The following is a 72089-nucleotide window of genomic DNA, read 5'->3' on the forward strand; positions in this document are numbered from 1 at the left end:
CTACTTTAGAATGAGCAATACTTCAGAGTCATCAGAATTAACCATCCACTAAATTCAATTTAATAAGGCTACATCATCCTCTGTGTCTCACCTTCATGCACAATTTATTATAATTTTATATGAAAAGCTAAAAGCTCCGGACACACATATGCTATCTTGTTCCTGAAAAGACAGCCCTTTTCTTGAGCACTTTTAAGAGACTGGATAGCAATTCAGACCATAATTGGGTACCTTCTCAGAGCATCTGACAGACTGCACGTTGAAAAAGAGATTAAAAAGATGAAATGTCAGGGTATTCCAATTGTGAGAAGTCCCTGAATTCTCCTTCAGCCCTTCAGCCCTGACAGAATGAGAAGCTTCAAATGAGGCCTCCCAGGGTTTTTCTGAAAGGAGACACAGTCCCTGGCTCTCCTCCAGAGCACCTACCTCAGAGCTAGGGAACATGTGAACTGCCTTATGTGATTTCAGAGTGAGCCTGGAAATGCATCTAGTCTGCCTGTATGTCTTTTCTTAACTTATTTTTTATTACTGTCTTCTGTTTTGCAAGGAAGGAAGACAACAGATGCTGCAGTGCACAGAGAAATTTAAGAAGTCTTTACTTAAAGAAATAAAGAAGTGAGTATCCACTACTCCCATATTTCTGACCTGTCCCTCTCCTACTCCCTTATCCCTTTGGTAACCATAAGTTTGCCTTCTGCGTCTGCCAGATTGTTTCTGGTTTTTATACTGATACATAAAATAGATAAGCAACAAGGATTTACTATATAGCACCAGGAATTATACCCAATACCTATCATGGAATATATTCTGCCAAAAAAATAAATATGTTATACACCTGAAACTAACACAATATTGTAAATCAACTCTACTTCAATAAAAAAAGGATGGAAAGGAAAAGAAAGAAGAAAACTATAAGTAAGGACTGTCAAGAAAATCTATAATGGAGACATTAAGAAGGATGTAACATCTTTTGTTGACCTCTAGGTAAAATGGTGCATCTCAGGTTATTTTAAATTCAGGATAATGGCTACCTTGAGACGTGCTAGTTAGAGGTAAGTGGTGCAGATACAAAACTCCTACATTTAAAAAACAGAAACTCTAAGGATGGGGGAACTGAATCTTTTCTATGCTGACCTAATTTATTAGGTCGGTCACTTGTTACCAACTAGATACACAGGTGTGCACTGATCTTTTAAAAAGGCTGTATTTTCCACTGGAAAAGCAGAGACTAATCCCAAGAGAGTCATTTTTCCGGCAGTACCAGTGTCCAAACAGGTATCTACAGTGGGCAAGTCAGCAGCCGCCACGCAGGCCTGAGGTTTCCAGCAGTGCTGCTGTGGTACTCAGCCTAGTCTTACACATTGAACAATAACTCAAATCCATCACAAGATCACTTGTCAGTCCTCCTCGGTTAAATGGGTCTTTATTTTTAGAGAACAATGGGAATTATAGGAAACCGGGAGGTCTTACATCACAGAACTATAAATAGTTGCTGTTAAATGCAGCCTCAATGTTTTTGTTTTTCAATTTCAAAATGAAGTTGATGTTTGAGAGGGGTTATTCTTCATCTGCTGAACAGTTTGTGATGTCATCTCATCTAGGTGATTAAGGACCTATTTAGTTTTTTCAATCAGACAAATCACTAGCTCTCAACAGGAATTTTAATCAGAAAGATTGCTGTGCTGAGATTGTCCCCAGCTGAACAGAATGCTACTGACCTTTCCTTCACAGGAAATTTAAATTTGTATCATTTGGCTGGTTAGGATTTCTGCCATTTCCCTGTAGATCAAGATTAGGGATGAACTTTCAGGTTCAGTCATACATTAAAAACACAAACATGTAAGCTGTGAAAAGCCAGAAGTAGAATGATGTCTTTCCCCTGATGCAAAGGTCACTGCTGTTATTTCTCATTCATTTCAGCTGACCACAGGCTTCTACACTTACTGCCCCCATTTAGGGAACTCAAATTGGAAAATGATCATACTTATGGGCCTTCAGCATATTCACTGCATTAAGATTATCTGCTATATTTAACTTGGCTCTCTCATTTGTATGTTAAAGGAAAAATTTTTTTCCCTTGTGATAAACTAAACAAGACATTTTTTTAAGTGTGTAAATGAGGTTATATTTATTAGAAGGATTCTGTCTTGGTCTAGAAAGTTCCTGCCTTGTACCATCAAGGGAACAAGCAAAAAAAATTAAGTAAATATTCCCTAGAGAAACCTGCTCCTCTCAGTATAAGCAATTTTAGGGTACAAACCCATAAAACTGCCATGACATCAAATTATAAATTAAGTAGTTTAGGAAATCACACAGAAAACAGATCCTCGATCCCCAAAGGGTCAATAAAAAGTAACTTAGGAAAGCTAGTTACCATGATCTCCAATTTTAAATTTGCAATAGCTTTAATATTTCCAAAAGTGAATTCATAGGTATATAATTATGAAATACTGCAATCTCTTAGGATCCTATAAAATACTAATTAATGATTTAGGACTAACAGATAAAAGGTTAAAAAGTTTTACCCTAGAATTATACTAAAAATGAAGCAGATTTAATAACCAAAAAAAGGACCAAGGACCAAAGCTTTATTATACCTTATTTAAAATGTTGTTTGAAACCAAGATAGCTTACATTTGTTTCTACCTCAAGCTTACATTTATTTCTACCTCAGACTGAGCCTCTAAATAAAATTTCAACTTAAATCTGTTTATCTACACTACCATAACTGATTCCAAGAGGACACACATTTAATTATCACTACATATCTGAAAACATTAAGAATATACTTAAGAAGTCTAACCCATTATAACTAACCTACAGGTCTATACTATAGGTAGCAATTTAGATATGCCTTTTTAAAGTTTATCTAAAAATTATGTAATTCTATTAATTTTGCAATTTTAATAAAAGATGCTTTGTGGTTTAGTCATGAAAGGGCAGGGGTTTTGTGTATTTTTCTTGAATAAATTTAAATCAGTGAGCTAGAAACTTTCATCTTAATAAAAAGATTTGATCATGCATTTTTTAATAAATTGACTTCACTATTAAAATAAAGCACACAAATTAGAAAGAGGAAAGTCATTTCAGCAATCAGCTAGGATCAAACGCACAACTTCTTGGTATACTTCCTAGGAAGCTGATTCAGATTTGACATCAGCCATATCACTTCTATTGTACAATAACATATATGAAAGATATCTTGAGAGAATAATTTTTGCTTCATAACAGAAGAAAATGCCCCAAACTGTTTTTAAACCTAGTTTTCATGGTCTGTGACACATTATGGCATTTTTTTAATTATAAAAAATAAATACAAGAAAATTAGTAAAAGTCGATAAAAATGAATGACGCAAACATCCTTAATTACATTCCAAAGGCAAATAGATGTCTGTCTGTTTATCATAAGTAAGCTGGGGAAAAAAAAAAAAAGAGTATTGCACCATACACTGTGCTAAGCGACTACATGTTAACCTGGTTCATATCCTCCACAATAAATTTTTAAAAACTGAGTCTCAAAGACAGTCCCTCAAGGTCATACAGCTGCAAGTGTCAGAACCAGGGTTCAGCTCAGAATTCAAATCCAAGTTTTATCTTATTTCAACCCCCATGTTCTTTCCATTGCATATTCTGCTGTTTGATTTCAAACTGACCTGGCTTCTTACAGTCAGGCAGCTTTCAATGCAATGACGGACCTTAGCAGCACTGTACAGCTAAGCTGCATGCAGAACCAGACAACTGCTTCCCTAAGTTCACCTTGCTCTTTCCCTGGAGGTTTCCTCCCACTGCCCTACCGTGGAATTCTGGGTAGGACACTCTGGTCCCTCTCTAAGCGATTACAAGAAGTGCCACGCTAAACAGTGCATGCAAAGAGATTTTAAAGTCACTCTAGCATAATTATCCTAATCAACAAAAACCAACTACAGCTCAATCAAACTTTCGAGAAGAAAAGCTTGTGTGGGAGTTAAATAAATTACAGCAGTAAGGTCAGGCTTTTATAAGATGTTCTAGATTCTATCACCTTGCTCTAATTCTTGCATATTTCAGCAGTCACTTTTTTTGTGTGTGTGTGACTGCTGAATAACAAGTTATTTTAAAAAAATCCCAAGATGGTTACAAAAGTACTGTTAACACACAGTGCATCCACATATAGCCCACAGCACTGAGGACATTGGAATAAACTTGGAACTCTGCAATTGAAAAGTTATTTTAAAATCTAAACCAGGCGATAATTTTTAAAAAGGGCAGGAGGGGGTAAGCGTAACTGAAGCAACTTAGATTTGTTTTCTGTTTCCATACTGTTTTCCTTGCTCCCTTCCTTTCTGACACTATCAGTGGGTTTGAACAAATCTAGACCAATTATTCAGAAACCCTCACACATGCTCACTTGAACATTCTGAGGCCTTTTATTTACATCATTTCCTCAAACGTTAATTGAAATTATTTACTTGCAAAGAGTCTCTCTTTTCAGAAAAATAATTTCAAAGATTCTTAACTAGTGCTATTCAAGAACAGCACAAGAATAGCACATCAATAACTGCATTTAACTATTATCAAGTTGTTGCACCAATGATAAAACTACAATGACAACCCAAGTCTGTGATATCTTTGGTTATATGTACACAAAACAAAGAGAATGAACTATTTGGCTAAAAGAAAACTCATATTCTGAACATGAACTGTTAGCCTTAAGAGCTACCTAGTACCTGATTTGCTTCAGAGTCACAGCACTGTGTGTACACAGTAAACTCTCAGTACAGAACTTGCATAAACCTAATCTAGGGCATAGCCAGAGTAAATAAATGTACTAACCCTATAACAGTAACTGATTTCAAAACAAAACACTGATAGAATGAGTATTAAGCATGGCAAGTATGAGGCAGACGTAGAGAAAGGACAACAAAATTTCCCAGGTACACTGAATGCAAGACTGTGAATGGGGAGTTATTCATTAACCAGCCCACATAAAGAGGCTTGTTAGTACAAATTTTTGTGGAGCAATCAACTGCACAGAAGGTTTTTATAAACTCTGATTGTGTATCTAAATTCGAATGAATGGAATACTGCTTTGAAAAGCCTTTAGGTACAAAATGTTTTGAGAATTTCTGTAATTTCTAAAAGGTCCAATCACACACTCAGCAGAGCCCTCTTCCACAGCCAATTTTCCATTGCCTCAGCTGTTTTTATTAAAACTAGCAGCTACAGAGGAATAGTGAATGCAGACTTAAGCTAAACAGGCTATTTTGCCTTTCCATTTGCAACTAAGTAAAATTTGATTGTTAATTTTCTTTTGCCAGCTTGCCCATTTTTCACATATATCACAAAGTTGCAAAGGTAGGAATTAATATCATTTGGGGGGCTTCCCAGGTGGTACAGTGGTAAAGAGTCCACCTGCTAGAGCCACAGAAGACTCAAGCTTGATCCCTGGGTCGAGAAGATCCCCTGGAGAAGGAAATGGCAACCCACTCCAGCATCCTTGCCTGGAAAATTCCATGCACAGAGGAGCCCGGCGGGCTACAGTCCATTGGGTAGCAAAGAGTCAGACATGACTGAGCACAACAAGATCATTTTGAAGCTTCGTCACAGAATGAAGAATTCTACAGCTGTGCATTAAAAAAAGACAAATTTGCTTTTACTTCACAAAGTATGAAAAAGCTGCACTAGTCATAATAAATTTTTAGACATAATATCAAAAGATGGCTAACATGTTTCTATAGGAAAAACGAAGATAAGCTGAATTCTCAACAGTCCTTGTCAGTTTGCAAAGGGGCTAGATGACAATAAGGGCATTGTTTGCAACTCAGGAAAACTCCAGCAGAAAAAATTGAAAATTTTCCCTCTGGGTTCTCAGCGTGTCATAGGCAAAGCAAAAACAACCCTAAAGAACAGAAACACACACTAAAAACAGGAAGGGGCATTGAAATGACAGCCACACAAGTCTAATGGAGAGAGACAAACATGCAGGTATGGTATATGCAAATATTTTCTTCCTCATAAGGAGAGTAAAGGAACAATGAAAATAGATCTCCTTTCTTATTAAGTAGAAGTAACATGTATGCCTTACAGAAGGTTAACTGGGCGGCCTGTAGCTAACTGCAGCAAAGTTAACTGCAGCAATTACGGTAATCCCACTTATCCAAGAATGTATTTCAAAATACCCCACACCCTCCCCGGGAATGCCTGAAACCTTGGACAGTACCAGACCCTATATGTACTCTGTTTTTTCCTATACATGATTGCCTACGAGAAAGTTTAATTTACAGACTAGACACAGAAAGAGATGAACAATAATAACTATTACTACTAATAAAAAAGAACAATTATAACAATATACCCTAACAAAAGCTATGTGAATGAAGTCTCTCTCAAAATAGCTTACTGTGCAAATTCAATGCCTTTCCATTTTAACTAAGCACTTATCACGCAATCACGACCATAACTTTTGCAGTCTGCAGTGTGACAGCAAAGCCACCAAGTTTCTTTTTCCTTATAATTTCACCGGTAGAGACTTGCTCTTCCCGTAGACCTGTAGATCTCAAGTCACCTCAGTGTATGATCTTTTTTTTTCAAGTCAAGAACGTTAACCATTTCACTTGAAGGCAGCACTTTTCAGCTTCTCTCTGGTGCGACTGAATCGCCAGCATCACTACTCTTGCATGTTGGGGCCATTACCAAGTACAACAAATTACATAAACATAAGGACAGCAACACCTCCTGCCCTTTCGCGTGGGTAGCCAAGATGGCGGCTGTGTGGCTAACCCGCGGGGCGCTGGCAAGACCACGCGAGAGTTCGTCACGCTACTCAGCACAGGGGTGCCACTTTAAACGCAGGAACTACTTCCGGAATTTTCCGTTTAATATTTTCATAGCTCAGGTGACCTCTCAGGGTGCCACTATAAACGCAGGAACTACTTCCGGAATTTTCCGTTTAATATTTTCATAGCTCAGGTGACCTCTCAGGGTGCCACTTTAAACGCATGATCTACTTCCAGAATTTTCCGCTTAATAGTTTTGTACCTCAGTTGACCTCTCAGTGAAGCTGCGGAAAGTGAAACCGTGGACGGAGGAGGAATGGCTGCAGTTATTTCCGGGGTACATTACACTGTAGAGTGTGGGGAGAGCAAGATGGGAGTAAAGATGGACAGGACAGTGTGGATGACCTAGAGAGACCACCTGGGACCACACGTAACTCTGCCCTGAGCTACAGCAGCTGAGCCTAGAGAGGGTGCGGGTCAACTCCGGCTCTTAGAAGTTGGAGCAGCGTCAGGGAGGAGAGGACAAGGAGCTGGAGAGCGAGAAGGATGGGAGGAAGCAGCCACCTTCTAGACACTGGCTGTCACTGTTATTTAGCCCTTTTGTTGACGAAATTCCTGAAAACAAAGTGTATCAGAACAGACTCTGGTTTTACTCTCTCTTCTATTTCAGGATAGGACTGTAATCATATGAATAATTTAGCTGTCACTGCCAGAGAGATGACCAATGGGAAGACATATCCTGTAACGGTGTCACACACCAATGAGATTAGGAATTCTGCCAATCTTTTGTAAAAAAAAAAAAATTTTTTTTCAAATTATCAGACGGCTGCCTGAAAGAACTGGGGGATCCAAAGGAGAAAGCTCTGCAGGGTAGAGCAGTATCATGTTCTTAAAAGACACAACTAACAACCATTACCAAGAACACCACCTCACTCCAGGCACAAAATAATGGATTCTGTAAATGGGATACTCAGCAAATAGTTCACCGCATGGTTCAGAAGTCCCTACCCAAAAACATCTTGTGTGCACAAGGAAAAGTTCACAGATAAAAAGTTCAGAAACCTATCTAGGTAGGTGGATTCTCTTCTACTATCTTTTCTTCCCAAATTGTATCAAGACCTCAAATTAGAAAGCAGAAAGCAAATTGAAGAAATTGAGGAACTTACTGCACTGGAGAGAAAATTACTAGGATAAAAAAAGCAGAATAAGAATCAAAATAACACTGTCCACAATTATTTCTAAATGATCCTTAGTTTTCAACTTTCCTAAATCTCAAGACTGTGTTCAAGCATTATGGATAAAATTCTAAGAAAATGTTTTGGCCTCAACAAGAATTTTCAGGATATAATGGATGTGGCTATTTAGTTCAGTGCTTTTCAAACTCATGGTCATGAGTTTAAAAAACAAGTTTTAAAAAAAACTTAATTGTTATCTCCAGTATAATGTATACTTATTCATATTTCATGCATTTACTATTCTATTAGCAAACTATGGCTCTTGAGAAACCTATATGCAGGTCAGGAAGCAACAGTTAGAACTGGACATGGAACAACAGACTGGTTCCAAATAGGAAAAGGAGTACGTCAAGGCTGTATATTGTTACCCTGCTTATTTAACTTCTATGCAGAGTACATCATGAGAAACGCTGGACTGGAAGAAACACAAGCTGGAATCAAGATTGCTGGGAGAAATATCAATCACCTCAGATATGCAGATGACACCACCCTTATGGCAGAAAGTGAAGAGGAACTCAAAAGCCTCTTGATGAAAGTGAAAGAGGAGAGTGAAAAAGTTGGCTTAAAGCTCAACATTCAGAAAACGAAGGTCATGGCATCTGGTCCTATCACTTCATGGGAAATAGATGGGGAAACAGTGGAAACAGTGTCAGACTTTGTTTTTAGGGGCTCCAAAATCACTGCAGATGGTGATTGCAGTCATGAAATTAAAAGACGCTTACTCCTTGGAAGAAAAGTTATGACCAACCTAGATAGCATATTGAAAAGCAGAGACGTTACTTTGCCAACAAAGGTCCGTCTAGTCAAGGCTATGGTTTTTCCAGTAGTCATGTATGGATGTGAGAGTTGGACTGTGAAGAAAGCTGAGTGCGGAAGAATGGATGCTTTTCAACTATGGTGTTGGAGAAGACTCTTGGGAGTCCCTTGGACTGCAAGGAGATCCAACCAGTCCATTCTGAAGGAAATCAGCCCTGGGATTTCTTTGGAGGGAATGATGATGAAGTTGAAGCTCTAGTACTTTGGCCACCTCATGCGAAGACTCTGATGCTGGGGGGGGATTGGGGGCAGGAGGAGAAGGGGACGACAGAGGATTAGATGGCTGGATTGCATCACTGACTTGATGGACGTGAGTCTGAGTGAACTCCAAGAGTTGGTGATGGACAGGGAAACCTGGTGTGCTGCGATTCATGGGGTCGCAGAGTCGGATATGACTGAGCAACTGAACTGAACTGGCAAACTATATACATGATGTATACAACAAATAAAGAGGTTTGGCGGATAAGACTTTAAAATATTTTAAAGGCAGGTCCAGTCTAATATTTTCTTTCCTCACTCAAGTGGACCGCGTTTGCACCACTTGGGATGTTAAAAGTTCAGAAGACAGCAGTTAACTAATTGGATGTGAGGGGCAACATATGTTCATAACTTACACTCACATACACATTGGAGATTTTGTAGTAGTTTATCCAAAATGCTTAAATTTTAAATGTAGTGCTTTAATATTAGTATAACATACTGCTTTCTAAAGCAGTTGTGAGGTGAATAAAAATAAAGCAAATCAGGGTTTCAAAGATTGTTTTATTCCTGCCCATGCCTGCACTTTATTCAACAACTATTATGTGACAAGCATTTTATATTACATATATCTAATCCTTACAAGAACTATAAAGTAAAATTTATTTTTCCCATTTTATCTAAAAAAAAATGAAATTAAGCTTCATGATCAACCAAATCCTACAAATAAGTGGTAACACGGGATAGGATCTTTAAAACCACAAAATCAAGATGATCACAATTATAGGACCTGATGTGAAGGGTCAAGAATTTTACCTGTTTGGGTATCTTCTTTACAGCTGACTCCTTAAAGCAAAGAGAAGGGAACTGAGAAATAAAATGTTAACAATTAAAAATTCCTTACAGTAAAAAAAATAGCAACAGCTCCCAGACATTTCCACCTGCTTCTCGTCCAGCAAACAGCACTTTTAAGTCCTAGGAAGACGCCTCCAGAAGAGAATTCTGGGAGTGGTTACAGTGGCTAAGTTTCCACTGATGGAGTTGCCCGAAACCTCAGAGCTTCAGATTGTTTCCCAAAACAACATCCTTTAATCCCAAAAGAGAACTTAATAAATATTTTTAGTTATGGCCACAGCAGTTCTGAGAACTTAGCTCCCCAACTAGGGATTGAACCCTGCGTAGAGTCCTAACCACTGGACTACCAGAATTCCCTTAGAAGAGAATGTACCAAGGGTAAGTTCTGGAGCTTGCAGAGCTTGGCATTCATTCTGTCCTCAGCAGGACAGAGAAAGCAAGCTGGCTTCCCTCCCGCCCTTCTCAGCAGGCTGGCTGCGCGGAAGGTCAGTCTTGGACTTCCACTCAGTTTCCAGCTATGTTCCCAAACAGGGCCTGAAACCAGCTACAGGGCCAAAATGCTCATCCCTCGTCCAGACCCATATGTGGCTAGCTATGAAGCCTCTGGACCAACAGATGAGAGGGTGAGGGTGAGCCTCTGTGCTCACAACAGATGAGAGGGTCCACCAGCCTGGGGAAGCTACTTTACAATAAAAAGTGTGTCAAATTAGGAGAAGTGCTAAGTGTAAAATTTTGTTTGCCAGTTGAAATACCATGATTTGAAATTCCACTGCTAAATTCTTCACCAGAAAACATGGGTTAAACTTACAGTAGTGATTCAGCATCATTTCCTTCGCTTGAGACTTTTTAAAAGATCTATGACTTTTGTCCACACAGGCATTCTCATCTGCCTGGGAAGGCCGCACCTCTCCTACTCACCTGGCAAACTCCTTTCCACCCTCCACACCCAAGCATGACTTCTCTGGTGAAGCCTTCCCCATACATAAGGTGGAATTAGGACCCTTCTCATCTGAGTGCTCAAAAAAAAAAAAAAAATCTTAAATCTATATTTAATTAGAAACATTTGTTTCAACTGCAACTATTTGTTTTGACTATGGCTTCTGTATTTACTTGCCTTGTATTCCCACGACTTATTCCTGTGCTGTGCTAGGCACATAACGTATCACAATAATATTTGGTAGATGAAGAAATGAAAGTTGAATCATGAATCTGAAGGAGCATTAATTCTTACAGATATAATAGATTGGTCTCAATGGTTCTCAACTTGTTTGCCTTTATATACCTTATATAAAATCCATCATAGTTCTTTGAACATTCAGGTTGTAGCCTTATGACTGTATCTGACTGTCAATATACAAAGGAAGCTTCTCACATTACATTACATTACAGGTGTAGCCTAGCACAAATGAGAGAGCTCTTACAATTTTTCTATTCACAAATTAGTAATTATCATTTGCAGCATTTTCTATAATTTCTAAATAGAGTAACCTGGGAGCCAGTGGGGAAAGTCATGTTTTCAATTGCCTGTTCTCTGGTATGTCCATTCTATTCAAAAGGTTTCTCAAAAAAGAAACAAAAGTTTAAAATAAATCTGAAAGACAAAAACGCAGTCTCCACCTATTTACTTTGAGGGCTTGATCCAGCAAGTATTTTAAGAAATGAATTTCCAGTGGAGGGGAAAAAAAAAAAAGTAGCTAGGCAATGTTACACCAAAGGTAATGTGCCCTTTTCCCCTTAAAAAAAAAAAAAAGTTAATCCATCACATTTAGCAAGATTACATTATGTGGCCTACCAGAAAACAGTATTCAGTCCTATAAATACCCAATCCCTTAAACATTTTCTCCTACAACTGCATTAGTTTCTCATTAGATGAGTGTGCCACTAAAAATATATGTGATACATAATAACAAAACTCAAACTTTATAAATGCTAGAGTAAAACACAGATATCTGCCAACAAACAGGGTTGGTGGTGGTCATTTCAAAAGACTATCTGTTAGGAAACCTCTTGAGCGGAACACCATATACTAGTTTCATTTCTTAAACTATGTCAAGAAGACACATTTAAAAATGTACTTCAGACCCAAAATAAAGTAAACCCCTCAGTCGGCCCCACTCCACCCCACACCAGGATAAAGGGCAATGCAAGAGAAAGCCAATCACTGAAGTATCAGTTTATTTATTTCCTCATAGCTCTCACCTCCCCTGCCCCCAACTCCAGTATTTCAGTTGTTTCACTACCCCTCCACGTTAACGCTTTCTTCCAGAAAGTGGGCCAGCCCATCTTAGCAGGCCACCAACAAGGAAGGTGGAAGTAACAACTAAACATTATTGGCATGCCCTGATCATTCTCAGATTCCAATACTCTAAGATTGTGCCTTCTTCCCCTTATTTGTCATCTCCCCGCACTTCCCCATAAAGGCACTTTTTTTCCACTTTCTACACAGATGAGCAATGTTAAATGAGCACATTCGGTATATAGGCCAAGTTACTAACAGAAAAATGAACAAGACAGTTCTCAGATTTCAGTCTTGCAGGATTTAGGCTCTTCTTTTAAAGTAATATTTATTCTACAAAACACTCACTTGGCATGCCTTCCTCTCCCTGTAACAGGCATGTCCTTGGAGGGAAAAATCCACTTGAATCCCTTTTGTCCCCAGAATGCCTGCATGTTCTCAGTAGGGACCTTGTGGGTGAATTCTGCTCTTGTTAGAAGACTGGGTTCCAAATGGTCTCCTCAAAAACATTCAGATTATTTTGAAATTTGCACTATAACCCATCGCAGAGGGTGTGGTGTGCAAACAGGTTTTATCTCCACAATAATGTTGAAATTCACTAGCAGCTGCCTAAAGTACTAAGAAAAATACAGAGGCCACATCTGGACTCAGAGAGAGAATGTATAGTGAAACTCAAGGGTTAGTGATGTCTGCCGTGTGCACAGATGAGAAGCATGGTGTATGTGTGCTCATTATTTGCCATCTCCACCCTAAATCCTGAGCCAAGGTCTGAATTTCACGAAGTTCAAGTATTTCTTACTGCCTAAGTTCCTTTCCCTAACTGAAGCATCAGACCAAGGACAGATAATTCGAGGTTCTTCTAAATATACATTTCTATGTATAATCCCTTTATGTAAAAGTTTGGTGAAGAATATTCTTCCAAGTGAATTAGACTTAAGGTCAATCACAGACCCAGTGTTCTCCTCCTCTTTGAACTAGCACACAGTAAGAACCCTTTCGCAAGACTATCTGTAGCAACTTTTAAACTTTTCCAAAAAAGCAAAAGCATCAAAGCGCTTTGTTCCAGAAGCGACCCAGACACTTAAAGATGCCCCTGTCTGTGCAGCAACTCTTTTCTTCCAGTAGATGCTGCGATCTTCTGTTTTAAGAGTTCCCTTTTCTCATCCTGTGCTCTCCCATAAATCTGTAACATGACAGACAACCCCAAATCGGGGTGACAATACTTGGCAGACTTGATTTCAGACTCGTCCTCTGAAACCATTTAACAAAACCTGGCACAAAGTCCTTTTACGATGGCGAGAATACAAATTCAACATCCAGCCCCGCTCCTCGACTAAAGCGGCAACTGAGGGGGTCCAGTAAACTCAAAATAAGAAACCAAAGCCCTTCTTCTTTTGGTTTGTTTCTAGGAGTGTTCTTCCTCAGCTAGAAAATTCCTGAATGTTTTTCTAAAGTATCAAAAGATCCATTTATTTCATAATTCTAAAAGCACACTACAAAACAGAAGGTGCATCCTTAACGGCTGACAACCTCCCACTTGTAGCTTTATAATCATATTTATTATATTTCCAAGGCAATCTTCCTCATCAATGTCCACTCCCCTAATCAAATCACATTGTTTACAAAGGCAAATTCACTTAATACTTGCTGCCCTCTCTCCATTACAGTAGCATATGCCTTTGCTGTCTCTCAGCCCCAACTCTTCTAGAGCATTTATGCCTGACAGTCACCTCCTCCTTTCTGTAACTGAGAACAAACCACTTAGGCCAGAGTCATTTCAAAGTTCCCTTTAAAAAACTTAATGCTTATAATGAAATAAAAGCCTTCTCAAGACAGAATTCTGTTAGAATGAGAAAATAAGTAAAAATAGGTTGCTTTTCTCAAGATCTCAAGTAATATTCTTTCTTTAGTGAAAGGTCGACTTGCCTTTTAAAGTTAACTTAGAATCTTCCAAAAGTTCCCAACACCCCCAATACTCAAATCATTTAAACAGACATCTCAGGGAGGGAAAGTCCCCTGGAGATGGAAATGGCAATCCACTCCAGCACTCTTGCCTGGAAAATCCCATGGACAGAGGAGCCTGATAGGCTACAGTCCATGGGGTCGCAAAGAGTCGGACACGACTGAGCGACTTCATTTCACTTCACTTCACTTCACGGAGGGAAAAGACACAGTGAGCCACGTGTGGGCATCGAAGGGCATAAGGGGCAATGGACAGACCTCGGTGGGTCTCAACCATAGCCTGGCTGAGCCCGAGTCAGGAAGATGTGGGGCTCTGAACAGGTTTACATTTCAGTCCATCCCCACGGTCTTCTCTTCCTCGACTGCTGACTCTGGAAGCCCTGGAACCAGAGGTACAAAGGCAGCCAGATGGAAGTCGAGGAGCAAAAGGAGCTCACCTGGGACTGATGCAAGGCTGAAACTTATTACTGCTTCAGTGCATCAGCTGAGCCTCTAAGAATGATATTTTTGCTAAAAAAAAAAAAAATTATGAAAAAAAAAACAAAGTTATGTGACACTGCAGTGTATTTTAAGATAATGTCAGTAGATGTATGATGGCCAAAAGTATGCTCTGTTTAGTACAGAACAGCGAAAAAGGAGGAAAAGAACAATTTAAAAACAGAAGTCATGTTAAAAGGCTAAAGGAAAATGGGATTTTGGGTTCTTTTTCTTTCCAGCTTAAAAAGATCTAGCCAAACCTTTTTTCTTGATCGGATAGCATTACCTACCACAGGAGCACATGCACTCAAGTACAGGGAAAGCAAGACTGAGCCAGTGAGGGTGCTCTGCAAATACAGTGTGAAAACCACTGACCCTAAGTTTTGAAACTCTTTCCAGGACACCAAACTTTAAATTAAATATATGTACTTAATCAGATAATAGTAAATATATCACATCTCAAACTTTAACCCCTTTCATTTTTGTCACAGAGCTTCACACCTGTTTTTAAGTAGAAACAAAACAAAACAAACTGCTATATATTTTTATTTAGCTTAAGAAATTATGTAGGTGCATGGACAGAGACTGACCTCAGTCACATAGCTGTGTGACTGAACATACCTCATTGCCATGAATACATCCTTTACCTTGAAATGTGAATGAGCACCAAAGGCAAAATTATTATATTTTCTTTAACAAAAATGGAATTAAAAATAAGTGCTTCAGCGAATCCTTGAAAAGTAAACTGGCTTGTTGATCAAAGTGGATCTCATTAAAGCACAACACCACAATGTGTGTTTACATCACCCTTTTATTTCATAGTTAGAAATAATACATTTCCACAGGGTAAATCATCAATAAATAATGGTGTTTAATCATTAAACGTAAAAATCCCAACTCTTTGGCATCTGACAGGATTCTATTTCTTGTCAAACTAATGACTGTATAGATACAGTTAATCTTAGTGATCATCCGTTGATACAATATGTTACAAAGGTGCAATTTACTTTAAAATGTACAACAGCTGAAAATTTCCAGCCCACCAAGAAATCTGAACAACTCTGTAAGATATGGGCCAACTTCCCCAAGGTTCTTTCACATGATCTGCCTCAGTGGAAGTTTAATAAATGTTGATTAAGAGTTCCTAGGGTTTTCTAATACTTATTCTGCCCTATATAGAGTCTTGTCATTCATTCTGGTTAAAGAAAAGTCACAACTGCACCAGAAATGACCCGCTCATTTAACTAACACCTTAGAAACCGACAGCCCCCAAAATAAAATTTAAAATAAGCAGGTCTATGCTGCCAGAAATGCCAATTCAGTAATAAATTGCACCTTCAAGAGTCAAAAAAGAAAAAAAGAAATATCAATAGAAACTTTTACAAAAGGTAAGTTACATACATGTTTTTTCAAAATATATTCAAGAATAGTTGAGCTGTATTTGTTACTAAAGCCAGGGCATTATTTCTTTAGCAACAAATTAAACCAGTGCAATTGACATAAATTGTTAAGTAATCCAGGATTAACCCATTAAAACTGTAGAAGCACTTTAGGCTCCTGCACTAATCCTAGAAACTAGAATTTCAATGAGTGCCTGTGCTGCACAGAACTAAAACTGGAATGATCTGATGACATGCTGAATGGTATCACTTCATACTTAGTTTAAGCATTCGATAGTAGAAATCATGAGTTTCTCTATTAGAGTTCCATTCACTTACAGAACATTCAGATGCAAACAGTATTTGCCTATAATCCACAATTTAAAGAATCCTTTCCATTTTAAAGTTCCAGATGAATTTCAAATTAGAAAATAAGCACTAAAGAAACTTTTTCAACTTATGAAAACTTCATATTGGAAACTTTCCAGTAAAGCTTCCCCCAACCCGCGGTAAAATAAATACTTTGTATCCCAAATTTAATTTTATTAAGACACACTTTAATAACGCTATAAAGAAATATTTTACAGCCATAGAGATCAATAACTTTCCATGCGGAAATAAAAAATTCATTGCTCAATAATATTACTGAGGCAAGTGAAGAAAGATTATTCTCTTGTCAATCTGAAATGTTAATTTTTTCAGTGCAAAACCAGTTATAAAATATTTAAACTCAATATTTAAAAATAAAAAGTGGTCCAATTTAGCAATGTTCAAGTTCTAAATTTCATAAAACAAATCATTACATATATTTTATAGTAAAATACAGAGATTAAAGAAGTACTTGAGTACTTAAGATATAAATTTCTAATGAATCATACCAAGTCAGCAAGAACCAAGCAGATAACATTTCCAATTTGAGTATCAGAATTTTAAATATGATATTACTGTACCAAAGCCTTTTTTCCCCCCTAGCTAAAAAGCTATACAAACTAATGGTCAACCTTCTCTTTTCCTTGCAGTTGCATACTCTAGAATGATCTCCCCTCAAGTACCTGTGATTCCATTCCTGTATTCAAATTTTGATCCAGACAATTCGTATGTTTCAGGAACACTTAGCTGATTTAACCATCTATAATGTAAAGAGTCCTGTACAGAGTACAACAGTGGAATTTTCTAGCCAAGTGTAGGCTGACCTAAACTGGTTTACACTCTCTTACAAGTCCCTCATGTATTATTCCTAGCAAACACACGGTCCCCTCTGAGGGTTAGGTGTTGAAGCTGGTACTGTAGCACTTCTGTGTCAGCTGGCTCCTTGATGTTCATTTTATCTAGATTGAGGTAGTCCAGAGATTTGGAGTGAGCCCTCTTACCTTTAAGAAGACAAAGAGGCAGAGGCCCATGGAGGGCTTTATAAGGTTCGTACGGTAAAGATTTAGTGCACTTGTCTCCTGAGCTGGGCATCCGCCTCCGCCTCCTGCCGTTGACAGCTGGAATCTCATAGGGCTGGTAGTACCTACTTCTGGTTTTGTACAAACGAGAGGAACGAGCAAGTCCCACATCCAGCTGTTTGGAGCGCAGGGAAGGCACGGCTTCTCCCTTGCTCTCCTCAGCTCCTGTGCACTTCTGGGCTAACTTCAGGAGCTCCTCACCAGTCGTGAAGCCGACCAAATAGTTCGAGTCCATGTGGAGGATCTGGTAGCCTGACACAGTCCGGCGCATGGGCGAGCACGGCGTGCTGGAGCAGCGGGGCTTCTCCGCCTCCGCCTTGCCCGGGGAGCTGGCCTCCGCAACGGGCAAGGGCAGGGTGGTCAGGGCACTTCTGGACTCGCCATTAACATCGACTTCCATTTTAGGCACCCGTCTGCACACTCCTGAAAGCAGACAGACTCAGATTAGAAGAGTATAACACCCAGAACCTCGGGCCAAGCCGGATCGTTTTAGAAGGCTCCGGGAGCTTGAAATGACATGGGCCTGAAAAACAGCCAATGTACAACTGGCCGATTTTTATGTATGTCTGTTAAACATTCCACAGCAGGCATGAAATGACTGCTACTTCTTTGCCTTCAAGAACTCAAAGGCAGGTTAACATCATCTCATGGAGAAGCAAAGAGAAAGCAACAAATACTTCTCTAAATGCAGTGCTCCATTTAACCAGTTTATTCCTTGATGTGATTATTCAGCAAATTAAATATGGATCCCAAACGAAGCAAATAAAAATGATCATGCACAATTTCTCAAGAAGCCACAAAATATTCCTGACATGAAAGTTAACATTTAACTTCTCAGCTGTGTTTTAAGGGTCATACAGTAAATGATAAAAGTTGATCAATTTCTCCAAAGAATCCAACTTAGACCTAAAAAAAGTTTTTCAAGGTATGGTGGAGTCTTAAAGGAAGGTTCCCACATCTTATCAATGTTCCTTCTTCCATATCTCCAATTATTTAAGGAAAATCATTTTGTAGTTTAAAAGTTAATCCTAAATCCAATAAATCAGGCCATTTTTTAATATTATACATAAAAATCAGATGTTAGTTGATTATTTAGTCATAAGATATACCATAGATTTGACAGCTATTTTATTCTGCAACACCTAAGACACTGAACTTTGGAACAGTTTAGTAAATGGCAGAACAAGTCACAATAAATATTAATATTATTCATTGCAATGATCATGTTACATAATTTGGAAAGTCTCAGCAACAAAAAGTATCGCAAACAATGACCAGCTTCCTAGAAACTCATAATTAAATCAAATTTTGAAAAATAAAATACAAAAGGAAATTGACAATGTCACTTCTGATAAACTATTTCTTCTTGATCTTCAATCAGAAGTAGACAGAAGTTTTAAAAGTCTCAGATCACTAATTAAATTGATATCAATTAATAATGTCAAAAAATAATGTGATTTTAAGATTAAATATTTACTGAAAAAAGCTATTATATTAAGTAATTCTCACAAATCCCTTTGTAAAACAAATAACCTTTTCTTAATTGAATCATTTTCTAAAATTTGGTTTAAAATCCAAGCAATTAGAAAGCTAAAAAAAAAAAAAACAAACCCCAACCTTATCCCTTCATTTACATGCTGTGTTTCCTTTTTCCTCCATTAGAAAATAAATAAATCAAGATTATGAAGAATTACCAGATGCCATCCTAGTCTCATTATGGGCCACACATTTCAGGTAAAACTGAAAACTAATATTAACAATGATTCCTGGGATAAAGCAAACACCAAAGGGGATCCATATAATTTTGCTTACTTACTTTTTACTCTAAATCTTAGACTATTTTCAATTTTAATTTAACCAAATTATCTTAGTTCCTCTTAACACTTCTAGATTTAAAGTAATTGGCTTTATTCTATTTTAATGGTGTAAAAATAAATTTATATTTAATCATATCATTTATTTCTCTACTGAGGGGATGGCAATAGGAGATGACTGCCACCTGCTTTGATATGTATGCAAAAACCTAAAGACTTCTCATCTAATAAACTTTAGAGAACCATACGAAGCCTCATCAGATAGTATGCTGAACAAACAAATGTTTACTCTATGCCAAATGACAAATTAATCTTTCCTTTCTCACTAATTTTGCAGTCCAGAAAGAGCACAAGAAGACAGATGCAAGGCCTCCAATATACTTAACTGGACAGGCAGTTACAGGCAAGAAGTCATTCTGAAAGAGGAGAGGAGGGTTCAGTGAGACTTAAATAATCAGGGCTATGGAGGAGATGGAGACCAGGCACCCCACCCTAGGAGAGGCGCCCAGGTGGTGACACTCAAGCAATCAGTCCACACTGAGCGACACACTGCTCCAGGTTCTTCCGTGCCTGGCAGTCCATGACAGCCCATGCATTTCCACAAGTCACCTTACCACATCCCCATCTGGTACTTTATAAACTTTCTAAAATCCATGATTTCACACTCCACCCATTCCGAACTAGAGGATAATTCAAAAAGAGACTAAGAAGCTGGAAGTCATCTTATTAGCCCCTTAGTGTAAACACTGCTAAGCCAGCTGACAATGCACAAAATCACAGTCAAGAAGAGTGAGCGCAGGTTTCTCTCAGCAACGCAGTCATCACAAGTTTGCTCCCTCATTAAGTCAATCCTGCTGTATCAAGGTGGAGAATGCGATGGCACCCCACTCCAGTACTCTTGCCTGGAAAATCCCATGGATGGTGGAGCCTGGTGGGCTGCAGTCTATGGGGTCTCGAAAAGTCGGACACGACTGAGCGACTTCACTTTCACTTTTCACTTTCATGCATTGGAGAAGGCACTGGCAACCCACTCCAGTGTTCTTGCCTGGAGAATCCCAGGGACGGGGTAGCCTGGTGGGCTGCTGTCTATGGGGTGGCACAGAGCTAGACATGACTGAAGGGACTTAGCACCAGCAGCAGCAGCTGCATCAAGGAAGACCAAGAGGGATCTCTTAGAGTCTCTAGAGGGTGAGGATAATGAATGGCAAGATAACAAAGGTTTGAGAGAAAAAGTCAGAAAGTATACATGAGCTTGAAAAATCAATACCTAGGAAATTAGAAAAGTGAAGAAAGTGAGTGAGGCAAAGTATAAAGGTCAAAATTTGATGTGACAAAAAACAGACACTACTTTTAGGTGAGTACCTATGACTGGTTAAGTCCCCATCAGCCAAAACACCATAAAAAATATCACTTGGCTTGGGTAAAACTATCCAACAGGATCTTCAGACATCTAACCTGATAGACAATGATTTAACCTAGACTGTCAAATAGAAGATGTGGTTTAAGAACTCTGGAAATTTCAACCAAGCAGCCTACTATACTCTAACCTACCATATGTAAGAAAGCCTACTAGACTTTTTAAACAACACACCCCCTGTAGAAAACACTACTTAACTAAAAAGTTTAAAAAAAAATGCATTTCTATTATCTTTTTGGGCTTCCCTGGCAGCCCAGTGGTAAAGAACACACCTTCCAATGCAGGCAACCTGGGTTTGATCCCTGGATTGGTAAGATCCCCTGGAAAAGGGAATGACAACCCATTCCAGTATTCTTGCCTGGGAAATGCCATGGACAGAGGAGCCTGGCAGATTACAGTCCACGGGGTCACAAAGGAGTTGGACGTGACTTAGTGACTAAACAACAACAACAACATCCTCTTAGAAAAATATCTAACCTAGTAACTAAGGATCAAATATGCAGATGACACCACCCTCATGACAGAGAGCAAAGAGGAACTAAAGAGCCTCTTGATGAAGTTGAAAGAGGAGAGTGAAACAGCTGGCTTAAAACTCAACATTAAAAAAACTACAATCATGGCATCTGGTCTCATCACTTTATGGCAAATCGATGGGGAAACAGTGGAAACAATGACTGATTTTATTTTGGGGGGCTTCAAAATCACTGCAGATGGTGACTGCAGCCATAAAATTACAAGACACTTACTCCTTGGAAGAAAAGCTATGACCAACCTAGACAGCGTATTAAAAAGCAGAGACATTACTCTGCCAACAAAGGTCCGTTTAGCCAAAGCTATGTTTTTTCCAGTAGTCATGTATGGATGTGAGAGTTGGACCATAAAGAAGGCTGATCACCGAAGAATTGATGCTTTTGAACTGTGGTGTTGGAGAAGACTCTTGAGAGTCCTTTGGACTGCAAGGAGATCCAACCAATCCATCCTAAAGGAAGTCAGTCCTGAATATTCATTGGAAGGACTGATGCTGAAGCTGAAACTCTAATACTGTGCCCACCTGATGCAAAGAGCTGACTCATTGGAAAAGAGCTGAGAAAGACTGAAGGCAGGAGGAGAAGGGGATGAGAGGATGAGATGGTTGGATGGCATCACTGACTCAATGGACATGAGTCTGAGCAAGCTCCGGGAGTTGGTGATGGACAGGGAAGACTGGCGTGCTGCAGTCCATGCAGTCGCAGAGTCAGACACGACTGAGCGACTGAACAACAACAAGGATCAATACTCTGTGTAAAACTTCTGAATGAGAGGGTTGCCATACTGAAACACGAAAGTGCTCCTTTTAAATATTACATGCGTAATAGCTGCTACCTGCTGAACCTCTGATGACAATTCTAAGAGCTGGAAAACTGAACTCTTTAGTTGTAAAACATCAATACTTCTCCTCTGAACAACTGAGTATTCTCACAACTAACAGCTCTTTGAGGTGGTTTCATGATCTATGCAGCATACTGTCTTATATACAAGAACATCTTCAGATTTTGACATTTATGTAGGAGCATAAATGGTACAACCAAGACCCTGCAAACTGCTTAGATTTTTTTTAAAAAAATCCTTTTTACTTACATGTTGTCCTTCTAAAGACGATCTACTGTGTGGCACTAAGAAAGCGATGTAGAGGCTAGTCAATTAGCAAGTAAACATTTCATTTTTAGCTGGGGAGAATGCTGACTATGCAGCATAACCTTTCATCCTTCAATGTGACCAGAAACAAAACTTTTTATGTTATCAAACTGCTGAGAATTTCCTGACGAGACTTAAATACTGGAGCAAGATTGTGAGAGCCGTTACACAATCAATGGTTAATTATCTGTTCAATGGGCAGAAGCAGTGCAGGTACCGTCCCATCTGAAGAGGTAGAAGTACCCCAATTATAAAAAACCACAGGGATGACACAAAGGACAGTGAAGAGTGAAAGGCCTCCAAGTCAGCGTACAGGAATTTACAATAATTTTCACTGCAAAATTTCTTCTTAAAAGGCAGTCATCAGGAAACTCAACTACCCTGACTACATGAGACATAATCCATGTTAGCAGAACATTCTTCATAAACGGCAATGAAAGCTCTGCTTACGGGTTTGTTGTTATTAACAAGATTCATGACAAAGCATTCTGTTTTATATTCTAAGATGAACCTTGTATCCAAAAAACATACTGCCAAGATAAACAATCACAAAGCACTCTCTGTAAATACTGCAGGGGTGTGGACCAGGCACGATACCCACTGCATCAGTAAGAATACATGTGAACCCAGAAACCAGACCCAAGGCTAACTTTGGAACCGCAGAGCACTACAAATCAGAGAACAACAACAGAGACCCTTAACAGCTTCCATTAATGCCCTTCATATGTAGTTTAAAGCAAAAACAAAAACTGCAAACAGAAAACAGAAAGTGCTGTTATGATACCAGAAGCAGCAATATTCTGTGGAATAGAGTCGAACAGAAAATGCAGTAAGCATAAAAAAGTCAACATGTAGTTGAACAATACTTTTAAAACCGAGTTTCATAAACAACAGGAACAACAAAAAATTTTTAAAATGACACCTAAGGTCTTCAGTAGCAAATTCCCTCACAATCCAGTCAGTAACAGAGGCACTGAAGTATATTTATACAGCATACAGAAGACCCGGCAATGTTCAAAGGCCCCACTCCATTTCTTTGAAATATGACTGATGCATGTTGAGGTCTGACAGAAAACAACAAAATTCTTTAAAGCAATTATCCTTCAATAAAATTATAAATTAATTTAAAATAATGAAATATATGAGATTCAAAACTAGACAATGCTAAACAAGGAAATGAGGCTTCCCTGATAGCTCAGTTGCTAAACAATCCGCCTGCAATGCAGGCAACTCCGGCTCAATTCCTGGGTCGGGCAGATCCCCTGGAGAAGGGATAGGCTACCCACTCCAGTATTCTTGGGCTTCTCTAGTGGCTCAGCCAGGAAAGAATCCACCTGTAATGAAGGAGACCTGGGTTCAGTCCCTGGGTTGGCAAGATTCCCCTGGAGAAAGGAAAGCCTACCCACTCCAGGATTCTGGCCTCGAGAATTCCATGGACTATCCATGGGGTTACAAAGAGTCGGACATGACTGAGAGACTTCCAGTTAGTCAGGCAGACAAGGAAACACTTTATTTACTAGGAAAATGTACACAGTGTACATTTTGAAAACACTGGGTACAGCATGCATTTGTGAAGTATAGCTGAAACTTAAACAAAGGTCCAAACCATGACACACATGTAGGAAAACTTGGTGCATTGAGAGCAGCCCATTCAAAGACCGTGACTGCATGGCAACTACTCAGTTCTGAACACCCTCCAAGACACCAAGCTTCCTATACATTTGGCACCAGGAACAACATTTTGAAAATATAACTGAGATGCCTCAGCTCCTTAGACTAGCTCTGAAAAGAGCTGGTAAGTTTCACAACTACTATAGGAAGAATTCGTTTTTGAGAAGTACTACATTCCAGGAGTGTTATAAAATCAGGCTTATCAAAAAAAAGTCATCCTCAATAATCAAGAAACTGCTCCAATATGCTTGAACTGTTTTTTAGCAACACTATTTAAGACAAAACAGGTGTAACATAACGGTTTAAATATACAGAACAAAAATACCATGTGAATAAAAAAAGGAAATCATTCCTGAATATTCACTGGAAGGACTGATGCTGTTACTGAAGCTCCAATACGTTGGCTACCTGATGCGAAGAACTGACTCATTGGAAAAGACCCTGATGCTGGGAAAGATTGAAGGCGGGAGAAGAGGACGACAGAGGATGAGATGATTGGATGGCATCACCGACTCGATGCACATGAGAGTGAGTAGGCTCTGGGAGTTGGTGATGAACAGGGAGGTCTTGCGTGCTGCAGTCCATGGGGTCACAAAAAGTCAGACATGACTGAGCAACTGAACTGAACTGAAAATCCTTTTCAAGAGGTACTTGAAATGAACCACTCAGAATAGAATCATTCCTTGGGAAATAGAGTCCTTCCTAAGCATGACTAGTATCAGTCCAGTGGTATCTAGAATCATCTAGTTTTAGTGCCAGAATCATCTAGGAGTTCACCTATGTGGAACTTCTGATTACAGAGAAGAGGACATGTAAGCTGTTAAGCAGGGACCTGCCCAGAGCCAGGAGTGCAGGCCCAGATGTCCCAGCTCCGAGCCTGCGGCTCCTTCAAAGCTATCATACTTTGCCTCTAGCTCATGGTTCCCAAACGTGTCTACACAGCGACACACCCAAGGAGTATCAATAAACACTGATGTCTGTGTTCCACCCCAGATCTGTGATGTAAATCATCTGGGATATAGCCTGGGCTCCGAAATTTTTACAAGATCCCTCACGTGATTCTGATATGCAGACATGTTTGGGAACTTGTCAGATAGAACTTATCTGAGAGAAGAATTTCACTCCTATAAGTTCCTGCTTTCTTTTTCCTAATCAGTAATTACAGTCACATTAGTGAATATCATTTTTGGCTGCTTCCAACTGCTAACAACCTATCCCTAAGGCCTTCTAATTTCCTGTTTCTAATCCAATGCATGCTAAAAAAAAAAAAAAATCTGCTAACCAAACTTGTTAAAACTGGATATAAAATAGAAATAAATCTGCACTGAATTAGAACTGGCTTTCTTCATCTGCACACACTTTGCTGTAGTTATTTCAGACTCTTAGATGCCTCTGTCAGGTACAGCCACTTTGGAACACAGTTTGACAATTTCCTATAAAGTTAAATAAATGCTATAAAACAATCCACCCATCTTACTTGTAGGTATTTATCTAAGAAAAGTGAAAATATATGTTCATACAAAGACCTGAACATGAATGTTTATGTTTCATTCATAACCCCACACATACACACACAAAAAAATTGAAAGCAACCCAAACATCCATCAACAGGGTAATGGATAAAGAGACTATGGCCCATGCATAAAATGGAATATCACTCAGCAATGAAAAGGAGCAAACCAGGATTACACTAAGTGAAAGAAACAGAAAACCTTACGCACTGTGTGATTCCATTTATATGACATTCTGGAAAAGGTAACACTATTGGGACAGCAATCAATCGATGGCTGCCAAGAGCTGACTGCAAAGGGGCACAAGTGAATCTAGGGGATGAAAATATCATATGCATTGACACTGCACAATGGATACACTTGTCAACATCACCAAACTACACCCCTTAAAGGGATGAGTAAGAACATCAGACTTCAATAAACTTGAGTTTAAAAAAAAGCCTGTCACACCAAAGCAGAGACATTACTTGGCCGGCAAAGGTCCCTACAGTGAAAGCTATGGTTTTTCCAGCAGTCATGGATGGATATGAGAGTTAGACCATTAAAGAAGGCTGAGCACCAAAGAATTAATGCTTTTGAACTGTGGTGCTGGAGAAGACTCTCGAGAGTCTCTTGGACTGCAAGGAGATCCAACCAGTCCATCCTAAAGGAAATCAACCTTGAATAGTCATTGGAAGGACTGATGCTGAAGCTGAAGCTCCAATACTTTGGCGACCTGATGCGAAGAGCTGACTCACTGGAAAAGTCCCTGATGCTGGAAAAGATTGAAGGTGGGAGGAGAAGGGGTCGACAGAGGATGAGATGGTTGTATGGTATCACCAACTCAATGGACATGAGTTTGAACAAGCTCTAGGAGATGGTGAAGGACAGGGAAGCCTGGTATGCTGCAGTTCATGGGGTCGCAAAAAGTTAGACATGACTGAGTGACTGAACACCACCACCACCACCAAAGTTTTGATGGACCTCCAAATTTTAAAATTCTTTAAAATAGTTCTGGGGACTTCTCTGGAAATCCAGTGGTTAAGACTCCTTGCTTCCAATGCAAAGGGTCAGGGTTTAATCCCTGGACAGGGAACTATAATCCCATATGCTGTACAACAGAGCTAAGAAAAAAAAATTCTTTCTGATACCATATAATCCCAGAATCTGAAGGAATCTTTTTTAGTGAAGAGAAGTGAAGTGTTAGTTGCTCAGTCGTGCCTGACTCTTTGTAACCCCATGAACCCACAAGCCTCCTCTGTCCATGGGATTCTCCAGGCAAGGATACTGGAGTGGGTTGCCATTTCCTTCTCCAGGGGATCTTCTCAACCCAGGTCTTCTGCACTCAATTGTTCAATCTATGAACATCTTCAATGACAGGTAACTTACTATCTCTCTGGTTGGTTCATTTCCCCTCTGGCAGCTCTGTTAGTATGTCTTTTTACCTACATATATGTGGGGGGAGGCAGGGCGGGTATGGCTCAGTCATGGACTCTAGCCCACCAGGCTCCTCTGTCCATGGGATTCTCTGGGCAAGCATACTGGAGTGGGTTGTCAGTTCCTTCTCCAGGGGATCTTTCCAACCCAGAAACTGAACTTGGATTTCCCACATTGTAGGCAGATTATTTACCATCTGGGCCACCAAGGAAGCCCCATTTATCTATATAAGTACATCTATAACTATGCATACATACATATGTACACATATATGTATACTGTATGGAAAGAGGCAGAGATATCACACACACACACACACACATTTCTGTAGCTTCTATTCATTGCTCCTTGTTTGTGCTTTACTTCAGGGGAATGAGTTAATGACCCAGTCACATCATTTTTATTCAATAATCTCTAAAAGTACTTTCTACTTATAGTTCTCAAACCTCTTGCTCTTTGCCTCAACATTTTTCTCTTTTCCTTAAAATCTTCTGAAAATTTTAGTTATACTTCCATTTTTCAATGTCTTAAAATACATTTCATAAATTTGACAGGTTGTATCTATTAAATGAAACAGGGTGCTTGTTTTTCCCTATCCTTCTTTTGAATCATTCTGCTATTAACTGCTAATCTGGAAATGACTTATTATGAAACTGATTTTCCAAAAGCTTATAAACACTCTACATGATTCAAAGCAAAGACCTACAAAGATACTGACCAAGTAGAATAACATACCAAAGCATGAACTCACACTAATTTTTTAAATGCTAAAATTATTAAAATTTGTCCCCTTCAAGGACTTGGAGCCACAAGGACAACAATGTCAGTCCAGATACACAGACACACTGGAAAAAGACAGCTGAAGAAAGACAACAACAGCACTGCCTGTCTTTAACAGTTTAAATTCACGATGTGATAAAAGGAACGTCACGCTCGCAGTGAACTTCAAAACAAGCACCTGAAAATGACATTCCTTCCAGTCACCTGGTTGCCATTCTTTACATATGATGATACACAACCAAACTTTCTGCAAGCTATTTCACCACTCTTTGGAGATTAACATTTTTTAAAACTTTCCTGAAATCAGAGCAACTACCTCTTAACTACTATATTTCAAAATGTTACTCTATGAAACCTCCTTTATAAGAATAAAAAAAGGAAAATCTACTTGATCGAAATGTCAGACATCTCAAATATAACATTAGCATTTTGTAATAATTTCAGTTCTCACCACTAAAAATTTCAAACCTATAGTATATACATTTATAACAATATACTGACATTTCATATTCATCTGGTTTATATAGTCTTTAAAACACAGTATAATATTATGTTCATACAACTGGTTAAGAAATAGAAAAAGCAAAATATAACTCACCAGCCTAAATCCCAGAAGATGTCACTGTACAATTTCCAGTGAGTCCCAAGGGAACACAGGCATAATAATTTTTCTGCTCTACTCCAGATACTAAACATGAAATATAAAAATAAACCTTTAATTTAACATGTAACACAACTTATAAAGCAATTATAACAATTCTAACTGCAAAACAGGATGACACCAGCAGGAGGTACCAATACCAGGTACAAGTTACATAGAATACAATATTAATTTCCAGTTTGTTCAGCTAAACCTCAAACATTGTACCATGCTTGTTCCCCTGTGTTCTGTTGCTTAAATTCTACCTGGAGACTAATAGCTGCTAAGTAGGTTAAATAAAGGGCCAAGAAAAATTAGGGGTTTAAAAGTGAGTTCCAATTGCTATTCACGTGCTCAACAGATGCACAGTACACCATGGGAAAAAATAATGCTGAGACCAGTCAAAAGAAAAGCTCCTAGGCCTTGCCTTACTGTGAACTCTGCCCCTTGACTTTGCATAAGTAGCAATTTTTAAAATGAGGACAAGCCCATCCTTCCTCCCTCATAAAGTTGTTACGTGGATGAAATGAGAGGTAGGTGAACATGTTTTGTATGCAGTAGAGCCCTTAGGAATGTGTGATATTATTATGCAATTAATTGTTGGTGTCTACTCCTTTTAGCCATAAAACAGCAACAATCCTCCCTAAGACTGCTCCAAGGAACATGATTGGAAGACTCATGGAAAACACTCTTTTAAAAGAGAGCAACCTGAAAAACACTTCTTGAGAGTTATTACAGTGCTGACAAGTTTCTAACATGGTTTCTGTGCCTTTCGCCTCTTCTCTGGGGAGGAAATGTGTACGAAAATCTGTCTTTATCTCCTACCTCCCCAGTTAACTGGGTTAATTTCTTGAGATCAAGAAAACTCAGAAGTTTCTTCCACCTGTAAAATTGCTTTGGTTGTTAGGCTTTTTGTGGTGTTGAACTCATTAGGAGGCCTGGTGGCTCAAATCAGCTGAAGAGATTCATTTCACCTACTTAGGTGCACAAAGCCTGAGGAAGTGGCAACAGTGCAACTTGTTCCCCAAAACATTTGTTACTTTATTATTTTCCTTATCATCAGGGAAGAGTTTGACCCAAAGGAAATGGATTATTACTAAATCAATAAAAGCATTTACCAGAACTATCAGTTCCAGAAAACAATATGGTTACCAACCTTTGGAACTTCTTTAATTTACAGACACTTTCTCTTTCATTTATTTTTTGCCATAAACTATTTTCAAACTGGGTAACCAAGAAACCTAGATAACTAAGTCTGCTTCACAAATGAAGTCTCTGGTTTTAACATAAAATGAATTACAATGTAACAAAAATTGTTACCTAGTGATAATTTTTTATTTAATACAATTACCCCAAAGAATCTCCCCCATCCTAATGTTACAAGATTCAAACTGATTTCTTATTTAAGTAAATAGATTTTTAATGGAGAAGAGAAATTGTAAGAACTTAAAAAAAAATTTTTTTTAGCACTTTCTACAAGTCAAAACCATATGCCATGTATATCACTTTAACAACTATGTACTCCCACCAGGAAAATATTACCCCTGTTTTTAAAATATTTAATCAAGTAATACTATTTAGGAGTTAAAGTAAAAATTCAAACCCCAATTTGTCTGGCTCCAAAGCCCACTGACATCGCTTTATATACATAATGGCTCTGTTTAGTGATAAGACCAGGTGTGTAGCTTTTTACACAATATTCGTGTTCCTGAAAAATGTGCATTAATTTCTGTAACTGAAATCCTATTTTAAATATGTGGAGGGTTATTTTATTTAAAACCTGTATTGCCACATTTGTGACATGGTTAGAGGGAGGTAACTTTAATTACTAACTCTAGGGTTATTTTCAACATGAAAAATGTTAGAATTCTAAAGCATATAGAGGACAGTCTTATACAAAACCATTCTGAATCGTGAACCCTTCCTCCTCAGAGCTTGTAAGATATTTTTTTTAATCAAAAATTCCAAGGCAGGAAAAAATCTATCAGTCAGTATTTGCTATTTATGTGGCTGGATGCCACATACAGAAAGGTATCTCCCCTTCAGGCCTATATCTATCACAAAGTGAGACAGATTTCAGTTAGACTTTTAGAAATCTTCACTGAAAGCCCAGAAATAGGTACATTAGAAAAATCAAAAACTGTTTAAATTTTAAGTAAAAATAGTTTTAGACAACAGTCTAAAATCTCAAGCTTTCATATAATGCGCACCATATTTCTGGTGATAGGTTCTTCAAGCTTTCAAATGTTTCGGAAAAACATATTTTCCAATATTTTTTCAACACCAAAAGGAAAACCAACCTAAAACTTAATTCTGGATTTGAAAGCAGAGGAGTTTTAAAATAATTATCCAACTCTTGCACTAGAGCTGATGTGGAAGTCTAGGAAATGGTTGGTAATTTCATAGTAAACAAAGTGTAGTAACTGATTATCCCTATTAAGCCAGTGCCAAGCTAAAAATAGAATACAAACAGAGTCCAAGGGAGCAGCAGAGGGCAAAACCAAGGTGCAGGAACTCTGTTCCATTTTTTACTCATTTCAGACTCTGCTTACTGTTTGGTGTGTAACTGCATGCTATCTATGCACAGGTGCTAAGAGGATGAAAAAGATGATGAAAAAGAGGAAAAGAATCTAAAATAGAACAAGGTCAGAAACTAGTATAAGAAGACAGCTTCTTTAAGAGATTGCCTATAAGCAACTACACTCCAATAAAAAAAATTTTTTTTAATTAGAAAAGAGATTACCTATAAAGGAACCTAGTGAAAATTTAATAAGGATTTTACTATCATCTCCCATCAGAAACAACTAAAAAACTATAATCCAAAGGTCCCCAAAATACAGACCTCCAAAACAACACTTTTGAATACCTTAAAATCTATAAATCTCAACACTTGCAATTGATTTTGGCCAATGGTTTGAACATGAAGTTTAGGGAAGGTATCAATGGATCCTCTCTCAAAAACAGACAGAGGGAAATGAACTCATGGGAAATTCTTACAAGATGAAATAAATACTGCATAAAAAAAGAACAGAAGTAAACAGAGCAAAGGTTAGAGTATATAAACCTTCAAGCTATAAGCAGTTGCTACAAACATTATTCTGTAAGCAATGAAAATAGGATAAAGTAAGCCTGGCCAAGAGCTACCCATAGGTCTCTAGGTCAAGGGTGACTAAGCAAAAGATACCCATCATATGACTGCAAATGAAGCTTCTACAAACAGAAAGTTAACTAACAAGTGTGTCAGATTTTCTCAGGCAAGGTGACAGATAACATCACAAGAAAAAAAGAAGCATGTTCTTCAAAAGTAGGGTTGACCATATGTCTCAGTTCAGAGCCAGTACCCTGGGATAACTATTCATAGCACTCCCCTTTATCTGTCAAATGTGTCCCAGTTTGGTAACTATATATTGTTATCCTTCTCAAAAGTAATATATAACAATGGAACAACGATGAATTACAAAAGAAAGACCATTCTGCTCACACAGTGGCTTTCCTTACAAAGAGTATTTCTTTGGGTATATCCACTCAGCCATTCAACTATTCGTTTACTCATTCAACAATATTTCTTGGGTCTTACTGTGTCCCAGCATTGTACAGGTACTGGTGCAAGAATAAAAAGTGAAGCCTGAGACAAGAGGGGAGGACACACAAACATGGAAATATATAAATCTAATACATGAAACAACAAACTTGAATGGCATTGTGAACCTAAAGAAGGGAGTGATTTTCCCAAAAATATAAAAGCTCCGAATGGAAATTTTCAAGGCCACACAAAATTCCTACACACAGAAAAGCCACAAATCTCCGACTTCACCATAGATCTATCAACAAAATAGCAATATGAAAAATTTTAACAAAGAGTAACTTCCAAAAATCATAACGTTGTAAATACCAAGGCCAACATACAGACCTCAAGAATTTTGGTAAATAAATCTCACAAATCATTAAAGATTACATTATGAAAAGCAAGATAAATTTTAGGCAAAGAAAACTGGCAGAGCAGAAGTCATTGGTTCTAATTCTGGCTCCCAAAACAGAAAGGAATAAAAAAAAAAAAAAAGAAATGGAAGCAGGCAGTTTCCTCAGAGTGGCTATGTGAAGAGAGATCAATAATGAACAAGGACTTGCCAAAAAAAAGCAATTTTTAAAAATTCCATTCAAACTAATGAAAATATTTTGCTACCAATGGTCTCAAAAATTAATAATAAAAAAGATGACTAAAACATCTCTCAAGTAACAAAACACTGAGCAGAAATAAAATGGTTTAACTGCCTAAGCACAACACTCACAACAAAAGTAAAATGCTTAGCTATACCTATATGCTCATCTTAAAGGTTACTTTAAAATAATCTTTCTTTTCTATTTGCAACTTATAAAAACTAAATCATCAATTATTTTTAAGAAGAGTTGTTAAAGTAGGGTGTGACTTTTCTGAAACCATCCTTGACCTTACAAATCATTAACCACACCAAACTAAATAGACAACCCATAATTGGTTCAGAAAGAAAAATATGTTTCTTTCTAATATCAGTTCTTTTAATAGCAAATTCCTTAAAAAGCAGCATTCATTTTCATTTTATTTCTACTAGTAGAAAATAAAACTAGATTACCAGTGTTTTATCATTATGTGAAATCATCCTTCTACTTTTAGAATTCAGTTTCACTACAAATATGACTGACAGTAACCGAACTATAGGTCTACATGCAGTCTTTACAAGAAATTTCCCCTTTGGGAAACATAACTGAATTGGGACAGGTGTACACTGTGGGATTGCCTAACGTTCCAAATGAAAGCTTAAAACCAAGAACTTATTTTGATAGGAATTGACAAAATCAGAGCTCTCTCTGGAGGAAAAGCTGATTTCCCCCCAGAGAATATAAATCAGAAAAAAAAAAAAATCCCGTATGTAACGTTGTGTTACTCCCACGACACTAAATACTTTTAAGGGTTAATGTGCCCTCTAGCTCTCCAAAGTATACAAAATGATACACAAAAAGTAAACAAAATCACTGACCATTATATAAGGTCAATAAACACCTTCTATCTTACACCCTGGAAGAGTTACTACTAAACTGTCTCATTTACACTTAAATAACCTAAAACGCAGGCAGAAGCATATTCTAAACAGCAGTTCTCATCAAATCAAGAGGTCTTTGGGTTTGTTAATCCTTTTATTTCGCCCTGGTCATTTTATTAAGTTTATAATGCATACAGTTACATAATGAAAACACTGAGAAATCTGTCAAATATTCATTAAGTGTAATTGCGTAAGCATAAATTACGATCTTGAATTAAGAAAGTACCAAAAAGCGTCACCATAATAACCAATACTGTATTTTGAAACGACTGGGAAAATAAACTTGGGGAAGAGGTCATTTCTATTTCCCTAGCGTCCAATCTGCTCCACAGGGTTAAAAAAATAAATAAGGCAACTTACAACTCTAAACTGCAGTATGGCTATCTGAGAAAAACAATGCAAAATGAAGAGTCTAGAAACGTCCAGACACGTTGTGCAAGAAACTGCTCTTTCGGCTAGGAGTAGCAAGCACACGATAAAATGCCTGCATTCTTCCTCTTTCCTCGAATGATAAGAAAGTTCCCAGCCCCAGTTCTACCTGAGCGCCCCAGTCGGACCACAGACACAACTCGAGCATCTCGGCTCTACAGAAATCAATCGGTAACCTACCCGGGTGCCAACCGGCGCGGCTGGAGCAGCACCGAGACCCTGAGGATGCGGAACACCTGCACGGGGCCGGGCCGGCGGCCCTCGTCCCTGCCGCGCTCCCCATCTCCTCTCTGGCAGAGACGCGCAGATTCCACCACTAGAGAGAGTTTGGCAGCTTCACAATGGGGCCCGCCTCCTCAAGGTCTGACGGCCGCCCGCCCGGGAAGCCCTTCCCTCCGCTTCCCGCCGGGCCCAAAGGCGACAGGTGGGGCGAGGGCAGCAATGCCCAGCGCCTTTTGCCGCGTGCGCCCCCGGCCACCCCGCGCCCCCTCAGACCGCCGAGCGGGCGAGGCGGGCAGGCGAGATAAGGCCGCCCCGGCTCGCCCCGAGGCGCTATCTGGCCCGGGCAGTCGCACCCGGCGCGCGGCCCGGGCGAGCGGCCAGAGGCGCAGCAGGCCCGGGAAGGGCGCCGCTTCTCCCCGGAGCCCGCGGGCCCGCCGCCCCCCCGGGGCCCGCATGGCGGGGGCGCCCACCGCCCCTCGCACCTCCCCGGCGGCCGCACGCCGCGCGCACCCGGGCGCACGCCGCCGTCGCGCCCTCCTCACACGCGCGGCGCCGACCCCACCCCGGGGCCCAGGAACGGCGGGCTCCCGGCTCCCCGCCGGGGCCCCGCGCCCAGCACAGCAGCCCCCAGGCCCCTGCTCCGGGGCGCCGGGGAGCGGGGAGGGGACCTGACCGCCGAGGCCAGGGCGGCGCCCACCGCGGAGGCCGCCCGGCCCCGGGCTCCTCAGCGCCCGGCCCCGGGCGCGAGGCGGAAGGAAGGGGGCGGCGCCGCCGCCGGGCGCTGAGGAGCCCGGGCTGAGGCAGCCTCCCCCGCCGTCCCCCGCCCCGTCACCCACCCGTCCCCACCGCTCCCTTTGCCGCAACACAAAAGGCTGCAGGAGGAGGCGCCGGCCGCGCGCAACCTACCAGCGGCCCCAGCTCCGCGGTCTCCGTCGTGCCTCGGGCCGCGGAGTCGAGAGGCGGGCGGCAGAGGCGCGGGGTGCGGCGCTGAGGCGGCCGGTTCGAGCCTGCCGGTGCCCTCTCCGCGCTCCCGGCGCGCTCGGCGCCAGCTGCCGCCCGGCGCAGTCCCCGCCTCCTCCCCGCCGCCGCCGCCGCCGCCTTCCCGCCCTCCTCCCTCAGGCCGCAGAGGCGCAGCCCCGTCAGCGCCGAGCCCGCCTCCCGCGCCCGGCTCACACGCCCTGAGGAAGGGCGGACCCGGGCGAGAAAGGCGCTGAGGCGCTCGCGGCGGGGTGGGGGCGCGGCCGAGGGATGCGGGGTCTGAGGGGAGGTTGAGGGGGCGGTTGAGGGGGTCTGAGAGGGGGCAGGGGGCTCAGGGGGCGGGGGGGCGGCTGAGGGGGACGGGGGGCTGAGGGGAGGCTGAGAAGGGGGCGGGGGGCGGCTGGGGGGTCTAAGAGGGGGAGGGGGGCGGCAGAGGGCGGGAGGGGGCGGCTGAGGGGGCGTCCTCACACCCCCTGCCCCGTCCAGACCCGGCCCGAGGATGCAAGAGCTCCCCCCTCGCAGGCCTGGCGAGGCGCAAGTCGCCCCACTTTAGGCGGCGTTCGCCCTGAGGACGCGGCACTGAGCAGAGCTCGAGAATTAGGAGAAACCCGTGGAACGACAGACTATAGGGTCAACCTGGGGAAAATGCTGACTATCTGGTGAATGTGGGGAGGAGGGGCAAATTCAGATTCTCATTTGATGAGCCGCTCTTCACATCTTCAGACTTGACGTTCTCCGTGCTTGTAATAAATGCTCTCCTGTGATCCTTCTGTCCTATTCCCGAGGCATGAGCATCTCCTCTATCAAACTGGTTAATAGACTCAGAGATAAGAGTAGTTGCTGACATTCATTTGGCTCTCACTACGTGCCAGACCTTTTTGCATGCGTTTTCTGATTGAGAGTCCACAACAATTCTGTAAGAGAAGTGACCAGTTATGAGCTGCATTTTAAAGATGTAGAAAATGTAAGTAACTTTCTCAAGGTCACACACACAAGAGTTCGTTGCAGAGCTGAATTTGAACCCAAGCCGTGGAACCCCAGAATTGTTTGTAAGTGGTGCTAATTTGCGTTTCGGTCTCAATCCAAGAGAGCTTGTTGTCGTTTTTGTTTTCTTCTTTTTTTCCCCCCCCTAAAAAAATGTCTTATCTGAACATAAAAAGCATAATCTTGGTGTAAATTAATACAAATTTAAACAAATGTTGATTCAAACTTGTTCCAAAATCTGTATGTGCCCCTGGAATGATAAAAAATCTGAAAACCCTTATTTCAACAGTGATGTCTGCAGTTAGAGCCCGCCAGCTCTAGCTGGCTCCGCAGCTAGAAGACATTTTATACTACCTTGCCTGAGCTGGTACTAAGTCACTTCAGCTGGGTCCGACTGTGTGCGACCCTACAGACTGTAACTTGCCAGGCTCCTCTGTCCGTGAGATTCTCCAGGCAAGAATACTGGACGGGGTTGCCATGCTCTCCTCCAGGGGATCTTCTGGACCCAAGGATCGAACCCTGGCCTCTTTCATTTCCCGCATTGGGAGGTGGGATCTTTACCGCTAGTGCCACCTGGGAAACACTTATACTAGTTTATGTGCCCTAAAATACGTATGGGAAGATCATAGAACAATTTTAGGAAAACATAAGTTTCTTTCTGATACAAATTATGTATAATTTCTCAAATACAGAACCTGGCACGACATAACATGCGTTGAATAAACAAATAAACGAATGGACATTTCTTTCATCAGTACTTTAGGAGAATGCCAAAAAATATTTCGGATTGCAATATTTGACACAGTTGTGTATTGTTTCCATGATCATTCTCATAAAATCACCTCCAAAACATGGTATATTTTATATTCAGAAACTTGCTTTCATTTTCTTCTGTCTGAAATCTTGTAACCTTTTCAGAAGAATGCCTTGTTCTTGCCCTTTGCTCTGAAAGGTTGGCAACGTTCTTTGGCCAGAGTGGTAAAGTTCTGATTTGCCCTTAAATTTATTAGGCTCAAGGCCAGCCCGCATGAGAGGGCATTGTGTCCACATTGCCTCGCTTCCTGGCGGCACTTCATTCTCCCACCCTAGCCCTGACTCCTCACTCAATCGAAACTCCAGTCAGCTCTTGAGTGTCACACACCCAGTAAACCAATGCACTAGGCAGTTACAGGCTGATCATAGCTTTACGTGTGGCTCCTTGTTGATGCGGGCTTCCCAGGTGGCGCAGTGGTAAAGAATCCGCCTACCAATGCTGGAGACGCAGGATCCCTGAGTTGGGAAGATCCTCTCCGGTATTCTTGCCTGGAAAATTCCATCGACAAAGGAGTCTGGCAGGCTACAGCCCATAAGGTCGCAAAGAGTCAGATAGAACTGAGCAGGCAGGCGTGCACTCGCTGATGTATCTGTAGCACCTAAGACTGGCTGGGTGCTGTCTTAATTCAGGCCAATCGTGCAAGGGCTGTGGCTGAAGCGGGGATCTGGGGTGGGGGTAATGCTCAGAACAGAGCTTTTCTATGTTCTGTGACGATCTATTCAAGCTATAAAGAAAAATGAGATGCTAATAAAAAATTAGGTGCAAATGAAGATCAACCTTGTGTTCTGAAAGGCCTTCTGAACCTGCGGGGTCAGACACTCCATCTCGAATGCCCCTTTTGTAAGTTCTATCTTTGCCTCAAGGATCCTTCCCAAAAAATTACCTTAAAATGCTGGTCGTCAGGAATTCCCTGGCTGGTCCAGTGGTTAGGACTCCCCAGGTTCAGTCCCTGGTCCAGGAACTAAGATTCTACAAGATGCAGGGTGAGACTGAAAAAAAAAAAAAAAATGATGGTTATCTGGGAAGGAGTATACATTGGTGTAAATAGCATTGCCTAGCAAACAGTCAGTTTGAGAGATCAGGAGAGGTAGATTTGATAACAGCACTGTGGATATAAAGCAGAAACTACAAAGCCAGGTGCGCAAGAAATGCCACATCACCACCTTGTTTCAGGCAGAAGCTAGCCAGGAAAATAGAGACGACTTCAGATTTTTACAAAGACCACTGATGCAAGACCTCACTGCGCTAAAGGTGGTTAATGAGGTAGTTCAGAAATTAGCAGCTGCTGCCCTTAATTGGAGAAACAAAGGGAGGGGCAGGGTTATGGAGCCCAGAGGCCACCCTGGTGGACAGTCAGTGTTCTGTATCCTGGATGTGCTATTGAGCTGTGCAGTGCTGTCTAGTACTCTACTGAAAATTACCAGTGGGGAAAACTGGGTAAGGGGCATATGGATCTCTCTGTGTCCTCTCCTATAGCTGCATGTGAACACATAATCATCTCAAAATAATATGTTTTTAAAATCTAAAGGAGTTTAAAAGCAACACATCTGCATATTTAGAACATATCTCTAGAGGCATAGCCAAGAAGTGAAAAACGTTAGTTGCCCCTAGGAAGGAAAAGCTGATGGCTGGGGAACAGAGGTAGGAAGTCAACTCTTTACTATATATATATTTTTTGTATATTTTGAATTTTGAACCATGCAAAATTAATGCCTAGTCAAAAATAAAATTTCAGATATCAGTTTTTAAATTCCTACATCAAAACTTGATGCTTTGGAGTTGTTAACAGACATTACACTGTTACTTTCTATTCAGAAATTACATAAAGGGGCATTTTTTTTCAACCTTTCTAATCATTAACCTACTATAGTATTCAAGGAACTGCTACATAACACATGGAACTCTGATCAGTGTTATGTGGTAGCCTGGATGGGAGAGGAGTTTGGGGGAGGACGGATATATGTAAAGCTAAGTCCCTTCACTGTTCACCTGGCACTATTACAACATTGTTAACTGGCTGTATCCCAATGCAAAATAAAAACTTAAAAAAAAAAAAGCCCACGATATTACTGCAATTTCTCATTATTCCCAAATAGCCAAAATCCTTCTTTTTTAATTACAAAGATTCACTTTTGTATAGGCAATCTTTTCCAGAATAAAAAGAATTTATAGAAAAATCTTTTTTCTATTTGTTATAACAGCTGTGAACTATTTTTACATTTATGGGTCAATTGACATCCTACCTTGTCAACGAATTACTTTACAAGATTCAATGTGATAAAATCAAGATAGCCTGGAGTTTGAAATCATATAGTCCAGGATTTCTAGTCATGTGACCTTGTTAAAATTATTTTACCTGTATTTGTTCCCTCAGCTAGAAAACAAGCATAATAATATCCATTTTTTTCCAGGTTGCTTTTGACTATTTTGAGTATAACCTATATACAGTACCTAATACAGGGTAGTGACTCAGGGCTACAATTCCTGAAAGCAAAAAGCTTAGTTGCAAAGAAACAGAGGCCCACCAAAATAACTAAGGGTGGGAACATTTTATGGACACATATCTCAGAAGATAAGGCCAGGAAACAAAAAGTACAGCCAACCTTGTGGAAGCTTAAAAGTTAGCAGGAGCTTAGAAGTCTTGTCTTTCTATCAGAGGCTTCATTATCTGTGTCTTTGTTACATTCAGCTTCTCCTCCAAGAACAATATTGGGGGTGAGGGTCTCCTTCAATAAGGAAGTAGCAGGTACTACGGAAGCCTGTGGAAAGGGCACCTAACCTCACCTTGTTGAAGCCACTGTTTCAGTAACAACATAATGGTGCTCAGCTTACAGTGAAAGGACGTCTTCAGAATAGAGACAGGAGGTAAGGTCAAATTTTTCTCTTATGTGACAGATTCATATTGTTTTCTGTAGATCCTCATGCTTCTGTTTATAGTCATTTCTGACTCTTTTACAGAAAAATTTTCACCGGTATCTACAAACATACAGTTTCCTTGAGCACAAGATTTAAAGCCACTGTTCTCTGACATCTCCAGCAAGTCCATCTCCCCCTTTTTGGTTTGGTTTGCCTTGAAAGTATTTATGGCATTCAACTCATTCATTTAATTATCATCTTTAGCTTCTGTTTCCACCTCTAAAATGTAAGCTCCAGGAAGCTGAAAGTGTTAGTCTCTCAGTCGTGTCTGACTCTTTGTGACCCCATGGACTGTAACCCACCTCTGTCCATGGAATGCTCCAGGCAAGAATACTGGAGTGGGTTGCATGCCCTTCTCCAGGGGATCTTCAGGAGACCGAAGCCGGGTCTCCTGTATTGCAGGCAGATTCTTTACCATCTGAGCCATAGATATTTTTATTTCTTTTATTTACTGCTCTATTTCCTAGCACTTTAAATGTTCCTGGCACATATTAAGCACCTGATAAATATTAGTTGAGTGGAAAAACGAATCCCTCCATTTCTCACTCATTGTAAAACAGAGACTTCCTTGTTGTTTTAGATATACCTTAGTTTTTCAAATATCTTACAATGTATTACATTAACTCTAGATTTAATTCTCAAATTTCCTTTCAGAGATGTTCCTCTGAAGTCTTCAGCCTTTCATTTAGTCATTAACTCAGGTTGTCCAATGAAAAAAGAAATCACCTCTACATCTTTGGATTACAAATTACTCCTTTTTCCAGTTTAATGACCGTGCAGTGATTAGGCCTTGGAGTCTCGATTCCAAATCCAGCCTTCACTCTTCCCTGTGATGCCTCTGCAGACACTTTTGCTTTGCCAGTGAGCTCATCCAGGACCTTCTGCTGAAGTTCCCTTGATACTGTTCCAGATCAAATATGTCATTGAGAATATATCATTAAAGATGACTTCATTTTCTGGATTACTCTCCTAGAGGAAGAAGATGGAAACCAGAGTCAAACAAATCCATGTGGGGGTGGGCAATAAGAGTTTTACTAAAAAGGAGAGGGGTGCTTGCTGAAGGGAAAGAAAAAGAAGGCAAGAGAGCAAGACAGGACTGGTGTGTGCCCTTAAGTGACCCCTTGCAAGGGGCTGAATTTGTCTTTTTCCTTCCCTTGCACTAAGGAAACAGACATATGTAGAATATGATATTAAAAGGTTTTTTCCTCTGTTGTAATTACTTTTCTTTAATTACCCCCAATTCTTCAGGGAAAACTGTTTCACCCATACAGCCTTGACTGCTGGTGCTCTGGGAGAATTAGACTATTTGGTACTAAGACAAGGTGTGGAATATAAAAATCGGAGGAGATTTCCACATAGATCACACTGGGTAGACACAAAGTACCCCTACTCACAACAGGAAAATCACCTCTGGGACATCCCTGGTGGTCCAGTGACTACCACTGCAGGGGACACAGGTTTGATGCCTGGCCAGGGAACTAAGATCACACAAGTCCCAAGGCACAGCCAAAAAATAACAACAACAACCAAAAACCTTAATAAATGAAACCTGAGTTCCCACACCTTGCCCCTCCACTTTTTAAACTTGGGGGGCTTTCTTTCATTACAAGTAAACTTCTAATGTCAGAGAATTGTCAGATGTGCAGTCAGGTAACCAAATAAGACAGCAAATCAATCTGAGCCCATTTTAACAGGTTAATTCCTATTAAATCAGCAGAGTAGCACTGGTAATGAGTTGCATCTACGCAAGTGTCCACCTTAATTGAGAATGGCACCCACAGAGTTGCAATTCCATAAGACATTAAGCTGGTGTGCATCGAATCAAATTTGTGAATATGTAAGTGACAATTTCTTTATGTTTCTGTATTTCCATATTGTTTCCATAGGCACATGTGTTAGATGAGTTTCCGAAATGTTGGAGGTAAAGAATACATTTTAAAGACAGACCTTTTACAATAAGCTTGCAGTTGCCATTTTGAAGTTTGCACTTAGGATCCCTGGTGGCTCAGAGAGTAAAGAATCTGCCTGCAATATGGGAGACCCAGGTTCATCCCCTAGGGGAAGATCCCCTGGAGAAGGAAATGGCTACCCACTCTAGTATGTCTTGCCTGGGGAATCCCATGCACAGAGGAAACTGAAAGACTACAGTCCATGGCGTTGCAAAGAGTCTGACACAACTGAGCGATTTTCACTTTCACTAACATTCACTACCCAAAGTATTCGGCCCCAACTGATATACAATTTGCATGTACTGAGTTCTTAGGTCAAACTATAACTTTCATATACTCATTTCAATAATAGTACAGATTTGTTAAGATGGTGCAGATGGTGACTGCAGCCATGAAATTAAACCACGCTTCCTCCTTGGGAGGAAAGTTATGACCAACCTAGAAAGCATGTTAAAAAACAGAGATATTGCTTTACCAACAAAGGTCCGTCTAGTCAAAGGTATGGTTTTTCCAGTAGTCATGTATGCATGTGAGAGTTGGACTATAAAGAGAGCTGAGCACTGAAGATTTGATGCTTTTGTACTGTGGTGCTGGAGAAGACTCTTGAGAGTCCCTTGGACTGCAAGGGGATCCAACCAGTCCATCCTAAAGGAAATCAGTCCTGGGTGTTCATTGGAAGGACTGATGCTGAAGCTGAAGCTCCAATACTTTGGCCACCTCATGCGAAGAACTGACTCATTTGAAAAGACTCTGATGCTAGGAAAGATTGAAGGCAGGAGGAGAAGGGGATGACAGAGGATGAGATGGTTGGATGGCATCACCAACTCAATGGGTATGAGTTTGGGTAAACTCCGGGAGTTGGTGATAGACAGGGAGGCCTGGTGCGCTGCAATCCATGGGGTCACAAAGAGTCAGACACGACTGAGCAACGGAACTGAACTGAGGTGAACACATGGGTTAATGTGTGCCAAACAAGTCATTATCATTTCTTAGACTTCTTTTAACTCTGAGATTTTAGTATTGAAGTTATCATTCTGCCTAAGTATTCAGCAGAATTCAGGAATAGAAGACTCCCAGAGACAGAACAGTATAGACCTAAATGTTCCCAATCTCGGTGACACTACTTTTTCCATTTCTAAAAATAGATTGGCTTATTACAAGACTGGCCTCCCCTTCAGTTGTGTGTGACACAGGCTTTGAAAGGTTATTTATTGCGAGGTATATAGCTATGGAGGATAAACTGGGACTCAGAAAGTATTGTGCAGTTTCTTTTTCTCTCAGACTATGCTGCTGTTGGTGATTTTCCAACTATCAAGATCAACTTACCCACTTCCTGGAAAAAATCACTACCCAAAGTCACATGAGATGAATTTGGAGTAGAAAGTCTACTTAATCACTTTTGAAGGGAAATATTTTTTCCTAGCAGAGAAAACCAATTTGAGATTAGAAACCTGCTTATTTAGGACTGGAGTAAGAAGTGCACATACCATCATAGGTTTAGACAGGTATCAAGGTACTCTTGTTGGCCTGTTTAGACCTCTGTCCAGGGAAATCCTGAAGATAAGAGCCTTAGAATCCGTTTCTTCAAGCTACCTTTTCTGTTCTTTGAACATCTAACTACTTACTGGAAAAAGACCCCTGGCTGCCTTACAGAGATTCTCCCTGTATCACCTCTTCTACAACATCTGACAGCTTCTAGTCTTTCAAGGAAGTGGTACATACACTGCAATCAATTCAGTGAATTTAATCAACATGTTATCACATTAAGTACCATTAGCAAATGGTAGCATAACTGTGACTTCCTTATAAGGCACTGTGATTTCTGCACTATCACTTTATTGATTATTTTTGAAACGTAAACCCATCCTCGTGACTCATCAGCCAGAAATCATAAATCTGCACTTTGGTTCCTGTGCTACTTAGCAACCTGGCCATCTCAGAGACACTACACTTTTAACTGTATCATAGTCATCAGGCAAATGAAGGCCTTTGTTTCTCAGTGCTAAATCGTCAGAGTCGGAAAGAGCTGGTTTTTAAAATCACAGTGTGTGTGCTGAAGGTTGGGTCCTTAGCTCAGACCTGGGGTGTGTTTGTGTATGTCTGTGAAGTCTGTGAGAGAATCAGGGAGAAACATTCCTACGTTCCTGGAGGAGTTGCTGATCATTCTTTATTCCCTAAAACCCAGCTTACCTTCATCATAATCTCTGTAGTAACATTTTCCCCCCTTGCTTTTCCATGGCTGCGTGTCCTGGACTAGCAATGTTCTCTGCTCCCACACCCTATCTGTGACACGTAGTCAATATTTCATGGTCCAGAATTTCTGCTTTCTCAAATCCCCCAGCTCCCAGGACATTCAGCAAAGGACAACCCAGTGTGTAACAACTGCTCACCAATCCTTGAGGTCTTGCAAAAGTCAGGGGCCATAGCTCTTTTTTTTTTCCCTCTTTTATCACCAACATCATTCAGTACTGGTACATAGTGAGCACTCAATAAACACTGAGGAAAGGAAAGGAAAGATTTTGCCAGTGATTTAGCAAAATCAAACACACAAAAAACTGGATGCTTATGTTTTAAGGCATGGTATAAGGAGATGGGTGGCAAGGAAATGCCAATGCTCATATAATCTGAAACAAGCCATTGCTGGTTTGTATCTGTTTGAGGATAAGGAGAGGGCTGGGAATACTCACATCCATGAGGGTGATGATGATAAAGATGATGGTGGTAATGATGACGACAATGATGGCAATTCTTACCTAAAATACTGATTTTTAGCTGGAGGATCAAAAAATGAGAAGAGAACAAAAATTTTTATTATAAAATGTTACTTACACTCATTTACAGGAACTGCTACCTATCTAAGCAAGGTTACTTTGCAATACAATGATGATAAACACTATTAAATGGATATGATTATGTTTATTCTAATTTTCTCCCATTAGGATATTAATCTGTACATAATTCTTCATAGTTATCAGATAGCATAATATGTTCACTCAGAATGTTATATGCTTAGGACTTTAAAATAATAAGAAATATGGCATCTATCCAAGCAAAAGATACATTTTCCCTGATCTTGCTGAATAAGTGATTTTGCTCTTATATTAGTTATTCAAGTCCTCAGACCAGATTGGATTATCTTTATGATCAGCCTTTTTAAACAAGGCCAATTTGGTTCAATTAACAGGCAAATTGATAGCTTAGAAAAGTAACGATTTCTTATGAACAATATATCACCTTCATATTGTGTAACTTTTCTATTTTCTATGTCATTATCTTTTCCTGATTCCTTCTAGGAGAGTGCCTCAATCAAAATTTCCAATCTATTAGTAGACTCCTCAGCTGTATTAATTCTACATTTTACCTCATCTATTGTGCTCTGTGGTCTGTCTAGTCAAGGCTATGGTTTTCCCAGTAGTCATGCATGGATGTGAGAGTTGAACCATAAAGAAAGCTGAGCACTGAAGAACTGATGCTTTCGAATTGTGGTGTTGGAGAAGACTCTTGAGAGTCCCTTGGACAGCAAGGAGATCCAACCAGTCCATCCTAAAGGAAATCAACCCTGAATACCCATTGATGATGCTGAAGCTGAAGCTCCAAAACTTTGACCACCTGATGTGAAGAGCAAACTCATTGGAAAAGACCCTGATGCTGGGAAAGATTGAAGGCAAAAGGAGAAGAGGGTGGCAGAGGATAAGATGGTTAGGTAGCATCACCAACTCAATGGACAAGAATCTGAGCAAACCCCAGGAGACAGTGAAGGACAGGGAAGCCTGGGGTGCTGCAGTCCGTGGGTTTGCAGAGAGTTGGACATGAGTTAGCAACTGAGCAACAGTAACAGCAACATTGTGTCCTGTATTTCAGCTATTGCTTTTTTTTTTTTTTAACACATTATATTTCTACTTGGTTCTTTTCTTTTACACTTCCTTATTGTTTCATGTTGTTAACCTCTTTCCTTACCTGTTTTGCTATATTTTAAATGCTGATTTATCTTTGCCCCATCAGTTTTAAAGCTTGTTTCTTTTTTGATGGACTCAGCCATCCACTCTGCTGTTTGCCTTGGAAAGAGCTATGCTTCCAGCTATCTTCCTCTTTTAGCCTGTCAGTTAGTATCCCTCTTGAGGTATTCATTGCTCTGCCCAGTAACATAGATGGGGGAAACTCAAGGGTCAGACTCCAATCTGTCTCAGACCTGATGCTTGTGGGGGCAGAACAGAGTGGGGAGCCTAAAGGTGAAGCAGGTTGAGTACCAGAAAACCATCCTAGTACGCATCACCCATCCTGGAGGTTTCGATGAGGGGGTGGGGAAGAGACGTGACTATCCAAGGTTTATCAGTCATCGCAAGCTTTTTGATGCTCCTAATGAGAATCTGTGCTGCCAAGATTTTATGCCTGAGGGCAGTTGCATTTATGTGGATTCTGGCACAACTGACGGCCTCAAGGCAAGGTAGAGAATACTGATGTCCAGAGCAAAATGCCTTAGACTAGGACTGTTAACTCCTCACACAACAGTTCAAAACAGCCCTGCATTCCCCCAGGAATTTCTGACAGCTTCATGTCTCTCTTGATGCTTCTATTTCTGCTGGAGTTAATCTTGGAGGAATGACTTTGTGGTACTTAAGAGGTGATTAAAGACTACCTTACTAAAACTCTGTAGAAAATAATCTTTTAGTGTTCCAAATACTTCATGGAAATTGTTAAAATTTTATGTAGCCCACAGTGGTAAGATGTGTACTTCAATACGCTGATAATTGCCACGTGGAACCTTTACGTATGTAAACTGTGTTCCATGATTAAACATACTAAGGATATGAAATTGGACAGGGCAGATTAGTACATACCACCAAAGAATGCTGCTATGTATTTGCTTTATCTAGTCTCTCTGAGCCACAAGATTATGCTGGTTTTCCAGTTTACACAGAGAAAGCCCCTTAAGATATCATCATACCTATTTTTAAGCCACCTCAGGTTCTTGCACATCTGGCTGGCAAAAATCGGCTTTGACGTCTCTGACACAAAGCAATGTTAACCCCTTGGTTCCTTTTTAGTCAAGGCAACTAAATGTATACTTTTAAAAACAAACAGCCTCAAATCTCAGTCCTTTCACATCACACGAGTTAATTTCTCCCTCACTTTACATGTGGAAGGAAAGTACTCTGCTTCAGTTAGTCCTTTGAGGACACAAGGCGATGGAGGTTTCACCACCCGGACACCAGGCAGAGAAAGAGGGTGAAAGGACATCTATCCACCCTTCCTGCGCCCTGCACAGATGCCTGCCACTGCTGCTCAAAGCTCATTGGCCACAACCAGTCAGATTTCCACGTCTGCCTACCAGGGGGCTGGAAAAGTGCTCTCCCCCAGAAAGGAGAGGAGAACAGGATGCAAGTGGCCACTAGTAATATCTCACGTGTCCTAAATGCCCTGTCAGTTACGTAACTCTCAATAATAATATAAGCGCAATTTCCTAGATGACATGCTGCTCAGATTCTCCACTTATCTTTCTTCTTCTCTCTTTTCTCTTTTTTCCACTGGATTTACTTCTTCCATATCCCTTATAAATGTGTTTCCCCAGGTTCAGTTTCCACCCTTGGGTTGCCTTTCTTATATGTGCTAGCTTTCTTGTAGATTTAGGGATCATGCATCATCGTGTCTCTCATAGTTCCTTAACTACAGAAGTTTAATAAGTTTTGAATGATTGATGAATCCATGAAACACCAGCTCAAGGCTCAACAGTGATTTTGGAAATTGCATATTTGGTATGCATGTTTAGTCATCTTGCACACTGAAGAGCAGAAATCTTCAACTTCCCACCTTCTTTTTCTCATATTTCTTCCCTCTTCACCTTTTTTCACCTTCACAACTTAGCTTTACTGTTTTTTTTAAAGTATTAACTCTACAATGAGCTCTCTCCTTTAATAAACCAGAGATCATAAGACAACAAGCAGATATTCAGATTATGAAAAACTAGATACAAAGATATTATAGTATTACTTTTTATTTCCTGATATTAAACCATTGCATGACTCTCTTCGTTTTTAGTTATTTCCAATTAGTGTTACACAAAGAATGCTAACTTCAATGCCAAAACAATTTTGGAAACAGCATCTATTTTCTTTAGCATCTTGGACTAGGAACTATTTAAAACTGGTGTTTTTCATAAATAGCAGCAACTTTTAGGGCTATAGGACCAAAACTAACTTGCTTTTTAAATACTGGAAGTAATTTTCACTAGAAGACTTTTACATGAATATGAAAGTAATTTGAGAAACAAGACTGTACATTGATTCACTTTTAAAAAGTATTCATTGAATACCAACTATGCTTTAGGCAATTTATTACTAAATTTACTTTGTAATCTCTGACATCCAGATACCAATGAATAGATTCCAAAGAATCTATTTAATCCCTGGATGAATTTAAATTTTTACATCTCTGTGTATTACATGTCTGTAAGAATATATATATTGACATGCATATATACATATATATATGTATGTTATATCTATTTTTAGAGCCTAAGGCAGATGACTGTTGCTCTGTTCATGTTGTTTTCTCATTGGGTGTCACAGGCTAGAAAATGTTTATCCTTATATTTATGTTGTTTTTCTGTTTAGTCTAAAAAATGTATCTAAAAAACTATGAGTCTACATGAAATTAGAGATAACATTTTTACTCTATGCCAAACATTTTCATAGAAAAAATTTACATAAATCAGATTTATTTTCAAGTAACATATTGAGTGCCTACTTTAAGTGCCTACTATAGCACTAAATGCTTTTTTTTTATAGCACTAAATGCTTTTATATGTCTTTTATATGTTTTACAAAGAGCCAAAAAACAGTACTTGATATACAACAAATACTTTGTGTCTGCTATTATACATTTTTACAGATTTATTCAAGTATAATTAAAATACAAGAAACTGCACTGACTTGAAAAGTACCATTTGGGAAGTGTTCATCCATATACACACTTGTGCAGCCATCCCAGCGATCAGGATGATGGAGACGCCCACCAACTGCAAAAGTTGCCCTGTGCTTCTGTCGCCTTCTCTCCCACCCCAGGCAACCACTGATCTGTCTTCAGATTTGGTCTTTATATTCTGAAGTGTTATGTACATGAACTCAAACTATGTTGTTTTGGGGGGCTTGGTTTCTTACCAGGGCTTCCCTGGTAGCTCAACTGGTAAATAATCTGCCTGAAATGCAGAAGACCTGGCTTTGATCCCTGGGTTGGGAAGATCCCCTGGAAAAGGGAACGGCTACCCACTCCAGTATCCTGGCCTGGAGAATCCCATGGACAGAGGAGCCTGGCGGGCTGCAGTCCATGGGGTTGCAAAGAGTCAGAGATGACTGAGCAACTTTCACTTTTCTTACTCTTATATTGCTCATATTTATGTGGAGACTCATTCATACCGCGGCATGTATCTATACTGCTGCTGCTGCTGCTGCTAAGTCGCTTCAGTTGTGTTCGACTCTGTGTGACCCCATAAATGGCAGCCCACCAGGCTCCCCCATCCCTGGGATTCTCCAGGCAAGAACACTGGAGTGGGTTGCCATTTCCTTCTCCAATGCATGAAAGTGAAAAGTGAAAGTCAAGTCGCTCAGTCGTGTCCGACTCTGAGCGACCCCATGAACTGCAGCCCACCAGGCTTCTCCATCCATGGGATTTTCCAGGCAGGAGTACTGGAGTGGGGTGCCAATGCCTTCTCCGGCATGTGTCTATAGCGGGTTCTATTTTAATGCTGTATCATATTCTGTACCACGGGTATATCACAATCTATGTATTCACCTATATACAGATATTACAAATAAGCTGCTATGAACATTCATGTTCAAGCACTCATTGCATGTGCTTTCTTTCATCTAGGGTGGACATCTAGTAGTACACTGACCAGGTCATACAATAGACACATGTTTAATTTTTAAGGAAGTTGTCAAACCCTTTCCCCCAAGTGGCCGCGCCATCTTACATTCCCACCAGCAGTGTATGAGGGTTCCAGTGTTCTGCTTCCTTGACAATGCTTGGTGTAACCAGTGTCTTCACTCTCACTCATTCTAGGAGAGGGTTAGTGATTTAACCGACAATCGAATGACGAGTGATGTTACACTTTTCACATGCTTATCTAATATCTGCATATCTCTTTGGTGAAGTATGTATTAACTATATTGAAATATTTTGTAAATCTGAGTGGAGGCTATGCGAGTGTTCTTTACCCTACTTTTGGTTTTGCAATATTTTAAGAGTCTGAAATTGTCTGAATAAAAAGGTAAAAAGAAAAAGTTTATAAATATGGTTATAATAACTATTGTAAATGCTAACAAGTCATCTTTATTTATATAAGTGGTGGTGGTTTAGTCGTTCAATGGTATCCAACTTTTATGATTCCATGGACTGTAGCTAGCCAGGCTCCTCTGTCCATGGAATTGTCCAGGCAAGAATATGGGCATGGGTTGCCCTTTTCTTCTCTAAGGGATCTTCCCAACCCAGGAATCGAAACTGGGTCTCCTGAATTGCAGGCAGATTCTTTATCAACTGAGCTATGAAGGAAGCTTCTTATATATATAGATATATAAAATATTAAATAATAGTTTAAATCCCAAAATGACATATGTAGAAATAGAAACTCAAGAAAACTTCTCATCCATATACATGGGCTGAGTCACAAAAGTCAATTTTACTCTTGACTTGCAAAGAGTCCTACCTATTCAATGCCAATACAAACAAGAAGTGAAAACCATACAAATCGCTTTAGAAGACAAAAGCCAATATATATTTCTTATATTAAAAGACAAAGATGGCACCAAAACAAAAATAAGCAACTCAAGATAACAGGCAGAACAAACACTACAATTCTACAAAGTTTTTCTGAGACATGGGAAAACATACATACAACCTAAAACGTCTGTAACATAATGTTAAGCAAAATGTGTAAGATGTAAAATATATTCAGACTTCAATCACATTAAACACACACATATATATTCAAAATAGAAAAAAAAAAGAATGGAAGTAAATACATCAAAGTAATTGTTTTGGGGTGGTAGAGTTATGTATAATTTTTATTTTCTTAACTATAATTTGTGTTTTTCCAAAATTATCTGTAGTGAGCATGAATTACTTTTATACCAAAAACATGAGCTATATTTTTTAAAAGGAAAAGTATAGCTTTCCAAATCTGTCTGTCTCTTGAGCAAAATCTGATTAAATGGTGCATGAAACGACATCAAGACCTTCTGCCTAACATTTTTCATGAAAAATGTAAGTCTGCCCCTCGGGCAACATTGCTGAAGTAGCAAGTTTTATCACTGGAGTTGTTTTACCTGGAATGCTATCCCTGACATCAATTTTAGTTTCATCTTGGGTATGTAAAAGGTCATATCAAGAAGTTACAGGAATAAGCATTAATATCAGTCAGTTTTGATTAAAGCGGAGAACTTTCCCTATTTCAGAGGGCCTGGAAGAGGGCGAGGTTTTCCTTAACACATGCAGCTGTTGTTTGTAGTAGTAGATGATTTGGGCTCACCTCCAGCCGCATCTCGTTCTACCTGATGGAGTCACAAAGGCCGCCGGAGCCCAGATTCAGAGCTTGGAGTCTGGAGACAGCTGATCTGGACCCTGAGTGAGTTAGTAAACATCTTTGTGTCCTAGCCCCCTCGTCTTTGAAACAGAGGTGAAAGTAATGGTACCTACTTTGCAGTTATGGGGAGAAGTCAATGAAGTAATGTTAGTAATCTGCTCTGAACAGTGCCTGGTACACAGTGAGTGCTGTTTCTACCGCTGCTATTACATAGATAACATTTACTGCAACTAAATTATAGGCTATGGCACTTTGATCATCCTCTAGCCTTTTGTTCCCTATAGCAACGTGAAATAACGCTTCTGTATCTTGTCACACACAGAATTGTGAAATACACTGCATTTCACCATGGGGCCGCTGTACCCGTTGACCTCCTAATCTTCCAGGTATAGTGCTCCGCAGTCTCCTCTTGCTCCTCCGTCACCTCATCGAACGCTACCTTTTGTGTCACGATGGCTCCGTCCTCCTTGCAGGGCTCTCTGCTTTCCAGAACTGAGCCTGGGGAGTACCTCCACACTGACTTGCATGTTGCTCCTTTGCACAGGGCCTTTCTGGAGATGACGCCTTCATCCTCTGTAACCAGAATGGTGTGACAAAGAACACTCGTCAGAGGAATGTCAGCAGTGTGCTGTCTGAGCTCCTACAGGGTCAGTGAACACGCTGAGTTTAGCAAAATTAACGTATGCCATTCCGTTGGCATATGCCTACGATCTATGTGTTGTCCTAGTAGTGATGACAACATGTGTGGAATTCCCCAAATGCTTGCATGATAGAGGCTTTTATTTTCTCTCTGTATCCCTCTTAATTCCTGATAGAGCTGGCAGGACACCATTCGGGAAAATGCCACTGAAAAGAGGGATGCTCTGCTGTGAAAGAAGTGGTGGGGAAAGACATGATTCAGAAGGCACCATTCACATGCTGCTGCTAAGTCGCTTTAGTCGTGTCCGACTCTATGCGACCCCATAGATGGCAGCCTACCAGGCTCCTCCGTCCCTGGGATTCTCCAGGCAAGAATACTGGAGTGGGTTGCCATTTCCTTTGCCAATGAATGAAAGTGAAAAGGGAAAGTGAAGTCGCTCAGTCGTGCTGGACTCTCAGCGACCCCATGGACTGCAGCCCGCCAGGCTCCTCCGTCCATGGGATTTTTCCAGGCAAGAGCACTGGAGTGGGGTGCCATTGCCTTCTCATGACATCACGTTAACATGGGGGCCAGAACTGGTACATCACCAAAATCCCAGGAGTGATTCAATCCCCCTCATCCTGCCAGGACCTCCACACAAATCCTCAGTCTAATAAAGCTTCTGGAGGACCTACTCCATTCCAGGGCATTCATGTGAGTCATGAATCTACAAATGCTTCTGCAGGGCCCGCTCCAGGCTGGGACTCCATGCGAGTCCTCAGTCTAATAAAGCTTCTGGAGGACCCGCTCCATTCCAGGGCGTCCATGTGAGTCATGAATCTACAAATGCTTCCGGACGGCCGGCGCCACGAATGGACCTCCACCCTAGACCTCGGTTTACAAACGCTTCCAGAGGGCCTGCTCAATGCCGGGACCTGCACAAAAGTTCTCAATCTAGAAACATTTACAGAGGGTTTGCACCAGGCCGGGGCCTCCACGTGAGTCCTCAGTCTACAAATGCTCACGAGGGCCCACTCCATGCCACAGCTTCCATGCGAGTCTTGAATCTACAAACCCTTCCAGAGGGTCCACTCCGTGCCAGGACCTCCACGTGAGTCCTCAATCTACAAACGCTTCTGGAGGACCCACTCCAGGCCAGGACCTCCACGTGATCCCTCAATCTTCAAATGGTTACAGAGGGCCTGCTCCTTGCTGTGAACCTCCCTGGGAGTCCTTAATGCAAACCTTTCTTGAGGGCCTGCTGTAGGCTTGGACTTTCACAGTAATCTTCAGTCTACAAAACCTTCTGGAGGGCCTGCTCCAGGCACGGACCTGCCTGCGAGTCTTCAATCTACAAACGCTTCTGGAGGGCCCACTCCAGGTCGGGAGATGTTGCGTCTGTGCACTCCTGTGTCTGTTTCCTTGGCTGTGACCACATATTTCACCCAACTGCTCACAAGGACTACATACCAAAGAACAGAAAATATGAATCAGACATTGAGGTAAGAGACTTGGCCCTCCTTTGGGACCCGAAAGAGCAGAGCCAGCCCTTGGGTGTGGATGGATGTTGAAGGAAGGAAAGAATGGTTGCACTCTACTTGGTCCTTTCTCCATTGTGTGCTATTTTAGCATCCTTGGCAAAATCTTCTTTTAACCTTCAGTATAAGAGCTGTAAATTGGGATTCAGATAATGTATAAGGTCTGGTCATAAGGACAATGGTGAAAATAGAAACTATTTCCCATATGGAACACTTTCTATATGTTGCATCTATTTGCACTGTACTTGGAGGGCTAAGTATTTTCCTGTCCCTGGTTGAAATCCCGGGAAGTACCATAATAACCTTTGAAAGTGAAAATCACTCAGTTGTGGCCTATTCTTCGTGACCCCACAGACTATGCAGTCCATGGAATTCTCCAGGCCACAATACTGGAGTGTGTAGCCTATCCCTTCTCCTGGGGATCTTCCCAACCCAGGAATTGAACCTGGGTCTCTTGCATTGCAGGCAGATTCTTTACCAACTGAGCTATGAGGAAAGCAATAATAACTTTTCAGTTCAGTTCTTCATTCGTGTCCAACTCTTTGCGACCCCATGGCCTGCAGCACGCCAGGCCTCCCTGTCCATCACCAACTCCCAGAGTTTACCGAAACTCATGTCCATCGAGTCAGTGATGCCATACAACCATCTCACCCTATGTCATCCCCTTCTTCTCTCGCCTTCAATCTTTCCCAGCATCAGGGTCTTTTCCAATGAGTCAGCTCTTTGCATCACATGGCCAAAGTACTGGAGTTTCAGCTTCAGCATCAGTCCTTCCAATGAATATTCAAGACTAATTTCCTTTAGGATGGACTGGTTAGATCTCCTTGCAGTTCAAGGGTCTCTTAAGAGTCTTCTCCAACACCACAGTTCAAAAGCATCAATTATTTGGCACTCAGCTTTCTTCATAGTCCAACTCTCACATCCATACATGACTACTGGAAAAACCATAGCCTTGACTAGACAGACCTTTGTTGACAAAGTAATGTCTCTGCTTTACAATATGCTGTCTAGGTTGGTCATAACTTTCCTTCCAAGGAGTAAGCATCTTTTAATTTCATGGCTGCTATCACCATCTGCAGTGATTTTGGAGCCCCCAAAAATAAAGTCAGCCGCTGTTTCCACTGTTTCCTTATCTATTTGCCATGAAGTGATGGGACTGGATGCCATGATCTTAGTTTTCTGAATGTTGAGCTTTTAGCCAACTTTTTCACTCTCCTCTTTCACCTTCAAGAGGCTCTTTAGTTCCTCTTCACTTTCTGCCATAAGGGTGGTGTCATCTGCATATCTGAGGTTATTGATATTTCTCCCAGCAATCTTGATTCCAGCCTATGCTTCCTCCAGCCCAGTGTTTCTCATGATGTAACTTTTAGAATCTTAATAATAACATGAATCCTGTAATGAATTGTAATAACATGAATCCAGGCACAAGAATGCTGTCATTTTAACAATTACAATGTTCAGCACTGTGTGATTATTAATGTTCCAACTCTCTTCCGTGGTCGTGCTCCTCACTGTCTGAGTATGGGCACCTCCTCCTGTCCTAACTTGAGTTGGAATGGGAGAAGAGAGGGAGGGAAGAGCTCTACTTGGCTGACACAGACATAACCTCTGGGGCTCTTCTGTGCTGGTGGATTCCACAGCACTGGTTCTCTCCCTGGTGCTGCTCCTCAAAGACGCTGCTGCTGGGACCTTCACACCGTGATGCCAACATCGCCTGGCCCCAGCTAGGCATCAGGATTCCTCCCTGGTGCCCTGAGCAACTATCTGGCAGTCTGTCTCTTTTGTGGTGTTAAAGTAATTAAATAAGGATGCCATTATACCAGGTGACTCTAATGCCTTGGTAGCCCAAGCCAGAGTCAATTCTATAAATGCACTTGTATGGAGAAAACCAAATTTAAGAATAACCAGTCACAACCAACCAACTAGATTCTCCCAAATGAGGTAACCACTGAAGCTGTAGCCAATCAAATAATTCCTTGCTTTGCTTTTATAAAAGCCTTTCCCCTAACTCCTTTCAGAGGAGATTCCTAATGACTTTAGACCAGCAAATATTTCTCCAGCAAGGATGAGCTCATTAGGGATCAACAGAAAGCTGCAATTGGTATCTACAACCATGGCAAGTCACATGGAAGTCCCCACTCAGCAAGAGAAGGAGAACTCTCTCAATGAGAAGAGAAGGACGTTGGGAGGGCTATACTAAATGAACAGCCCATGGCACTGGCTGTGCCCTTGTTAGGAAAGGAATCTTTCTTCTTCCTGTTGGGCTTCGTTACCATCACAGGGTATGAAAGCTCTTTTGCTGGTATCCTAATTGTATTAAACTGAGGTTTCTGTTTATTCAGTTCAGTTCAGTTCAGTTCAGTGGCTCAGTCATGTCTGATTCTCTGCAACCCCATGGACTGCAGCATGCCAGGCCTCCCTGTCCATCACCAACTCCTGGAGTTTACTCTATCTCAGGTCCACTGAGTTGGTGATGCCATCCAACCATCTCATCCTCTGTCATCCCCTTCTCCTCCTGCCTTCAATCTTTTCCAGCATCAGGGTCTTTTCCAAGGAGTCAGTTCTTCACATCAGGTGGCCAGGGTATTGGAGTTTATTAGCTTTTCACAACTTCCAGTTTGGCACTGCCTGATTCCCATTGATGTTTGCTTAACTATGGAAAATTTTAATGTGCCTCACTTTATCTTTCAACAGAGGATATCACATTGTCCAGGCTTCTCAGGTGACACAGTGGTTAAAAAACAACAACAACAACAACAACAACAAACCCTGCCTACCATTGCAAGAGATGCAAGAGACGTGATTTCAATCCTGGGTCGGGAAGATTCCCCTGGAGGAGGAAATGGCAACCCCCCCCGCATATCCTTACCGGCAAAATCCCATAGGCAGAGGAGCCTGGTGGGCTACAGTCCACAGGGTTACAGAGAGTCAGACACGACTGAGTGACTGAGCACGCACATCACGCTGCCCTTCCAGACAGGGATCCCTTTGGGCACACATGTGGCCCGTGAGACGCACGCCTGTGCTTTTTTGCCTGTCGGCTATAGCAGTGCACTTTCCTTCCAGAGCAGCTCTCTTCTCTCAGCTCTGTCACCTCAGCCTGGAGCAGCCACAGACTCTCTCGCCAAGGTTTTATGTGCTTTAACTCCAGGGGACTCGTGTTCAGCCCTTCTCATGATTCTCATCTAGGTGAGAAAGAACGTGACCCTCTCCTCACTACAGTGAGGTGATGGAGATGTGCAGTCCTCCAAAATTCTCTCCAAGTAAATTACCTTTTAAAAACAATCCTCTCTTTCAGCCTATCCAAGCTTTCTTATATGCTTGAGGTAGGCACTCAGCTGAGGTTTGCAGTTGTTGACCATCCCCTTTCCAGGTTCTTCATCAATGGCTATAAAATATAGAGCCACTTTCAACCCATTGCGTTGGTCTGTGCCCTTGGGAATTCAGCATACACTGAGACGGAGTCTCACTGTAACATCCAGGTATGTGATTGGTATCTGATATCAAACAATAACGGTTCTGTCCATTCACTATGGCCTAGTGACTAGAGTGAAGGCATCAGACAGGCAAGGATTACTGTTCTTTTTTCAGTGTTATATCCCTAGCACCTGGAACAATGCCTGACATGTGTAGGAGCCCAACAACATTTTGTTAAATGAAATATTATTTTACAGATAAGAAACTTGACTTAAACGCCTACTCCTTCAAAGGAAAATTATGACCAACCTAGACAGCAAATTAAAAAGCAGAAACATTACTTTGCCAACAAAGGTCCGTCTAGTTAAGGCTATGATTTTTCCAGTGGTTATGTATGGATGTGAGAGTTGGACTATAAAGAAAGCTGAGCACCAAAGAATTGACGCTTTTGAACTGTGGTGTTGGAGAAGACTCTTAAGAGTCCCTTGAACTGCAAGGAGATCCAACCAGTCCGTCCTAAAGGAAACCAGCGCTGAATATTCATTGGAAGGACTGATGCTGAAGCTGAAATTCCAATACTTTGGCCACCTGATGCAAAGAGCTGACTCATTGGAAAAGACCCTGATGTTGGGAAAGATTGAGGGCAGGAGGAGAAGGGGACAACAGAGGATGAGATGGTTGGATGGCATCACCGACTCAATGGACATGAGTTTCGGTAAACTCTGAGAGTTGGTGATGGACAGGGAGGCGGTTCATGGGGTTGTAAAGAGTCAGACATGGCTGAGTGACTGAACTGAACTGAACTGAAAAAATGTAAGTATCTTGTTCATGATTATTCAGCTAGAAAACAATAGAGGGCTTCCCTGGTGGCTCAGTGGTAAAGAGTCCACCTGCCCAGTGCAGGAGACAGGGTTTGGTCCCCGGTCAGGGAAGATCCCCATGCCAAGGAGTAACTAAGCCCCATGCACCATAACTCCTGAAACCCCCACGCCCTAGAGCCTGACCGCCACAACAAGAGAAGCCACCACAATGAGTAGCCCCTGCCTGCCACATTGAGAGAAAGCCCACAGAGATGAAGACCCCAACACAGGCAAAAATAAGCAAATAAATAAATCATTTTAAAAAGGGAAACAATGGAGCTATGATTTGAATAAACCAGGGAAGGAAAGCCACTAATGACAATCAGACGCATTTTGCTTAAGCCTCTCCTTTCTAAAAAAGCTTTTATTTTGTGTATATTCTGTGACCTTATATATACTTATCTGCACAGAGGTTTTAAATGTGCCTCAATTTCACAGGAAATCTTACAGAATTTGGTCGCCTTGTGTTTCAGATCAGTTGGTGCCAGCTCGATCAGCCTGACTGCGTGGCTACCTAACCTTGGATGGCCACACTGCCATCTGGTGTTGGATATATGAATTGCAAGTTCAATGTCTACAGTGAACCTTGACACCAAACTGGTTTAATTTTCCGCTGTGGTTTAATGTTCATAGGGTTGCTGTACCCTATGAAACAGGCACTACTTGCATACCCATGATATGGATGATTTGAACAGTGGCAGGACTAGGTTTTGATCTCACGCTGTCTAGCTCCAAACCTTATTCCTTATTGCAGTCTACTGTTTCCCTAATACACAGCCTTCAAGGCTTTCAGATTTAGGAACCCATCCATGAGTAAGCCACACAAAGTTTCATTAGATAACAATCGTATGTAATAGCGCAGATTTGATTAAAGCAGGAACCATGTATAAGCCTACATTAGAGTCACCAATATCTATTTTTATTTGTCCTTCCAAGATCAAGGCATTGGCAGGTCTGGTTTCCTCTAAAGCCTCTGTCCTTGGTGTATAGAAGGCCATCTTCTCACTGTGTCCACATGGGATTTCCAGGTCTGTGTCTTAATCTCCTTTCCAGTAAGCACCTCGGTCATACTGGATTAGCACCCACCCATAGGACCTCATTTTATCTTTTTACCTCTTGAAGACCCTGTCTCCAAATATAGTCCCATTCTGAGGCAGGTTAGGACTTCAACATATGAATTTGAGAGGGACACAATTCAGCCCACTACAATTATATTCCATCTTAAGGGAACTTTATCAGCCAACTCACTCTATCTCCGTAATGCAAAATGTCTTAGAACCTCTGCTGCCTCGCTTTTCTACGACCTGCTTCTTGTCAGTTTACGGGGTTATTAATATCTCCACCAGCCATCCAGTAGGTGCTAGGAGGATGAGACTCAAAATCGTTTTATTATTTATTCACATAATTCTTCCTCCTCATTTCTAAGTATTTTAATAGTAATCCAAGTGAGAAAATTTTAGTCTGGTATTTCACCAACTGTATGAAGCCTACTCTTTAACATTTATCATCTCTGGCTCAATAAGTACTATGCAAGAATTCACATGTGATAGTGTTATAACATAATGAGCCACATAGAAACCTTTGCCTCATTACTTTATGGTTATTTCCCCTAAAGTTAACACTTCACTATCTGAATGACCTGGAAGAGAACAACTCTCCTTTGCTGAATAAGGGAATCTGATTATTATACATTCATTAATCTAATGTCAAAGCACATGTTAAAAAAATTAGTAGGTCAAACATTCTTAGTGAGATCAATTTTTAATGCTGTAACCATATTTTTCATTAATTCTTATGCCTTGACATTTATAAGATTGCTGTATAGTTTTTTTAATCCTCATAATTACAATTTGAAGTATTCTCATTTTCATTTGCAGATGGGAAAACAGGTTCAGAAAGGCATTTGTGACTTGTTTAGGGACTTAGTTAATAAACAGCAAAGATCCAACTATGAGTCTGATTCTAGTTAGACTATTTTAAAGGCTTTCCTAATATTTACACCAATGCCAGTTTCTAAATGGTCTCACTTTCCCAAGAGTTGCCTTCATGAGAAAAGGACTTCATGATCAAATATATTTGGGGAACATTGTCTGTTAAATTCCCCACTGGAAGAATCACAGATTTATTTTTAACGGTATGAGGACTCCTGTATTAATGAAGCCCATTTAACTTTGTTTAATGTAAGCTTATTTCCAGACTGAATCAATCACTTAACTTTTTTCCCCAAGCAGTTGCTGCTAACATCCAGAGTACCTGCATTAATAACTGTTCTAAATGAACAGTTTTTTATCAACCATTCATTAAGGCCTGGGTGCTCCCAATACTATTATATGTGAGCAGGCTGGATTTCAGATGAAGGTTTAGTAAAATCAGAGGCATGAAGTGGCCTGGAAAGAATAAAATGAAGCCTTTACTTTTGTTATTTGGTTCTCGGTCAAAAGAATTTGCTATACTATCAACGAAGAACCATCTCTGAAATTTTTTTGTGTGTTTAAACACAAAAATATGTGTTTAAAGGAACAGAAAGTTTAACGCTAAACTTTTCAGTGTGTTGTGTCAGATGAGTAGTTCATGCTGGGCATTAGATTGTATTCTAAGCTTCGTTAATCTTCCATGAGTGATAAAAGGTCAAAAACAATTTTGAACAATTCAGTTTTTCTCCAAAGATTTAGTTCTTGCCTGAGTGAGTTCCTGCATGTACACACACACACACACACACACACACAGAGAGAATTTATTAAATTATTTTTATTTTTTTTAAATTATATTCTCATTGGAATTTGAAAACCCAGCAGCAAGAGAGAAAATCTGAAAACAACTAGTAGACTGCCAAATTATAATGAACTTGAGTTTAATCCTAGAGCTTACTCTCATCTGTGAAGATTAGGAATTTCACCTTGCTCTGCCTGGTGTTAAGTAGCCTTAGATTGTTTTCATAGTGGAAATTTTTGCTAAAGGTCAACTTCTATCATTCAAGCAAACGAATCCCAACAACAGCTCAGGCTGAAATGTCTTAAATGGCCTTTCACTTTCATCCTTATATTAGCCTAAGAGGTATCTCTTCACCTGTTCTGCGATACTGAGGAAATAATACTATCTTACGGTTTTTCCAGTGGTCATGTATGGATGTGAGAGTTGGACTGTGAAGAAAGCTGAGTGCCGAGGAATTGATGCTTTTGAACTGTGGTGTTGGAGAAGACTCTTGAGAGTCCCTTGGACTGCAAGAAGATCCAATCAATCCATCCTAAAGGAGACCAGTCCTGGGTGTTAACTGGAAGGACTGATGCTGAGGCTGAAACTCCAATACTTTGGCCACCTCATGTGAAGAGTTGACTCATTGGAAAAGACTCTGATGTTGGGAGGGATTGGGGGCAGGAGGAGAAGGGGATGACAGAGGATGAGATGGCTGGATGGCATTACCAACTCGATGCACATGAGGTTGAGTGAACTCTGGGAGTTGGTGATGGACAGGGAAGCGTGGCGTGCTGCGATTCATGGGGTTGTAAAGAGTCGGACATGACTGAGCGACTGAACTGAATTACTTTACAATATTGCGGTGGTTTTTGCTGTACATTCACATGAAGCAGCCATGGGTGTATATGAAAATTCATTTTTAATCATTGCATCATGAATTATAGAAACGAAAAGATATTCCCTGAGAACTACAGCCACTCAGCAAGGTTAGAAAGTTGAAGTGTTGCATAATAAGCAGTGAGAGAGCTAAAATCACTGAGAGATGATTCTGTGAGACAAAAATGTACCGTTGTAGCACCTGAATGCATTTTCTAGCTTTGTCACTGACTTACTACGTTTCCTCTGGCAGACTCTCTGGAGGTCAGTTTCCTTATCTGTCAAGTAAGAACACACGCTCTGCTTACCTCCCAGGGATCTTTGAAGAACTCGGCATAATAATCTATGATGAAGTTAAAAAGAATGTCTCTAAACAAATGAAAGTCCTGTGGTTGAATCGCTTCAGCTCTTTAAGCCATGGGAATAATAAGCAGGCTTAGCATTGTTAATTGAGTATTTTATTTATGGTAAAATGCATGAACAGTCAGAAAAATGTCATTAAACAATTTTATGTTCCTTTCTGATGTTCTAATGACTACCCCTATCGACTGTGTTTGCTTGAAATTTTCTTTTAAAAAAGTGCCATTGAAGGTGAGATGTATGTTCAAGGAAATATTTAATGGCTCATCTGTAGCTTGAGGAGAGTGAATAAAAAATTGGACAGGTTTCAATTCAAACACATTTTGTAGTAAACTAGTCTCTTTAAAGTGAAAACCGAAACAGAAAATCTAGGAATCTGTTCTGTGCAGTTTGGCAATCAGCTTTTCGGTAATACAAGTAGGACAATGAGGCAAGGAAACCATCCTCCCATTCATACTAGTTTAATGTAATTACCTGAAAGCTGGCAAGATTCTAGAAAGGTATAATAACTTGGCATGCGGGTTACAAAAGACAGTGAAAGAACTTGTTTCTGTTATAATTCCACTTGCTAAACCCTAATTAGGTGCAAAAAGCATTGTTTAACCTTCAGATGCCTACCCTAGGAAGCCTTGAGGGTATGGACACTTAGATAAAACTTAGAATTGATTTGATACATAGAAAGTTTCAAAATGAGAGACATTTTAAGGGTAGAATATGGTAAATAATGGAATTAAATTTATTAAGGTGGTTATGGAAAAGGATATTAACACCAAAGGGTCTACTTAGTACTTTTTTAAGCCAGACGTTTACTTTAAATTTTACTTATTTACTTTGCAGAGTATTTTGATTTTTGGAAGAAATATTATTCCTTAACGGAAAAGCCTGGTAGGCTACAGTCCATGGGGTCGCAAAAAGTCAGACACAACTGAGTGATTTCACTTTCACTTTAATCTAAATTTGGGTACTGAAACTTGGGTAGATTAAAAGATAAATTGCTTATCACACTGATGGCAATATACAAAATTAAGGGTTGAATCATACCAAAGACCAAACCAGAAGAAAACAAGCTTACAGGAAAGAAAAAGAAGAAACTTAAGTGCTCTTCAATTGGGACTTTAAACAAATTATGGTAGTTCAACTAGTAGAACGTTAATACCCACCATAAAAATGATGGGCAAAGCCGATAATGAAAGCGGAACTCGTGCAATTTAACTATAACTCCTTCTCAAACCATTCTAAAATGACAAGAAAGGAATGATAACAAATCATAAAGAGTATGAATGAAGGGAATATCAGGGTATCAGCAGGTTTCGGAAAGTAGAAGGCACACATTGTGTTACTGGATTCAGAGAGCAGAGGCAGTTGCATCTGAAGGCACCGCAGATGGAGACGCCAAAGAAAAGCAAACCAGCTGCTCCAAGAAACCAAGAAACACTGAGGGGCAGGGGCATAGAGTGCTATGGGAGGCAAGGACGGGACGGGGCTTGGAGGAAAGGCTGTTTGGCAGACAGCCTTTGAAATAGATTTCAAGATTTCCGGAAAACCAATGGCTTTCTATTTGACATCTACTTCTTACCCAGCCCCTGACATGTTTGCCCTTCTTCCTTCCTGAAAGAATGCTGAATCCTTTTAGTGTGATGGTGTGGCCTTGAGACTCAGAGGAACACGTGTACAGGGTCTGGGTAACATGAAGCCAACGCAGGTGAGTAGGAACAGCAGGCTTAGAGAGCAATCGGTCCAGACTGGAATATAAGGGCAGCAGACTCTGTTAATGTGAGTTCTGTAATACCGTCAAGGGCAGCCTGGGGATACAGAGAGATCATTCAGAGAACACTTTGGTTTTTAAAATGTTTCACTTAGAAAAGTTAGAAATTCAAAATTCCTAAGCACTTAAGTTGACTTTAAGACATTATTTTATTTGTAAGTCTAGCAAATTTTAAGAGAAGGCAATGGCACCACACTCCAGTGCTCTTGCCTGGAGAATCCCATGGACAGAGAAGTCTGGTGGGCTGCAGTCCATGGAGTCGCTATGAGTCAGACAAGACTGAGTGACTTCACTTTCACTTTCATGCATTGGAGAAGGAAATGGCAATCCACTCCAGTGTTCTTGCCTGGAGAATCCCAGGGACAAGGGAGCCTGGTGGGCTGCCGTCTATGGGGTCACACAGAGTCGGACACGACTGAAGCAACTCAGCAACAGCAGCAGCAGCAGCAGCAGCAAATTTTAATCAATTTTTAAAGGATCCGTTTATTAATATTCAGTCCCATTAACTAGCTTGGTTCATGACACTTGTTTAAGCATTTTAAAAAGTATTTTAAATACTTACAGGTCTGACAAATAATCCAAGGTGCTCATATAATTCTTATACATCTAAAAATTAAGTTTGATTTCAGGTTAAAATCAAATTAAATCAGTTACAAATCTTATAATTGCTGACTCAACTGACCATGTTTTCTTAAATATTTAATGCAGAGATTTTCTAACAAAATCAGTTCAGTTCAGTCGCTCAGTCATGTCTGACTCTTTGCAACCCCATGGACTGCAGCACACCAGGCTTCCCTGTCTATCACCAACTGGAGTTGACTCAAACTCATGTCCATGGAGTTGGTGATGCCATCCAGCCGTCTCATGCTCTGTCCTCCCCTTCTCCTCTCACCTTCAATCTTTCCCAGCATCAGGGTCTTTTCCAGTGAGTCAGTCCTTTGCATCAGGTGGCCAAAGTATTGGAGTTTCAGCTTCAGCATCAGTCCTTCCAATGAATATTCTGAACTAATCTCCTTTAGAATGGACTGGTTGGATCTCCTTGCAGTCCAAGGGACTCTCAAGAGTCTTCTCCAACACCATAGTTCAAAAGCATCAATTCTTCAGTGCTCAGCTTTCTTTATAGTCCAATTCTCACAACCATACATGACTGCTGGAAAAACCATAGCCTTTACTAGACGGACCTATGTTGGCAAAGTAATGTCTCTGCTTTTTAATATGCTGTCTAAGTTGGTCATAACTTTCCTTCCAAGGAGTAAGCATCTTTTAATTTCATGGCTGCAGTCACCATCTGCAGTAATTTTGGAACCCAAGAAATAAAGTCTCTCATTATTTCCCCATCTATTTGCCATGAGGGCTTTCCTGGTGGCTCAGAGGGTAAAGCGTCTGCCTGCAATGCAGGAGACCTGGGTTTGATCCCTGGGTTGGGAATCCCTGGAGAAGGAATGGCAACCCACTCGAGTACTCTTGCCTGGAAAATCCCATGGACAGAGGAGCCTGGTAGGCTACAGTCCATGGGGTTGCAAAGAGTTGGACAAGACTGAGTGACTTCACTTTCTTTCTTTCTTTCATTTGCCATGAGTGATGGGACCGGATGCCATGATCTTAGTTTTTTGAATGTTGAGTTTTAAGCCAACTTTTTCACTCTCCTTTTTCACTTTCATCAAGAGGCTTTTTAGTTCCTCTTTGCTTTCTGCCATAAGGGTGGGTGTCATCTGCATATCTGAGGTTATTGATATTTCTCCCGGCAATCTTGATTCCTGCTTCTGCTTCATCCAGCCCGGCATTTCTCATGATGTACTCTGCATGTAAGTTAAATAAGCAGGGTAACAATATACAGCCTTGACGTACTCCTTTCCCGATTTGGAAATATCTAACAAAATAGTGTTACTTTAATTTTGAGTCTCTTAAACGTTCCTTCATTGTTCAGTCACTCAGTTGTGTCTGACTGTTTGCAGCCCCATGGACTGCAGCACAGCAGATGTCCCTGTTCCTCACCAGCTCCCAAAGTTTGCCCAAGTTCATGTCCATTGCATCGATGATACCATCCAGCCATATCGTTCTCTGATACCTCCTTCTCCGTGTGCCCTCAATCTTTCCCAGCATCAGGGACTTTTCCAATGAGTCGGCTGTTTGCATCGACCAAAATACTGGAGCTTCAGCTTCAGCATCAGTCCTTCCTAGTATTCAGGGTTGATTTCCCTTAAGATTGACTGGTTTGATCTTCTAAATATTCCCCTCAGTTCAGTTCAGTTCAGTCACTCAGTCGTGTCTGACTCCTTGCGACCCATGAATCGCAACACGCCAGGCTGCCCTGTCCATCACCAACTCCCAGAGTTCACTTAAACTCATGTGCATCGCTAGTCGGTGATGCCATCCAGCCATCTCATCCTCTGTTGTCCCCTTCTCCTCCTGCCCCCAATCCCTCCCAGCATCAGAGTCTTTTCCAATGAGTCAACCCTTCACATGAGGTGGCCAAAGTATTGGAGTTTCAGCTTTAGCATCAGTCCTTCCAATGAACACCCAGGACTGATCTCCTTCAGAATGGACTGGTTGGATCTCCTTGCAGTCCAAGGGACTCTCAAGAGTCTTCTCCAACACCACAGTTCAAAAGCATCAATTCTTCAGCACTCAGCTTTCTTCACAGTCCAGCTCTCACATCCATACATGACCACTGGACAATCCATAGCCTTGATGAGATGGACCTTTGTTGGCAAAGTAATGTCTCTGCTTTTGAATATGCTATCTAGGTTGGTCATAATTTTCCTTCCAAGGAGTAAGCGTCTTTTAATTTCATGGCTGTAATCTCCATCTGCAGTGATTTTGGAGCCCCAAAAAATAAAGTCTGACACTGTTTCCACTGTTTCCCCATCTATTTCCCATGAAGTGATGGGACCAGATGCCATGATTTTCGTTTTCTGAATGTTGAGCTTTAAGCCAACTTTTTCACTCTCCTCTTTCACTTTCATCAAGAGGCTTTTGAGTTCCTCTTCACTTTCTGCCATAAGGGTGGTGTCATCTGCATATCTGAGGTGATTGATATTTCTCCCAGCAATCTTGATTCCAGCTTGTGCTTCTTCCAGCCCAGCATTTCTCATGATGTACTCTGCATAGAAGTTAAATAAGCAGGGTGACAATATACAGCCTTGACGTACTCCTTTTTCTATTTGGAACCAGTCTGTTGTTCCATGTCCAGTTCTAACTGTTGCTTCCTGACTTGCATATAGGTTTCTTAAGAGGCAGGTCAGGTGGTCTGGCATTCCCATCTCTTTCAGAATTTTCCACAGTTTATTGTGATTCACACAGTCAAAGGCTTTGGCATAGTCAATAAAGCAGAAATAGATGTTTTTCTGGAACTCTCTTGCTTTTTCTATGATCCAGCAGATATTGGCAATTTGATCTCTGGTTCCTCTGCCTTTTTTATAACCAGCTTGAACATCTGGAAGTTCACGGTTCACATATTGCTGAAGCCTGGCTTGGAGAATTTTGAGCATTACCTTACTAGCCTGTGAGATGAGTGCAACTGTGTAGTAGGTAGTTTGAGCTACTTATTTCTAAACCCTTCCAAAGTTAAAAGTTGATTCTTTGCCATTTAGAAAAAAATTGTTACCCACCACCAGAATATTGAAGTTACCATTCCATCATTTTTGTGACCACCCTTTCAGCTTGTTCAGAGTTTCTTTATGTAAAACAAAACAAAACAATCCCAAAGTGTCTTCACGTTAGGAGAAGACTGGCCTGGGCAAGGATTGGATTCTGGCCTTTGACACTGATGGGATTTACTGAGCATCGTTTTATAGTTGCTGCATTAAGCACTTGATGCCTAAAAAACTAGGTTTTTAAGTAGTTTGCCATCTGTTAGACTGGAAATGTACATACCTAATTTTTCTGTCTACTCACAGACAAAGTCTGCCACCTCCATCTAATTGACCATATGACTTGACTGGATTTTGTATTTCTCTGGCTCTTCTTAAAGTATAAATATCTCCCTGCCTAACTTTAACTAAACTTTATACATCATTCATTCATTCATTTCAAATTTTTCCTGACTGGTGGGACCACTATTCTTAGGAATAGTATGATAACATTGGATTGATTTCTGCATATCTGCCGTTGCTTTTTACTAGCTTTGTGGGCCCAACTTCTAAAGTTATTCTACTGACAAGATGCAGGAAGCATGTATTCAGGGGAGGAAAATGGAACTAATTTGTTATCTAGTATATTGAAAATAATACTGAAATGTGCTTTGCATATCCACTGGAGAAATTGAGGAACATGCAATATATGAACTGAATGAAAACCGATGAAACAATTCCAGAAGAAGCCAAAATTGTACAAGAAAGGAAACAATTATAATATATTACTTGGCTCAGCAATAAGCAATGTTTACATAGCCATGAATACTGTAAATGCTGACTAATGATTTTAAAATATTATAATTTTAGAGGGTAGAGAGGAAAAAGAGTTTAGGAAGTTAGTTCTTGTCGTAACAAGAAGTCAATTGTTCTTGTTGCTGTTTAATGCTAAGTCATGTCCAACTCTTTTGTGACCCCATGGACTGTAGCCCGCCAGACTCCTCTATCCATGGAATTTTCCAATACTGGAGTGGGTTGCCCTTTCCTTTTCCAGGGTATTTTCCCGACCCAGGGATCAAATCCGCGTCTCCTACATGGCCAGCAGATTCTTTACCACTGAGCCACCTAGGAAGTCCAAGAAGTCAACATAGTACCTAAAACTGGTAAATCAAAACACTGATGTATAAGATTATTACATAGAAATATGGAGGCAAATATATGAGAAAAAGCTAGAAAATTTGAAACGAGAAAATAAAACTTAAGAAAATGAGAGTAGGGGTAGAGATGGATAAAGGTCAAGGAAAAGAAAAGGCAGGGAACTCAAGTCTTTTGCTACATTTTAAATGACCTAACGTGTCATTTAATAATTATTTTTTTAAATTTTAAGTAAAATGCCAGAATTTTAAAATTATTGTTAACATTAAGAATACAGTCATCCCCATCATCTGCAGTTTCACCTTCTCTGGTTTCAGTTATCTGCAGTCAACCAAGGTCTGAAAATATTAGATGGAAAATTCCAGAAACAATTCATAAATTTTAAACCGCAAGCCATTCTGAGCGGCATGATGTAATCTCTCGGTGTCCCACTCCATCCTACTCAGGAGGTGACTCATCCCTTTGTCCACCATATCCTCCCTGTATGTACCACCCCTCAAACCTGTGAGTCACTTAGCAGCTGTCTTGGTTATCAGATCAGGTGTCATGGTATCGCACTGTTGAGTTCAAGTGACCTTTATTCTACTTAATAATGGCCCCAAAGTGCAACAGTAGTGATGCTGGGAAAAAACAACATGCACAGACTTCGACAGTGTCGTGGTTTCGGGCATCCACTGGAGGTCTTAGAATGTACCCCTCTTGGATAAGGCAGTGGGTGGGGGGAAGCACGGTAATATTAATGTGGGAAAATGTCGTCTAATATGAAATAAAGAACCTAGGGAAAAACAAGATTGTATGTTTATGGCACAATGATTCAAACTACATAAAATGCAATAACTGGAAGAGATGATGGAAAAATGAAAAGCTTTCTTAGGGTAACGGGATAATAAATGACTTCAAATATTCTTAACTTAGTGTTATATTAGTTTGATATCGTTTCATTTTGAAAAGCTTGCAGAAAAACATTTAGAGTATATTTTTTATTTGGGATTCTATTAGGACGAAAACCAGCCCTGCCTCCAGTAGTTTATACTCCAGCATTCTGAAATTCTTGAAGCCTCCCACTAAAGACCAGCCCAGGCACGTCTATGAAGTTGCCGTCCTCCTTTCCGAGCTTCCCCTGAAGGCCTCTTCCCGCTCCAGCTTTATTCTATGCCTGATGCCACAATCACACCACCAGGTAGTTCCTCAGGTGAGAAGTCTCTTCGCCAACTGTCTCTTGTGGTTTTCTCATGGGATTTTCAAGTTGTTTTTTAACTGAGAGATTCCCTGGAGTTTGATTTTCTGTTGTTAGTGCCCTGTGTGTGCTCTGGATTGTGAAAGTGTCCTCCTGGTATGTTTTGGCGTTTGCTTCTCTTTATGGTCCAGTAGGACTTAATCAAGATAATAAATGAGCTTCTAACAGTTCTGATTCTCAACAGTGAAGAGTGTTTCCTGCTTTCTCCATTATGAATGGAGCCCAATTCCAGCAACTTCCATGCATATAGTTTGCAACCCCTATTATATCTTCTCAAGTGTACCTTTAGCTATAGCTCATATTGACTAAATAAATTAGCCCTGAAAAATCAGAGATCAAGGTACTCTTTGAATCCCTTGGATAAAAAGACGTCAAGTTTATCTATTGTTTGTATATCTTGGATAGCTTCTGGCTTTCATTTCTTGTTTTTGAACTGTCATATGTATTTTCAAAATAAATGATTTGTCCAGAATTTTTAAGTGTTTGGAATGGAAGAGCTAATTACTCATTTTACCAAAGGATTCTGATTAGAGAACTTGGTCTTCAGTAAATTCCTTGAAGAAAGAAAACACTTGTTATTATCTGGGCTCAGCACAGTAACTGATTTATAATCAGCAAACATTTGGTGAAGAAATGACTATTCTCAGATGACTGAGAAAAGTATTTGATTAATGATGAGGTTAATGGCCAGATTAATGGGGTTAACCTTCCAAGGATATTTGCATTTTAAACGGGGCTATCTATGTGTTCACAGGGGAGTTCATTGAGCTTTCTTAATGTTTTTTTTTCCCCCCTCAAAGGATCTCCAAAGTTGACATTTCAGACACTAAATCTAGCAAGTAGGTGATATTTTGAACAGATAAATTTCTTCCAAATTCCCACAACTTACTCTTCACTTATGTAGTAGCCTCTTGGCCGGACCTAGTAAGATGAGGTCACCCAATTCCTAAGGAGTCACTCTAGCTTTTTAGGGATAATTTGGTGTGTCAAAATGAGTTATACCTATTTATAAACAAGTGTTATGATGAAAGGATACCAGGTACTTATATGTGATTGCCACATTGGTCAGAATATAGAAAACAGAAGATAATAAGGAAAGAACTTCCTTATTAGAATCATTGCATCATAAACTGTGAGAGGTCAGGATCTACATGATTGTTTTACAGATTAATCTTATGCATGTTGGTTTAAAGAACCAGTAGTTGATAATTCTCAAAATTATTATTATAAATATTGTAGCATTAACTGTATTAACAGTAAACTCCTCAAAAGAGCATCTGGGGAACAAGACTGAATAGTAATGGGAATTAGTACCACTAACCGTTTTTTGAGTTATGCTATCTAACTAAATAAGGGTTCACAAAAACACTTGTTGACTATGATAAAAGAAGAGGGAGCCAGTGATATTAGAGGGAATAGTTAAGGTATTAAAGTTGAAGGGAAGGTAAAGCAAGTGCATACAAAGTTTTAGAAGAAAGGGCATCAGGCAAGCCCTCTAGATGCAGAGATGAGGAATCTGAGGTTCAGCAAAGTATGGTGCATCACAGTCTCCCAGTCAGTAGCAGACACAGGAGGCTAAACCTGGTCTCCTTTCTCCCAGTCTCTTATTTACTTTTCAGAGCGGTGACTTAGCTTTGTTCCTGAAGAGGCTTTGACAGTGTTGGAAAAAGCCTTCTAACTAGGTGGTTCCACATGCATGTTCCACATGCACAGACTTCATTGCTAACAATGGGATTAAAGCATCTAGCTATTCGGCACTCTATCCTCTTGCCCAGCCTGTGGAAAGATCACACGAGGGCATTTCAGTCACCGGATTCCAATCTGGACATTTAACATTTCATACAGGATTTCTGAATGGACCCGTGCTTTCCTTGAGCTGTGATTCTTTCAATCTTCACATTTTTGAAGTGACTGCATTGCCCACGGGTGGAGCAGACACTGTTTTCTTCCAACATGGGTACTACTGTGTGGCTTATCCTCTTTGTGGCTTTTCCATCTATTATTCCATTGGGATGGCATAAGGGACTTTCAAAACGATTTCTTAATGACCAATGAAGAATTGGTAATAGAAAGTTGTGGTGTTATAACATTTGAGACTCTTGGGTCTCATTTATTGTCATGAGTCCTGTGCTAGACATTACAGGACAAACTAGCATTTCGGTGCTTTAATAAAAAAGTTTTTAATTATTTGGTTTCCAATTTACATCAGCAATAATGCTTTTTAATCAAAGTAGGACCTGTGTTCTTTTATTTTCTGCCTCACCTCTTTCACTTTTCCTCATTTGTCCATTCATCTATCTACCTTTATAAAATCACTGAGCTTTCTATTCAGCATTGACTAGCCTATGGGTTTTAAAAGCAGCAAAACACTCAGAAGGCACCATGTTTTCTTGTTTTCCTTTTACATCTTTCCGTGTGTCAAGCACTCCTGAAGCACCTTACATAGAATGATAAAGAAATAGCTCACTTTCCTCATCAAGATACATGCTTATAAGTGCTTGAAAACAGGTATCTAAACTGTACAACCATTACCTCACCAGGGTCATACAACTGTGTCCTTCATACCACACACGAGATGGATGGATGGGAGGGCAGGCCTGATTAATTACTTTGTGTGTTTTTTTAAACCTGCTTTTAAGAAGGATTGCATTGCCTTATTTTAAATATTTTATTCTTAAAATGGGAAAGATGCCAGAATAACCTTACCTGGGAGTAGTGGTTCGGGGAAGGGGGGTTGTTTATCTGATTGTTATTAGGCAGGCTGC

The 72089-nt window shown here is 40.6% G+C and overlaps 1 protein-coding gene across 2 annotated transcripts; it reads right to left on the reverse strand.

The window, feature by feature from the left end:
* On the reverse strand, nt 15065-35092 carry C7H5orf30 (chromosome 7 C5orf30 homolog). 2 transcript variants are annotated; one of them, XM_018049994.1, is made up of 3 exons: nt 34920-35092; nt 28243-28332; nt 15065-17784 (listed from the first exon to the last, which is right to left on the reverse strand). In XM_018049994.1, exon 3 carries the CDS (start codon nt 17759-17761, stop codon nt 17138-17140), a length of 624 nt encoding a protein of 207 aa, XP_017905483.1. In that variant the 5' UTR covers nt 17762-17784; nt 28243-28332; nt 34920-35092; the 3' UTR covers nt 15065-17137. The 2 variants fall into 2 exon arrangements, with proteins under 2 accessions (XP_017905483.1, XP_005683527.1); XM_005683470.3 differs by lacking the exon at nt 34920-35092 and adding an exon at nt 33972-34082.

This window comes from Capra hircus, chromosome 7 (genome assembly GCF_001704415.2).
Source record: "Capra hircus breed San Clemente chromosome 7, ASM170441v1, whole genome shotgun sequence".
Classification (NCBI taxonomy): Eukaryota; Metazoa; Chordata; class Mammalia; order Artiodactyla; family Bovidae; genus Capra; species Capra hircus.

Excerpts from the sequence above, each read along its gene's own strand:
- C7H5orf30 (XM_018049994.1), bottom strand. The coding sequence starts at position 17,761 with ATGGAAGTCGATGTTAATGGCGAGTCCAGAAGTGCCCTGACCACCCTG.